At 47.0% G+C, this 70,318-nt stretch overlaps 5 protein-coding genes across 6 annotated transcripts; 2 read left to right on the top strand and 3 right to left on the bottom strand.

Moving 5' to 3' along the window:
• Window positions 1–17,802: 17,802 nt before the first annotated feature.
• LOC120669732 (exopolygalacturonase-like) lies at window positions 17,803–19,346 on the bottom strand. Its single transcript, XM_039949569.1, has one exon. The coding sequence runs from the start codon at window positions 19,333–19,335 to the stop codon at window positions 18,091–18,093; it is 1,245 nt and encodes a 414-aa protein (XP_039805503.1). The 5' UTR covers window positions 19,336–19,346; the 3' UTR covers window positions 17,803–18,090.
• Window positions 19,347–37,952: 18,606 nt separating this feature from the next.
• LOC120669731 (exopolygalacturonase-like) lies at window positions 37,953–39,396 on the bottom strand. The gene has a single exon (XM_039949568.1). The coding sequence runs from the start codon at window positions 39,385–39,387 to the stop codon at window positions 38,143–38,145; it is 1,245 nt and encodes a 414-aa protein (XP_039805502.1). The 5' UTR covers window positions 39,388–39,396; the 3' UTR covers window positions 37,953–38,142.
• A 9,616-nt stretch (window positions 39,397–49,012) lies between these two features.
• On the top strand, window positions 49,013–51,730 carry LOC120669403 (pentatricopeptide repeat-containing protein At1g03540-like). The gene has a single exon (XM_039949163.1). It carries the CDS (start codon window positions 49,013–49,015, stop codon window positions 50,885–50,887), a length of 1,875 nt encoding a protein of 624 aa, XP_039805097.1. The 3' UTR covers window positions 50,888–51,730.
• Window positions 51,731–54,094: 2,364 nt separating this feature from the next.
• LOC120669730 lies at window positions 54,095–57,496 on the top strand. Its single transcript, XM_039949567.1, has 7 exons — window positions 54,095–54,619; window positions 54,919–55,248; window positions 55,360–55,584; window positions 55,682–55,795; window positions 55,900–56,221; window positions 57,023–57,099; window positions 57,194–57,496. The coding sequence occupies exons 1-7, from the start codon at window positions 54,314–54,316 to the stop codon at window positions 57,302–57,304; spliced, it is 1,485 nt and encodes a 494-aa protein (XP_039805501.1). The 5' UTR covers window positions 54,095–54,313; the 3' UTR covers window positions 57,305–57,496.
• A 141-nt stretch (window positions 57,497–57,637) lies between these two features.
• LOC120669729 (65-kDa microtubule-associated protein 1-like) lies at window positions 57,638–63,202 on the bottom strand. 2 transcript variants are annotated; one of them, XM_039949566.1, is made up of 10 exons: window positions 63,003–63,202; window positions 61,566–61,651; window positions 61,159–61,362; window positions 60,594–60,851; window positions 60,001–60,216; window positions 59,296–59,451; window positions 58,894–59,205; window positions 58,608–58,695; window positions 58,286–58,434; window positions 57,638–58,190 (listed from the first exon to the last, which is right to left on the bottom strand). In XM_039949566.1, the coding sequence occupies exons 2-10, from the start codon at window positions 61,635–61,637 to the stop codon at window positions 57,882–57,884; spliced, it is 1,764 nt and encodes a 587-aa protein (XP_039805500.1). In that variant the 5' UTR covers window positions 61,638–61,651; window positions 63,003–63,202; the 3' UTR covers window positions 57,638–57,881. The 2 variants fall into 2 exon arrangements, with proteins under 2 accessions (XP_039805500.1, XP_039805499.1); XM_039949565.1 differs by having other exon boundaries at window positions 58,894–59,451; window positions 63,003–63,181.
• Between the last annotated feature and the right edge of the window lie 7,116 nt (window positions 63,203–70,318).

The raw sequence follows: 70,318 nt of genomic DNA, 5'->3' as shown, positions 1-70,318 counted from the left end.
GGTCACCGCTGGGGGAGGAGGAGGAGCAGGTAGATCCTCCTTGGTAGTGACTTGGGCTTCTGTGATTGTAGGAGGAGTAGTTTCCATGCCGTCGAAAAGGTACTCATTGTAGGAGGTTGAGATGCTCCATGGGATCGCCCTCAGGTTCTTTGGCGATACAAACCATGAGGATTCGCGGCAGAGGTCTTGAATTGCTTGATCTTGTTTGCCTGAGGACGGGTCTAGAGGAGTGCTCTGTTGGTAAGGCAGATCCGCTAGCTGTGAGGTAGAAGCGTTGGGATCTTGTGCCTTCCTGAGATGCACTGTCCGTCCTTGCGGCGTTGCATATAAAATCAGGTTTGGAAGATAGTCCTGATCGGACGTGAGTTTCTTAGCTGAGTCGGACTCGACTTGTTTACTATACTGGATTAGGTCGTCCAGTTGTTCCTCCGGGTCAGAGGAGTACACGGATTCGGAGTCAGTTAGCCCACCGATTTTTGAGTATGTATGCTTTGGGTGAGCGAGAAGCGGTATGCCCATCTCTACACGGAGGGCGTTCTCGTTCATCCAGTGTAGCCATGATTGAGTAGGAGTTAGCCCCTCAGGCTCCTTAATCCAGGGTTTATCATAGATTGAGTCACTGGATTGTTCTGGGGCCTTGGCTTTTCCTTTTTTAAGTTTGGCCAGTTCCAAAAGAGCGTCGGCATGCTCGGTTGATTTGGCCATGGCGTCCATGAACAGCTCGACATTGTCTGACCACTCTTCAAGATCATCAAATGATTCAAAGTTCTCGAGACCGTTCATGAAGCGATCAAAGTCCTGGTCGAACTTGGGGTCGACTGGTTTCGGAGTCTGAGTGTGAGCAGGTTTTGGTGAAGGGCTCTGAGGTATCCTGGAGATAGACGGTCCCATCCGAACAAGTCGGGGGTTTGTCTCACCAGCTCCCCCGCAGATTCCTCCTCCCGATTTCTGCTCTTTGTTTTGCAGAGTGCTTTCAGCCACCTTAATGCAGTTAGCAAGCTTTGAATTTACCCGATCGATGTCTGAGAGCATGTCGCCCGACCTCTTCTGTGGTGGGTTTAGTGCTTTAGGGTTCTGCTGAGGCGCAGATGAGCTGAGAGCGGTTTCTGCAAGTTTGATGCAGCCCTCTATCGATCGTGAAACTTGATCTACTCCAGCGAGTAGTTCTGAGCTTTTGATCTTGGGGTGTTTGATTGTCTTCAGATGAGCCAGGTATTTTCCAAGAGTTTTGGAAAAGTAAGGTTTTTTGGAATCAAAATTTGTGTCGAACTCGACCAAACCAAGAGTTCGGTTTTGAGTTGTCACGTTTCTTGGGTTGTCCGAGTTGAGTTCGGGTGGAACTCTTTTCTCATCGAGATCCGCGGACTCGCGGATGCCGGCGAGTTGGGAGCAGGTTTTCGATTTAGGCGAGTTAGGCGTGACAAGGTGGCTAGAGAAGCCTCCCGTTCCGTCAGCCGTGCAAGCCCAGGAACCGAAAATGAAAGTCGTGCCTTCTGGCACGCTGTTGACGTTGCTTGATCCAGCCATCGAATTCGTTGGTGAACATGCCGAATCCCCTACCTGGCGCGCCAGCTGTCGGTGTTTACCGCCAAGCCTGCTCAGGGATACCCTTAGCAGTAATGTTTGTAGGTAGGGATCGACGGTTCTAGAACTCGATGGTTCATGGAACACAAAGATTTAGACAGGTTCGGGCCACGAGTTTGCGTAATACCCTATGTCCTGTGTGGTTTGTATTGCCTTAGGTGTTGATGATTGTTTGGAGGGGGGTCCCTGCCTGCCCTTATATATCTGGGGGGACAGTGTTACATGGAAAGTCCTAGCCGAGTACAGTTGGAGTCCTACTACAACACGATCGGGTAGTTTCCTTTGTACTGCAGCTAGTTCTATGCCTATTCGCGTAGTTACAAAAGAGGTAAGGTACATCCATGAGCTATCCCTTACTCTAGAACATTCTATGTCTATAAGCAGTCTCGCTGTCCCGGGTCTGACACCGGGTACGACCCAGCAGTGCCCCTTTGGCTCAGAGCTAGTTCCACAGCCTCATTGACCCTGGCGTCCATTGAGATTCCAAGGACGCAACCTTCCTGTTCATCTCTTCTTGTAAGGCACATAATTTCTCTTCCTGTTCTACTTTGCTCTTTCAATGAGTCTTGTAAGAGCTATCTCCGGCCCAAACAACTATACATGGGACCATGCCGATGCCGCGGGCTCGTCCAGGGTGTTCTAGATTCTTTAATTCCCTGGTTAGTTCATCATTCTCCCTTTGAGGCTGGAATGTTCCTTGTTGGGCCTCATCTATTGTTGTGACCAGATCACGGAACACTTCTTGCATATGCTCTGACACGACCAAAGTTCCATCCAATTGGTTTAGTGTCACGCTGTTAGCAAATAACCACCACTTGGATCTATCCGGCCATTCCCAAGTCGCCCGCCTGATGCCTCTATCCATAAGGTCCTGCTCCATCTTCTGCCATTTTTTAACTGCCTTCTTATACCCTCCAGCCCAAGGTGGTGGCTGTACTTCTTCTTTGATGCATTCGTCTTGGCCTATTCAGATTTTCCTTGGGCTTTCTTTGATAGTTTGTATTGTTTGAACTCCTCATAGTAAGGTTTGACCTGAGGAAGATCGTCCCAGTTCGGCTCCTTATCCTTCTTGATATAATTGGTGAACAACTTCTTCTTGAAAATTGCAAATGCAAGGGCCAACTTTTTCAAGGCACATTTCTTCACAAGTTCTTGATCAACTCTTTCAAGAAGAGTGAACATATCCTTGAACTCTGTCCATAGCATTTCCTTCTGATGTGGAGGCACGGCGTGTTGTACTTCTTCTGGTTTGCTCGATTTCTAGAGTCTTGTGGTGATCGGAATTCTGGCCCGAACAATAACCCCACATCGGAATTTGTGCTCGGGACCTCCCCAAACCCAAATCGCACCCTAGGTGGATTACCCATGCCGCAATGGAGCTCCACGGCCAAACCCCATCCCAAATAGCCCCCGGAGTGCCGGATTGGGCATCTCCGGTGAAGCGCCGCCGCGGGAATTGGTTTCCCGGCGACCCGCGCCGCCGCCGTCGGCCCCAACGCCCCTGCGCCGTCCGATCCGGGACCTGCGCTCCAGATTAGATCAGCCCACCGCGTCGCTCTCAATCGTCGGATCGAGATCCAACGGCCTGGAATCAAAGATACCGGTTCGGCCTTGACTTTTTGCTAAAGAGCCCTCAGTCTTCTGCTGAATTAACCCGCAGTCCACCGCCTTTGAAAAATAATTGCAGTTAAGCCCAAAATTTTGCACGAACCCCCCTGAGTTTTCCAGAAATCAAACCCGCCGTCCATAGCTGCTGTTTTTACACGTTAGACCCTAGATTTATCCTTTAATTACGTTTTAGCCCTCGGTTTTAGCAGAAAAGTCCCTGGAACCCTGTTTTTATTACAAATAAGCCCCTGAATCTTATTTTTGGCCTAGAGTACGCGTTTTAGCTCCGTTTTTAGCATTCTTTATGTCCACGCGATCGTTGTAACGCGTAGAATAGATTTAGACTAGTTTAGTGTGCTGTTTTTCTGTATTGATGTACTGTTCTTTAGCTTTTGTTAGAGTTTGCTTGTATGCTTATTATTGTGCATTGTTTTGGCCATGTGTTCGTGAGTAGACGTTGATCCATCTGAGGAGCCCCAGTACCAGTACCAGGAGCAGCCGTCTTCCGGGCACTTTGAGCAGCAGCAGGAGCAGTACGAGGAAGGCAAGTGTAACATGAACAACCTATCACCTTTAATTACAATTTCATACTGCATTTTAATACTGTATGCCTATAAGGACATTCCTAGCCACTTTATATCCTTTATATTTATCCTTTGGGTTGCATTTTGGTTAGTTGTGCTAGATTGCTACGCTATAACACACTCTGGCCCTTTTTAATTAATTTGATTAATGGTTTACTTGAACTTAACTCTGAGAGTGGCCCTCTGTGCTTCGTGCTTGAGTGGCTCACGTCTCGTTAAAATATGGTTTTTTGTAGAAACATGGTTTAGGGGGCCAGCACGGTGCTTAGTGCTTGGTTGGCCACTCTCCATAAGGACCAGTTCATAGAGCGACAACCTGGGACAACAGCGCTACCACAAGGCTAGAATGGGATAGTCTTGGCGTAATAATTAGATCTTTTTGGTTTGGAGTAACTTACCTGCGGGGCAGGGGCGGTAAGCTTCTATGGCCCTCGTGCTGAGTGGCCTCGTCTGTGCTTCGTGTCTTGACGCCCACTAGACCTGCTCCATAGTCGCTGATCCACCCTCGCGGTTACTCCCTACCAACGAGTTTCTTTGTAAAGGCCTCGTAGTGAGTCGCTAGTCATCTCACCTAAGGAACTGTGATGAACAACTGGCGTAGCTCACGACTTGTGGGTAAAGATGTGCAACCTCTGCAGAGTGTAAAACTGGTATACTAGCCGTGCTCACGGTTATGAGCGGCCCAGATCCTCCTTTTGATTAGTGGAGTTATCTCCTTCCGACGAGGGAGGTGCTTCTCGGGGTTACCTTGGTGGCTTGGTTTGGTATGATTTCTCAGTAGTTACATGATTAAACTTGATTAATTACTATGTAACTGGGTTAATGGTAATTCATCAACTCGTAGTAAATAGCTTTAATAAAATTTTGCCAAGATTAAAAGCTAATGCAGTTGAGTCAGCCAGCCTAGAGCCTCATAGTTTGTGTTATACTTGTTGAGTACAAGTTGTGTACTCACTCTTGCCTCTTCTCTACTTTTTCCTCTTGGCTACGCTACTGCTGCTCAGTTCCTGCCGACACGAGGGAGTTCGTCCAGCGCGGCCAGGACTAAGAGGACTTCTAGGTGTTCGTCTCCCAGTCGACGTCCCTGTGGCGCCCTGCTTCAGCTTCGGAGAGCTTTATTCGTATTTTGTACTTCGCTTCCGCTGTATCAGACATTTTTTGTCATTAATGTAATAAATAACATTCGTATTCGCTTTATTATATCTTTTTACATGATATGTGCTATGATATACTGTTCATTCTGTTGTATATACGTGTGACTTGATCCTGGCACGTATATGATTGCTCGGTTTATGTTCTTTTATAAACCGGGTGTTACAGAGTGGTATCAGAGCCGTATCGACTGTAGGACGAAGCCTAGATAGAACTGGTCGAGTTTTAGGACTTCTTCTCTCCAATCCTTGACTGCTGAAACTATTTTACTATTTTACCCCTTGACTTCCTTGACTTTTTACCCGTCTTGCCTTGATTTCCCTCTCTGAAGTATAGTTTTCGTAGATTTGGCCTGAATCCGTCATCTGACCACCATGAGTATTAGCTAGTGACCCTTTTATAATAATACGATAGCACGCTCTGCGACGCGTTGTGTTAGTCGAGTTGTATGCTAAACTCGGCTAAGTTGTGAAAATTGTCTACTTGTTATTATGCTACATGTTTGATTTGGATTTTTGACTGATTGCATAGCTTAGTAGTTTAAATTTGTTTAAAGAAAATCACTCTGATGTTAGAGTTAACTAATTAATAAAATGAGTTAGATCGTTGGGGGTAAAACAGTCTACTCTATCCTGTCTACCTTATCATGGCTGAGCCTTTTTCCGCAAAGAGTTATCATATCCATCTGAATTTATTCCTGCAATATCCTTACTCGTGAAATCTTTTGTCCAAAATCAGATGGTGAACACCAGGCGTGGTTCTGACCAGCAGGGGCAGAACAACCAGGGTCAGAACACCCAGGGGACCGGGATCCCGATGCCGCCGCCTTTGACTCCGGAGCAGTACTTCCAGCTCCAGATGCAGATGATGGCCACCCTGAACAACACTGTTCAGGCTCTTCAGCAGGCTCACCCTCAGCCTCCGCCTCCTCCACCGCCGCAGCCTCGCGACAGGCGTGCTGAGTTCCTGAGGGGTCACCCGCCGACGTTTTCTCACACGTCCGACCCTCTTTAGGCTGACGACTGGCTCCGTGCAGTGGAGCGTCAGCTGGACATCGCCCAGTGCGATGATCGTGAGCGAGTTCTGTACGCAGCAGGACAGTTGTGAGGGGCAGCTTTGGACTGGTGGGAGTCCCACCCAGTTCATGACCGTGAGTCTCTCACTTGGCTCCAGTTCAGGGAGCGTTTCCGCAGCCACAACGTCCCCGCGGGCGTTATGAAGATGAAGCAGAAGGAGTTCCTTGCACTGAAGCAGGTAATCTTAAATATAATCATTCAGCGGTTTCTTTTGAGCTAATGCCCCTTGTTCCATCCTTATGAAATCTTGAGTTAATCTTTCGATATCTATCTGTCTTTGTCAATTCAGGAGACTATGTCGGTCACGGAGTATCGTGATCGCTTTCTTCAGCTGGCTCGCTACGCCCCTGCCGATGTTGCGGATGACCGCAAGAAGCAGGAGCACTTCATGGAGGGTCTTGAGGACTACCTCCAGTACGCGCTGCTCAACCTCCGCTTCGACGACTTCAACCATCTGGTTGACAGCGCGCTCAACACTGAGCGTAAGCACTTGGAGATGGAGGACAAGAAGAGGAAGATTGTCCCCGTTGCTTCCGGCAGCAACACTCGCCCTCGACTCCAGCAGCCCCAGCAGTACCAGCCTCAATACCGGCCTCCTCAGCAGTACCAGCAGAGGCCACCGCAGCAGTACCCGCCTCAACAGCAGCAGGCAGGTCAGGGCCCGAGGTTACCGGCACCTCCGGCTCGTGCTCCACCCGCTCCGCTAGCACCGCAGGCTCCTCGTCCGGCAGCTCCTACCGGACAGCAGGCTTCGACACTTGCACGCGTCTGCTATCACTGCGGCCAGCCGGGGCACTACGCCAACACTTGCCCCCGGAAGGCGCAGGCGGGACAGCAGGGGTGCCCAGCTCAGCCCAGGGCGCCAGCACAGGCTCGAGTGAACCACGTGACGGCCGAGTCAGCGGCCGAGGCTCCTAACGTGGTTATTGGTACGTTCATGGTCAACTCTCACCCCGCTACAGTGCTTTTCGATACCGGTGCTACTCATTCTTTCATTTCCAAGTCATTTGCCGAGCAGCATGGTATACCGGTTTCTTGTATGAGGACAGCTATGGTAGTTACCTCACCTGGGGGTCAGATTCGTACATGTTCCATATGCTCTAGAGTTAGTATTGTCATAAAGGGGGTAGAGTTCCGCACTGGCTTGATAGTTATTGACTCCTCGGGGATAGATGTGATTCTGGGCATGGAGACTCTCACCAGATGGGGAGTCCGTATTGATTGTGCTCAGCGGACAGTTCACTTATCGGCATCTGATGGCCAAGAGGTGACAGTCAGTGCTTCAGAGCCTTCTGGATTTCTACATCAGATGGAGGCTAGACCCACGGACGGTATTCGCGTGGTGTCTGAATTCCCGGATGTCTTTCCAGATGATTTGCCAGGTATGCCGCCTGAACGCGCCATTGAGTTTTGTATTGATCTCTTGCCTGGCACAGCTCCTATTGCAAAGCGGCCCTACCGCATGGCACCTATAGAGCATGAAGAAGTCAAGAAAACTATTGATGAGTTGCTAGCCAAGGGCTATATCCGTCGCAGCTTCTCTCCTTGGGCTTTTCCATTATTGCTGGTAGATAAGAAGGATGGCTCGAAGAGAATGTGTGTTGATTACCGGGAGCTGAATGCAGTCACTATCAAGAACAAGCATCTGCTGCCCCGTATTGAGGATCTCTTCGATCTGCTTCGAGGTGCTCGTATATTCTCGAAGATTGATCTTCGTTCGGGTTATTTTCAGCTGAGGATCCGTCCTGGGGATATTCCGAAGACGACATTCACTTGCAAGTACGGGCTATATGAGTATATAGTCATGTCCTTCGGCTTGACTAATGCCCCGGCTTACTTCATGCATCTGATGAACATGGTCTTCATGGATTATCTGGATGTCTTCGTGGTGATCTTCATTGATGATATTCTGATCTTCTCCAAGACAGAAGAAGAGCATGAGGAGCATCTGAGACTCGTATTGCAGAGATTGAGAGAGCATCAGTTGTATGCCACGTTCAGCAAGTGCGAGTTCTGGATTGACGAGGTGCCATTCCTCGGTAATGTTATCTCTCAGGGAGGCATTGCTATTGATCCGAGCAAGGTGAAGGATGTGCTCGAGTGGGAGATACCGCAGACAGTGAAGGAAGTCAGGTCTTTCTTGGGCTTAGCTGGATATTATCGGAGATTCATTGAGAATTTCTCCAAGATCGCGAAGCCTTTGACTTCTTTGCTGGAGAAAAATGTGGCTTTCGTATGGACTGATGAGCGTCAGAGGGCCTTTGATGAGCTGAAGAAGAGGTTGACTACGGCGCCAGTCCTGACTCTGCCTGACCAGACGAAGAGGTTCACGGTGTATTGTGATGCTTCGAAGGATGGTCTTGGGTGTGTTCTGATGCAAGAGGGCAGAGTGATTGCTTATGCTTCACGGCAGTTACGCCGGCATGAGCTGAACTATCCCACTCATGATCTTGAGTTAGCCGCAGTTGTGCATGCTCTGAAGATTTGGAGGCATTACTTGTATGGGCAGCGGTGTGATATCTACACTGATCACAAGAGCCTCAAGTACATTTTCACGCAGAATGAGCTGAACATGCGGCAGAGAAGATGGCTAGAGTTGGTCAAGGACTATAACCTGGAGATTCACTATCATCCGGGCAAGGCCAATGTTGTAGCAGATGCTCTGAGCAGAAGAAGTTATGTCAACATGGCCGTGGCTTTCCAGATGCCTCCAGAGTTATGCGAGGAGTTCGAGCAGTTGAGTCTGGGCTTCTTGCATCATACTTCCAGTGCAGCGTTTGAGGCAGTACCGATTCTAGAGGCAGAGATCAGGCAGCATCAGAAAGATGATGAGAAGCTGCAGGAGATCCGTGAGTTGCTCAAGAAGGGCAAGGCTCCTCATTTCAGAGAGGATGATCAGGGTACTTTGTGGTACAAGAACCGGATCTGTGTGCCAGATGTGAAGGGTCTCCGGAAGTTGATTCTGAGTGAGGCCCATGACACAGCTTATTCTATTCATCCGGGCAGCACGAAGATGTACTATGATCTGAAGGAATGTTTCTGGTGGTATGGGATGAAGCGTTCAGTGGCAGAGTACGTGGCTATTTGTGACACCTGTCAGCGTGTCAAGGCTGAGCACCAGAGGCCAGCAGGTCTGTTGCAGCCTTTGAAGATTCCAGAGTGGAAATGGGAGGAAATCACTATGGACTTCATTGTTGGATTGCCTCGTACTCAGAAAGGGTACAACTCCATTTGGGTAGTAGTGGATCGTCTGACGAAAGTTGCTCACTTCATTCCAGTGAACACTACTTACTCCGGTGCCAGACTTGCGGAGTTGTACATCTCTCGGATTGTCTGCTTGCATGGTGTGCCGAAGAAGATTATATCTTACAGAGGGTCTCAGTTCACTTCTCGTTTCTGGGAGCAGCTCCATGATTCTTTGGATACGAAGCTGCGTTTTAGTACGGCCTATCACCCTCAGACAGATGGGCAGACAGAGAGAACCAACCAAGTGTTGGAAGATATGCTGAGAGCTTGTGCTATTCAGTACGGTACTAGTTGGGATAAGTGCCTGTCATATGCTGAGTTCTCATACAACAACAGCTACCAGGCCAGTTTGAAGAAGTCTCCCTTTGAGGCATTGTATGGCAGAAAATGCAGGACTCCTTTCTATTGGGATCAGATTGGTGAGAAGCAGCTCTTTGGCCCTGAGATCATAGATGATGCAGAGCAGATGGTTCAGGCAGTGCGAGAAAATCTGAGGATTGCACAGAGCAGACAGAAGAGCTATGCTGATGGCAAACGGAGAGATCTGACTTTCAGGGTTGGTGATCATGTATACCTGAAGGTGTCTCCGATGAGAGGAATCCGCAGATTTAATGTCAAAGGGAAGTTAGCACCTCGGTATGTGGGGCCATTCAAGGTGCTAGAGCGGAAAGGCGAAGTTGCTTATCGCCTGGAGTTACCCCTCAGCCTCTCAGGAGTTCATGATGTCTTTCATATATCTCAGCTGAAGAGGTGTCTGCGAGTACCCGAGGAGCAGGCACCCCTGGATGGAGTCGATGTCCAGGAAGATCTGACTTATACCGAGCATCCGGTGAAGATCCTGGAGACATCAGAGAGGGTTACTCGGAACAAGCGCATCAAGATGTGCAGAGTTCAGTGGAGTCACCACAGTGAAGCTGAGGCTACATGGGAGCAAGAAGATGAGCTGAAGAAGACATATCCAGACCTCTTTGCTAGCCAGCCCAGCTAAATCTCGGGGACGAGATTTCTTTAAGGGGGTAGGGTCTGTAACACCCTAATTTAAATTTCAGCATTTAGTAATAAATTTAATTGGCTTTATTTAAATTTCTAAGGTTTATTGTGTTTAGCCTTGCATTTAATTTAATTTTGTTTCACAAGTAATTAAAAATTTGTCTAAGTTTAAAAATTTGTGTTGCATTCATGCTGGTGCATACCTTTATTTGAGTGTGGTTTGAATTCAAATTCATATTTGAATTCAAACTTTGTTTGAAGTAGAAATAGAAAAGAGAAAGGAAAATAGAAAACTAACCCGGACCCAAACCCACCTCAGCCCAGTCCAACCCTCTCCCCCGGCCCACTTTCCTCGCGGCCCAAACCAGCGCCCACACCCCAGGCCCGGCTCGCGCCGGCCTGCTCCCGCCTCCCCCGCGCTAGAGCCCAGCTCGCCCGCCCCATCGGTCCACTGCGACTCAGCCCGCGTTCGCGCCCGTGCGGCTGACTGCTGGGCCCCACTTGTCGACGCCCCTCTCCCGCAGACCGCGTCCCCGCCTCAGCCGCTGCGCTCCCGGGCCCGCACGCCAGCGCCACTCCCGCTCGCTCGCCGGACCCCGCCCCTTTCCCCTCACTGACAGTTTGGGCCCGCCTGTCAGCCCGTCATCTTCCTCCTCCCGCTTTCCCCGCCGCGCTCCGGGCTCTGCTCTGCCCCGCTCGTGCCATGAAGCTTCGCTGTTCCGTGGACCCCCAGCCCCTGCAGGACCCACTGGCAGCCTCCCGTGCACGCTCCTCTTCTAGAAGCTTCCTCACCCGAAACCGGGATCGCGCGAGACTGTTGCGCGATCCACTTTCCCCGCAGGGCAACGCCCGGCCGCAATCACCGCGCGGCGTCCCCGCCGGGCGCGCCCTCCCAGGATCACCGGCGCCTTCTTTAAACCCCCGCGGACACCCCCTGCGACCACCCTATCCTACGCACCGCCACCACAAATCCTAGAGCGCATCTGCACCGAGCACCGCCACGCCATAGCCCTGCGCCGCTGCGGTCCAGCAACTTGGCCACGCCATAACCCCGGCTAGACCTCGCCACCACTCCGCCTTGGCACCAGAAGACTCCTCGAGCTCCTTGGCCCCGGACCGAGTCGCGCCTACGCCGAGATTCCGCCAGGGACGCATCTCCGGTGAGAAGCTCCGCCGCCAAAATTACTCACCGCCGTTGCCGCTCCGAGCCTGCTGACCTCCTTCCCGCCCTCGCAGGGTCTTCAGGAACCCATCCGAGGACACCAGGACGCCGGAGCACACCTCGATGTCCACCTCCGCGAAGCACCGAGCCGACCTCGCCGCCGTTTCACACCGTCGACCCCCCTGCGCGCAATCCCGGTCTGATCCAAGCCCTCGGTGAGCCTCACAACAACACGCCCTTTCTTTTGCGCTAGTTGTATTGGCCCTTAGCCCGCTCCCGAGGTCAGCACATCACCCGCCGGCGAACTTCGCCGCCATGGTCGCCGAACTTCGTGCTCGGGACCTCCCCAAACCCAAATCGCACCCTAGGTGGATTACCCATGCCGCAATGGAGCTCCACGGCCAAACCCCATCCCAAATAGCCCCCGGAGTGCCAGATTGGGCATCTCCGGTGAAGCGCCGCCGCGGGAATTGGTTTCCCGACGACCCGCGCCGCCGCCGTCGGCCCCAACGCCCCTGCGCCGTCCGATCCGGGACCTGCGCTCCAGATTAGATCAGCCCACCGCGTCGCTCTCAATCGTCGGATCGAGATCCAACGGCCTGGAATCAAAGATACCGGTTCGGCCTTGACTTTTTGCTAAAGAGCCCTCAGTCTTCTGCTGAATTAACCCGCAGTCCACCGCCTTTGAAAAATAATTGCAGTTAAGCCCAAAATTTTGCACGAACCCCCCTGAGTTTTCCAGAAATCAAACCCGCCGTCCATAGCTGCTGTTTTTACACGTTAGACCCTAGATTTATCCTTTAATTACGTTTTAGCCCTCGGTTTTAGCAGAAAAGTCCCTGGAACCCTGTTTTTATTACAAATAAGCCCCTGAATCTTATTTTTGGCCTAGAGTACGCGTTTTAGCTCCGTTTTTAGCATTCTTTATGTCCACGCGATCGTTGTAACGCGTAGAATAGATTTAGACTAGTTTAGTGTGCTGTTTTTCTGTATTGATGTACTGTTCTTTAGCTTTTGTTAGAGTTTGCTTGTATGCTTATTATTGTGCATTGTTTTGGCCATGTGTTCGTGAGTAGACGTTGATCCATCTGAGGAGCCCCAGTACCAGTACCAGGAGCAGCCGTCTTCCGGGCACTTTGAGCAGCAGCAGGAGCAGTACGAGGAAGGCAAGTGTAACATGAACAACCTATCACCTTTAATTACAATTTCATACTGCATTTTAATACTGTATGCCTATAAGGACATTCCTAGCCACTTTATATCCTTTATATTTATCCTTTGGGTTGCATTTTAGTTAGTTGTGCTAGATTGCTGCGCTATAACACACTCTGGTCCTTTTTAATTAATTTGATTAATGGTTTACTTGAACTTAACTCTGAGAGTGGCCCTCTGTGCTTCGTGCTTGAGTGGCTCACGTCTCGTTAAAATATGGTTTTTTGTAGAAACATGGTTTAGGGGGCCAGCACGGTGCTTAGTGCTTGGTTGGCCACTCTCCATAAGGACCGGTTCATAGAGCGACAACCTGGGACAACAGCGCTACCACAAGGCTAGAATGGGATAGTCTTGGCGTAATAATTAGATCTTTTTGGTTTGGAGTAACTTACCTGCAGGGCAGGGGCGGTAAGCTTCTATGGCCCTCGTGCTGAGTGGCCTCGTCTGTGCTTCGTGTCTTGACGCCCACTAGACCTGCTCCATAGTCGCTGATCCACCCTCGCGGTTACTCCCTACCAACGAGTTTCTTTGTAAAGGCCTCGTAGTGAGTCGCTAGTCATCTCACCTAAGGAAGTGTGATGAACAACTGGCGTAGCTCACGACTTGTGGGTAAAGATGTGCAACCTCTGCAGAGTGTAAAACTGGTATACTAGCCGTGCTCACGGTTATGAGCGGCCCAGATCCTCCTTTTGATTAGTGGAGTTATCTCCTTCCGACGAGGGAGGTGCTTCTCGGGGTTACCTTGGTGGCTTGGTTTGGTATGGTTTCTTAGTAGTTACATGATTAAACTTGATTAATTACTATGTAACTGGGTTAATGGTAATTCATCAACTCGTAGTAAATAGCTTTAATAAAATTTTGCCAAGATTAAAAGCTAATGCAGTTGAGTCAGCCAGCCTAGAGCCTCATAGTTTGTGTTATACTTGTTGAGTACAAGTTGTGTACTCACTCTTGCCTCTTCTCTACTTTTTCCTCTTGGCTACGCTACTGCTGCTCAGTTCCTGCCGACACGAGGGAGTTCGTCCAGCGCTGCCAGGACTACGAGGACTTCTAGGTGTTCGTCTCCCAGTCGACGTCCCTGTGGCGCCCTGCTTCAGCTTCGGAGAGCTTTATTCGTATTTTGTACTTCGCTTCCGCTGTATCAGACATTTTTTGTCATTAATGTAATAAATAACATTCGTATTCGCTTTATTATATCTTTTTACGTGATATGTGCTATGATATACTGTTCATTCTGTTGTATATACGTGTGACTTGATCCTGGCACGTATATGATTGCTCGGTTTATGTTCTTTTATAAACCGGGTGTTACAGTGTGTGAGCGTGTGTGTGAGAGTGTTAGAGAGTGTGAGTGTGTGTGTGTGAGAGAGAATGTGTGTGTTAGAGAGTGTGCGTGTGTGTGTGTGAGTGAGTGAGTGTGTGTGTGGGAGAGAGTGTGTGTTAGAGAGTGTGAGTGTGTCTGTGTGTCAGAGAGAGATTGTGTGAGAGAGAGAGAGAGAGTGAGTGAGTGTGTGTGTGTGTCAGAGAGAGAGTGTGTGTGTTAGAGAGTGTGAGTGTGTGTGTGAGTGTGTGAGTGTGTGCGTGTGTGTCTGAGTGTGTGTGTGTGTTAGAGAGTGCGAGAGATTGAGTGTGTGAGAGGAGATAGCAAGAGTTTGCGCGAGTGTTTGCGTGAGTGAGTTTGAAATGAAAAGTACAAAAATTCACTATATAAGGAAATGTAATACATGTACATCTCATAATGACACCTTTGAATTAAGAATTAAGAATTACATGGTTTAGAGTTTAGAGTTTAGAGTTTAGGGTTTTACGGTTTAAATTAAATAATAAATACATGATAAATTAATATCTTTGAAGACATATACATTGAATAAGGACATAGAATTACACATGTAAAGAAAAAGTATTTAAAAAATTGACATGTACATTGAATAAGGATAATTAATGAAAATTCATCATTGATAACCATAAAGAAAATTAAATTCTAGTAAATATATAATAATGGAAACACTATATCTATAATTGAATTCTAAAAATATCTCTATAATTAAATTCTTGTTAATATCTAATAATGGACACACTATATCCATAATTGAATTCTAAAAATATCTTTATAATTAAATTCTAGTAAATATATAATAAAGGAAACACTATATCTATAATTAAATTCTAAAAATATCTCTATAATTAAATTCTAGTTAATATATAATAAAGGAAACACTATATCTATAATTGAATTCTAAAAATATCTAATAATTAAATTCTAATTAGTATATCTATAATTCTATTGTAAAAGAAAAAAGAAAAAAAGCCCGGCGGCCCATTACCATGTCGGGGACGACGTACGGCGCGGCGTCGGCGTCGAGGTCGGCCGGCGGGTCGTGTAGCGTCGAGGCGGCAGCGTGCAGGGGACGGCGTGGTGGCGTCAAGACGGAGCCGCCGGCGCGTAGGGGAGGGGGCGGCCGCGGCGCGCAGGGGAAGGGTGGCGGCGCACTGGGGTTCGGCCATGCGGGGTCATCGAAGGTGGCCGGGGAGGTCGAGGCATGCGCAGCGTCGAGGCGGAGACGGCGGCGCGCAGGGGATGGGGCGGCGGCGCTGAGGTGGAGGCGGCGGCGGCGCACCGAAGAGACGGGCCGCGCGGGGGCGTCGAGGAGGCGCGGCGATGGAGGAACAAATGAGCTGCACCGTGTAGGATGATTGGCGGCGGCGGCGAGACGGCGTGGCGGTGGACGACTAGGCGTGGCGCGGAGGGGGCGGCGGAGGACAATCGGCGACGGAGGCGGCGGAGGACGATCGGGCAGTGGAAGGAAGAAGTGAGGAAGAAGAGAAGTGAAGTGAGTTCACGACAGCTTGGAGGGGGGCGGGATATTTATAGCGGTGGCACAAATGCACCGGTTGGTGCTGAACAACCGGTGCCAAATATTAGGCATTGGCACCGGTTAACGTTACCAATTGGTGCCTTTGCCCTGGGCACGTGGCGGCATCGGGTCATCGCAAGACCCGGTGCCATTGTCAGCGCATTAGACACCGGTTGGTGCCACCATCCGGTGCCTATTCCTCCTTGGGCTTTTGGTACCAGTTGGTGGCACCACCTGGTGCCTATTCGCGAGTTTTTGTACCGGGTGGTGCTTTAACCCGGTACCAAAAACCCCCCCTTTGATCGCCGCTGGCTAAATGTACCAGCTGTTGTTGTAGCTGGTACTGATGCGTGGCATTAGCACCGGCTGCAACAGCAGCTGGTACCTTTGTCCAGGACCTTTGGCCTGGTTTCTAGTAGTGACAATAAGGGATGGCCCCCTATTTACAGGAAAACGAGAGAATTTTACATGACTATTAAAAAAACATTGGTAGTGGCGGTCAAAACATATTTGTGATGGCGGTTCTAACGCCCGCAGCAATCTTGTGCTAGCACAACTCAACATTTGCGCTGACCGGTGGACGGCTGCTAGCACAAATCTATACCAATTATTTTAAAATTTTAAAATGCAAAACTAAAATCACTACTGGAAATGGCGTATATGCCGAGTGCAAAACCTCATGCACTCAGCAAACAGTCTATTACCAAGAGCATACCCAAAATATACACTCTGCAAAACTCCTCTTTGCCAAGTGCTTTAATAAGGGCACTAGGCAAACAGCGGCTATGCTGAGTGCCAACTAAGCTACACTCGGCAAATAGAGGCACGTGCCATGCACATGCCATGTTAGTATTTTCCAAGTGCCTAAGGCTTTGCCGAGTGTCTTTAGGAGCACTCGGCAAAATAGAAAAAACTTCCTCTTCTGTTCTCCAAACTTTCCACCATGGTCTCGAACTATACAAGGTACTACATATTAAAATTTGGTATATTTTTTATTAAGTTTGATATATTTAATTAATTTATTTCATTAAAAGGATATTTTAGGGATAATTCAAATTTGAATTGCAAGCGTTTCAAATAATGTAGTATAATGAATGGAAAAATTATATTCATTTTATTGAGTCAAATTTGAGGCATTGTCGAAGAATTGAAAGGAAAATTCAAACATCTTGTTCAATAACATGACAACGAATGTGTGGCTGAATATGTTTTAAATTCTATTAAATCAAACAAAGTCTGAAAATCTTAGGATTTGTCGTGATATCATGATATCATATGTGGAGGCTATGATAAAAAATTAAGGAGATTTCGCAAAAGTTCTCACATACGTTGCTTACAAAACGAAGTATCTCCGAAGTAGTTCCATAGACATAAGAAGGATCCATTAAGATTTTGAGTCAGATTGATGATTGAATTGGGGTTTCACTTCAGAACTTTTTGTATAGGCAATAGACATGATGGATTGTCTCGTGTAAATTTTTGGTTATTTTTTGAATCCATTTGATAATTTTAATTTTTCTGCAACCATTGTATTTAAATTGATGCAATTTGGTTTTGAACTAATACAACATGAAGTAATGGAATTTTTTCGTTGAAGCATCAAATATGAACTATTGAGTGAATTTTGCAAGGTATTTTCAATGTACATTCGATCAAATTTAGTAAAACACGTATTGGATACGAATAATTAGTTGATACAAATTGAATTTGAGCTATAATTGCATGAAATAATGGATTTTTCTGTAGAAGCATCAAATATGAATTTTTGAGTGAATTTGACAAGGCATTTGCAAAGTATATTTGAAAAAATTTAGTGGAACTCGTTTTGGAAAAGAAAGGTAGACAAAAAAACATATACTTTGCCGAGTGGCAAATCCCGGACACTCGGCAAACCTGAACTTTGCCGAGCGCCAGATCCAGAGCCCTCGGCAAACCTTTTCTTTGCCGAGTGTCAATGGGCCAGAGTACGATTCGAGCATCCAGCACCTTGATGGAGAAGTCATCATGAGGGTGGGAGGAGGCAAGAAACATGGGCGGTACTGGATTGGCAATAACACGCTAGACATCGCTACTACTCTCACTCTCTATGACGCGTCGCAAAAATATCACAGGATGTCCGGATTCACGTGTCCTTGTCCACTCCGGACGTTCATACTGTAGCATTACCGATTACGAATTAACATACTCAAAGAAATATAACTCAAAACAACATGGAATCCATAACTGATATGAACATCTTGTACAATATAGTCGCAATAGATTCATCCTTTCTTTCACAGGATGCAAGCATTGGTTGTACATAGTGCTATGTTTAATTGCTTAAAAATAGGGAACATAAAAAAAAATCACCATGACTCCGACTCCAGTACATACATGGAATATAAATAATCTTAATGCTTTACATGCGTTGTTAGGATCGCAGATGCTGTTATTCTATGCCTACAAACTAGCTCATAAGAGAAACCAAGAAAGCAGAAAAGTGTCCATCCAGTCTAGATTTAAATGGCTCGATCTCGTGTATACGAGCAGCTGGAAGTAGTAGTGAGTTGTATGTGTGATAGTAGTTACCATCATATCATTGGATGGCAATGGATCAGGGTACGAAATGGCGCCTGGATCCCTCAGAGGCAGGCGAGCTCCTTGAGGCAGCCTGTGGAGGAGCCCTTGGCATTGTTGCAGACGGCCATGGTCTTGTTGTTTTTGCCGCTGTACTCGACCTTGACATTGTCCATGGTGACTCCGCTACATGGGATTTTGTCGGTGCAGAGCAAGCTGACGGCCTCGGGGGTGGAGGACGTGCCGGTGATGTTCTTAAAGGAGACATCCTTGACGGTGACCTTGGAGCCGCCGCTGGCGGTGCAAATCTTGTTGGGGCAGTACTTCATGTCGATGATTATGGGGTTCGCCGCGTCCTCCATCTTGATGTTCTCATAGTGGATCTTGGAGGCTGTGAGCACCGACTTGGCGTCTTCGTACGCCTTGATCCGGAGGCCGTTGGTCGACTTCTTGAAAGTGCAGTCCTTCACGTTGATGTCGGTCACGTCCTTCTCGTCCTTGTACCGCCCAAGGCTGCCGATGCTGATGCCGTGTCCCGGGCCGCAGGTGACGCCGGTGATGTTGACCTTGGTGCTACCTGGGCCGATGGAGATGCAGTCGTCGCCAACACCGATAACCGTGTTGCTGATTGTGACCCCGGACGAGTCACCCATGTGGATGCCATCCGTGTTGGGGCTGTCCCCTGGCGCCGTGACCGTCACGTCCTTGATCACCATGTCCTTGCACTGGAACACGTTCATGTGGAAGAACTTGGAGTTGAGCAGCGTGATGCCGGACACCTCGCCGTTGTTCACGAAGTCCAGAACCAACGAGTTGGGTAGGATCTTGCAGTCGTACTTCTTGGCGCATGAGTTCTTGCTCCACACAGCGGGGCCTTGCCCGTCGAGCGTGCCCTTGCCGGTGATCACCAGATTGTCCACGCGCAGGATCTCGATCCAGTTGCCCTTGTACTGGCTCAAGTCCGTGGACGCCAGCAGGTTGCCGTCCAGCTGGATGGTCACGTCACCCTTGCACGGGCCCGTGAAGTTGAGCGGCCCGACCAGGAAGTCGCCCTTGGGGATCATGATCTTCTGCTTTCCGGTGCCGCCACACGCCGACGTCCATGCCTCCTGTACAGCCTTGGTGCTGTCCGTCTTGCCGCCGGCGGTCGCGCCCATCTTGGTGATGTCGCATGTCCCGCCGTCACAGGATCCACCACCACCTCCAGCCGGAGCGGAGGAGCTCTCCTTCGCCTTCCCGCCAGCATGCGCAGCGCAGACAAGCACAAGGAGGAAGAGAGTTCTCAGCATGGTGTTGTTGGGGAAGGCCATTTTGTCGCAAAGTTTTGTGTCTTGCATTGCTCACCAATGGCTCCAGCCTATATATACCTATTGCTAACGGGCTTCTCGCTGCTATGTTTGTGGCATGGTCATCTGGCCTATTGCTATTTTCAGACCAGGCTTAGCTCATGACCTCAAGTTTTCATCCAATGGTTATTTTCTTGTAATTACATGATGGCAGCCCCTCTGTCCACAAATATAAGTGTTCATTGTGTTTTTTAGGGCAGATTCTCACCATGGCCAGCTGGCGCGCATCTACCTCATCTGAGGCCATGCATCTGCATTAAGCAGGCGAGTAGGGCGCGAGGATAGTAAAGGTTTTTATTAGGTTGGCGTGGCATGGTTTTCACGTATAATGAATTAAATAATCAAGACATATTTAGTTTTCATCATTAATCGAATAAATGTAGGGATCATACGAGTCTGTTTTTTTTTCAGGTCTTGCTCGTTTTTCTTTTCCCATCATAGATTCCAATCCAAGCGTCCCTCCTCCATGTCCAATCCTTCTAATACCTTCCGTCTCTACTCCAATCAATTCTTGTAGCTCCAAACAATGTATCAGCGTCACCCCCTGCCTTTTGCCTCGTCTGGTCATCTCACTTCTTTAGCATCGGCAGAAAATCTCAGTCAACAAGTTTTTTTTTAAAAAAACGTAATCTCACCAGTCAACTAGTGCCACTGACATTCTATCCTTTTCTGCCTTTCGCATGCAATTTCAGCTCGGCTGCTCTCCTTCCTCAAAAAAGAATTTAGACCGGACGAATGAAACCCACTTCTCTCGTAAAAAAAAAAATCATCCGTCCCTTGTACACAAAAACGGGCCATGGTAACTGGTTGGAAACGGCCTTAGGAACCGGTTTCCAACTGGTTCCCCAAACCGAGACCATTGGCCTTGCCCTAAGACACCGGATTTTTCACCCGATGCCTTAGGCACTTATTGGTACCGGTTGTAAAGACCAACCGGTACCAAAGAGACTGCCACGCTGACGCAAGCTGGCAGTCGGTACCAAATGTGTTTTTTCCTATTTTCACCAAATCCAATTTTATTTGTTTTATATATTACTATTTATTCTTTTATAATTGCTAAACGTACCCGAACTCTACAGTACTATATGTTCATTGGTCGTGTTCGATTTCACAGAATATTTGAAACTAACTAAAAGTCAAATGCAAGCATATAATTAAACTAATTAGCTATACTAATATATTTACAAATATCCAAACAACAAGACATCACGTTTAGAAATATTTACAAATGTACAATTCATGTTTATAGTCCAACTACTGGGCCCCTCAGGACGTCGATGGAAATCCTTTATGGATGTGATCGTCGTGGTAGAACTCGCCTCTAAGATCCAGAATCTCGTTCAAAATGAATCCGACGAGCTGCTCGCACACGACGTTGATCCGATCGGTAGAATAAACTTCATCTGCGATTCAAGTCATCTATCATTTAGGAAAAAAGGACTGATATTTTAATTTCATCGCGTTAGTATAATTAGGAAAATGTACTTGTGAACGGTTTGTACGTACTCTTAGGTCCTCCGTAGTAGGCTTCCCGCATGGAGTCATAATGTGCAAGAAGTCGCATATATAGTACCCGCACCAATCAGTTCTTTGTTTTTGTCTCGCACACTTAAGGAGAAACAGATAAATTACTCAATACAGAACAATTTGGGATTACTTAATTAGAAAAAGGTTCGTGAATCAACATACCGGATAATTCATTTTAATGTTCAGTTCGGCTCTCCATTAACCACGTCCTTTGTTCGTTTTCACAAATTTTTTCCACACCCTGCGCTCAAAGTTAAATTCGATATTCAACAATTGTTATAAACTTAAAAAGGATTTGATTGTGCAAACTGAACTTACATGTTCAAGGGGTCTATGATATGTTGTATTGCGGACTTTGGTTTTCTCATTGAGTCGAACACTACAAGATTGCCGCTCTCTACGGCAAGTATGAGTAAAATCCAATAATAACTGCATATATAGATAGCATATATACATGCATTAGATTTAGTATTTATTTAGAAATATAAAACAGGATTGAGTCGACCAAGACTTACCCATAGTTGTATGGTATCAATATATAGGATTTGTAATTTTGCCTAGTCAACAAATTGTACATGTTTTGACACATCTTCTTGTAATTTTTGTTAAGTACTTTCTGGTTGACTAGCAACGGAGACATGTAGCCGATCTGATGGTGCCATCCTTCTTTTCGAAATATTTTAATCTCCATATTAAAAGATAAAATAGAAATTATATAATGCACAAAGATAATTACGTTGCTTGTTAACAAAAAGAATTAATGTAGAGGTAAGTGAAACTTACAGAACCCAAATGGTGATAATAGAGGCGTCGAGGGCCTGTCGATGGAATATGTGATATAGATTGTCAAAGTATACCCAGAAGTCGTCCTCCCCGTGGAAGAAATCATGGTCACGATATTTGACTCCAAATATTTTCATTTCGTCATTCAACATTCGCAGGTACCGCCTATTCAAATTGAACATCTGTGTGCGCAGACTCATCTCCTGTTCCTCAGTGACAAAAGGTTTTCCCTACTCGTATGGAGCAACAACGGGAGCGACAGAGATATCCTCCTATACTCCCTTGCCTGCTCTAGCGTTAATCCTATTTTACCAAGAAATTGCGCCTCGTGTAGGTCTGGCATCCTTGGCGCCCGGAGGGGCTCGAGTTCTTTTTGTTGTGTGCCAAGCTGAGGAATGGTCTTGCTACATTTCTGAATTCTGATTTCTCTGCTTATGGGCCTTTACCAGTGTCCGATCATAGTCCGAGGGTAAACTTTTTGGTTTTGGTGGGTTCTCTAGATTTCCGAGAACCTTTTTTGCTACATCTAGAGGTATTGTTTCCCTCTTCGGGGGGACTTTAGGCTTCAACTGTTCTTTTATATATCGAGCAATATCCTCTTCCAACTCCTCAGCGGTCTTCTTGTTGGTTAATTTTTTTGCGGGGCTGTATCCTTCTCGACCTTTTTCTGCTTCTTGGTTTGGGTTCCAGCCGCTGGGAATGATGAAGTCCTTTTCTTTCCCTTTTCCGGTGTTGGAGGAGTCGTGGCCCCTTGCTCGGGCAGAGACGATGGTGAGGGAGGATGTGGGGACGGTGGTGAGGGAGGATGTGGGGACGGTGGTGAGGGAGGATGCGGAGACGGACGATCGTCGGGATCCACGGGAGCCGTTGTATTTGCAATAAGTATGATGTCGACCTTGCGCCATAGAACGATCCCGTGGAGTGTGTCTCCCAATGTCTTCTCTACATCCCCTCCAATGAAGTCGAGCTCAAGATCCTCATTGTTTCCAACTATCTGCTCAATTGTGACGGAGGCGTAGTCAGGGGGGTACCGACCTTCCATGAATTGTAGTAGAAGGACTCAGTGGCAGGGCTGACCCGTATACTACATGAATGGATATATTCTTTGCTCGCATATGTAGCTCGCATGCTGTTGGCATGGTGATATCATCCACTAGATACCTCTGGTCATCTACTGCCAGTGCCTTAATATGGGGGTGCTCAGCTTGTACGTCGGGCCCGCCGTGGATACACAGCTGCTGCGTTGCTGAGAGGCCGGGCTTATCACAACATCCGGGTGTCGGTGTTTACCGCCAAGCCTGCTCAGGGATACCCTTAGCAGTAAGGTTTGTAGGTAGGGATCGACGGTTCTAGAACACGATGGTACAAGGAACACAAAGATTTAGACAGGTTCGGGCCTCGAGTTTGCGTAATACCCTATGTCCTGTGTGGTTTGTATTGCCTTAGGTGTTGATGATTATTTGGAGGGGGTCCCTGCCCGCCCTTATATATCTGGGAGGACAGGGTTATATGGAAAGCTGAGTATAGTTGGAGTCCTACTACAACATGATCAAGTAGTTTCCTTTGTATTGCAGCTAGTTCTATGCCTATTCGGGTAGTTACAAAAGAGGTAAGATACATCCATGAGCTATCCCTTACTCTAGAACATTCTATGTCTATAAGCAGTTCCGCTGTCCCGGGTCTGACAAGCCCCCCGAGCTCTTCGTAGCCGAGTCCAGCAGGCGTCGAGTACTTGGCTGGGCATCTTCGAGTACTTCAAGTAGTCAAAACATCCTTCTGGTTGCTTCTGATCCTTCCTTCAAATACGTCGAGTAGTCCTTCAAGTACTTCCGTTTGCTTCGAGGCTGTGAGGTGCTCAAGCCCCAAAATCTTTATCATATATGGTGCGCGAAAGTACTCGCGCTCCATATGGAGTAGCCCCCGAGCCTTAGGTTGAATCGCAGAATCAGGCTGAGGGTCACTTCAGTCTTTTTATTCTTTATTTTCCAAAAAAATTGAAAAATAAATCTCTGATGCCTATATCCCACAGCCCCCGAGCCTTAAATCAAAATCCCTTTTGCTGTGAGTAGCCCCCGAGCATAGATTTGGAATTAAGGATTTAAGACGTGGCATCAGATTTTATCCTTCAAATTATTTGCAGGATTCATCAGATCCGGAATCTGAAAAGACCTCTTTTTCGGGTAAAATCCCAGAAAAATGATACAATTGGATCCGCCACACTGATTGCACCCGAAATAATTTCAAGAATAAAATTTGGGATATACGGCTCTTTATTCAGTGCTCATACGAGACGTTACCGTTTGGAGAATCTGTATTATTGTAGTTTTGACTGCGTCCGTGAATGCTGTCATGAATGCATCCGTGAAACGTGCACTGTTGATTCACGGGTTCTCCTTCAGCAAGTCTCCTTGTAGCTATAAAAGGCAGGGGATAGGTCTTTGCCAGAAGCACCAAAGTGTAGCGACCATGACTTTTCCTTGGTGTTCTTGCACTCGCCCTCCTGAGATTTGTGTAGTTCCTTCCAACAAAAGATGCTAGAAGAGAACTTGCGAGTGACAAGAGAAGTCCCTACAACCTCATCCTACCACTCCCATGCTCTCATTGGATCTATTTTGGTCATCATGTCCTTGCATCTTCCAATGAGGCAGGTTCTTTGTGGAATGGTTGAATCTAGTTGTGTCATACTCTTGGAGTTCCCAGGTTGAGACTGCCCAAGAACTGACATCTTGGCGGGGAAGCTTAATCTTGCCACAGCGTATTCTGGGAGAAGGAGAAGTTTCTCCAGAAGATGCTACAAGAGTACTTGCGAGGTGATTACTGTAATCTGCCTTTATATTCTTGTAACTTTTTTCTCAGGATACATGTATCATTATTCCCTTAGTGGGAATAACAAGTTTGTACTTTGTCATGGCCTCGGACCGATCTAGTCTGCAGCAGACGTGGACTAGAAGCTCCAAGAGATCCAGGCGATGGGCATGCAGGTCCGAGTCATTGTAAAGTTGAAAAAGTACTCGAGTTGTAATGTCGAGTAGTTGTACTGTGTCGAGTACTTATCCTTGTTTTGGAATGTAATCCCAGTTAAGGGAAAGGATGTCGAGTAGTCGACTAGGGATGTGAGTGTTTTCTTTTCCAGAATGTAATCTCAAAAAAAGGAATGTCTCTTTTAAATCCCGTTCTTTCCGCGATTTACAACGGACTGTTGGCCTATTGGGTGTTTTTACCATGTTTGCCACCGTCATTATAAAATGAAAAGGTGACTTAGGTTTTACCCCACCAGCCGCCACTAGTTTTTACTGCTTTAGATCTGTCTTTCCGCTCTCAAGCTCCCAGAGCCAAAGTTCTTGTTCCTTGTCATTCCCCATCCTCCTCTTAGGGTTTCTACCAGTTTATGCGCGTGAAGCGATCTGTGGATTTTCGGATGGCGCCCAAGAAATCAACCAAGGGGAAGGGTGCGGTTGCGGAGCCAACCCGCGATGAAGAGTGGAACACCAGTAAGTGTTCGCAATCTAATTTGGAATCTCTAGTGTCGCAAGGTCTTTTAACTCCCAGATCCGTTATCCAATGGTGTCCTGCCTCGGGTTCGGATCATCCGTATGAAAATACGGAAGAAGTTGTTGCTTTCACCTCATACTTGGAACGAGGATTGAGGTTTCCTTGTTCTTCTTTCTTTTCTGGGCTCCTGCACTGCTATAGGATCCAGTTGCATCATTTGACCCCAAATTCCTTTGTTCATATGTCCATCTTCGTGCATTTATGTGAAGCTTTTCTGGGCATCGAGCCCCATTTTGAACTCTTCCGCTACCTTTTCCATTTGAAGCCGCAACCCGACTCCTTTGTTTTAGATGTAGTAGGAGGTGCGGGTCTCCAACTTAGGCAATGGAAAGATAGAGAATATATTTCTTATAAACCGAGCAATAAAGTAATCGAGTGGAAGCCCAAGTGGTTTTTTATCGAGAACCGATTAGGAAGCTTTCCATCAATTACTCCAGGCGCTCCAATTCAGTGGGCTGAATGGAATAAAAAACCAGTCGACGAGAGTCAGATCCCTCAACTTCTCGAGCGAATTGCCGTTCTAAGGCAAAATAAGTTGACTGGGGAGGCAGTCATGTTTGACTGGATGAAGCGAAGGATCCAGCCATTACAGGCTCGGGAATCGCATGGATTTCAGTACCAAGGGACAACTGATCCATCGAGATGCTCGAAGGAAGAGATCTCGAATGATGTAGTTTTTAGTCGAGCACAACGACTTCTGAAGGATGTAAAGAAAATCCCAGTTGTTCCTGGTACATTTTCTGCTGCAAATCCGCCGAAGCAGGTACTTGATAAGAGTAGTCGATACGTAGAAATCGAGTAATTTATCATAGTGTAATTCTGATAGGATTTGCTTTCTGTAGGAGGACGTGGATTGCTTTAAGAGTAGTCCTTCGCTACCAGGCATTTATTCGCCCTTTTCTTCTTCCAATTTATTCGATCTGTTAATCAAATCTTAGTATGCTCATATGAGATTTCATATAAGCAGTACTAATGTCCAGACTTGATTGTGCAGATGAGGCAGCGTCTGGAGAAAGGAGTGATGGGGAGCACAGCCCCACTCTAAGTGCTGATGCCCAGACCGAGCGCCTGAGGAGTACTCGGTCAGTGGCGAGGAAGCGTAGCAGCTCCTCCAAAACTACTAGCGACAGGTGAGTAGCTAGTTATATTTGTAATCGAGTACTTCATAGTTGTCGAATTGCAAGTTTTGATTTGTGCTTTTGCTTTTCCAAGTCCAGCGGCTAAGATGCCACGGACTTCATCATCTGGGGATGATACTACGGTGGTACAAACTGTCCCCTCCACCACAGTGGACCCATCAAGTGGGATCGGGGCTAGTCCTTCAGCGAGTAGTTCCGATATAAATAAGACCGTCGATGCGGGTAAGCTAGCCATGATCACAAAGCCTGCACGCAAATTTGGCATCAAGGAGTTTGCCCTAATAAGAGCTCCTGCGTAAGTTCTTTAGAACTTGTATGTGTAGGATCTGTTTAGAATCTAGTAGTTTGTAACTACTTTGTCTTTGCAGAGATGCAGTCCTGGGAGAGGACATGGGGGCAGAGAGCCACTTGGATTCTCAGCCGGGGCTGGGGAAGCCCCCGAGTACTCCCGATATGAGTGCTCATGATGCGGAGGCTATGGTCGACTCCATGCTTCTGGATTCTCCTTTACCCCATTCTGAGAGGGCCAACGAGAAGATCCCAGAAGGAGGTGGAAGCGGCAAGCTTCCAGAAGAAGGAGAAGGCGAGAAGCTTCCTGAGGGAGGCAATAATAAACATCCTGTGGAGACCCCTGCAGGTAAGCTTGTAGTGCCTTGTAGGAAAAGTATCCTTTTATTTGCCCTTATTGTAATTTAAGTAGCATGTTCTTCCTTTAGATTCCCAAGTCATAGGGAATACTGTAGGAAAAATTGAAGAAGTGCCCAAGAGGGCTGTTATAGAGGTGGTGGCGAGTGCTTCCCAGGTCACATCGGGAAGCAATTTGCCAAGAGAGAATGTGGAGCTAGCTGTCAAGCTGCTAGAAGTAAGTAGTCGAATACTTCGAGTACTTTTGGAGTAGATCGAGTAGTATTCTGATCTTTTTGTTTTGCAGGAAGCACTGGGACGAATGAGTGTCCAGTCTCCAGATGAGATAGAGCTAAACGCTCTCAAAGAGAGGGTTAAAACACTCTCGTCTGAGAAGACTGCTCTTGAGGGGAAGCTGAAGAAGCTTTCCCAATCTAAAAAAGGTTTGTCTTTGGCATTTAATATGCGCTCGACTAGTAGATCCGCTTAGTGTTTATAAGATTTTCTTTCTATCGAGTACATAGCTTGTGCCAAATCTTTAGAGATTCAGGAAAGCTTGGTACTGGATTTAAAGATTCTTATGTACCGCAATGCAGATGAAATAGAGTGGCTTAAGAAGATCAAGGAGGACTCTGACCGTGAGGCAGCGACGGTGCTGCAACAACTCAAGACTTTGTCAGAGTCTCGAGACTCGATGCAGCGAGAACTCGTGGAGCTGAGAGAAGTCAGAGATGCCACCATGGAGGTGGCAGAGGCCATGTATATCCCACAAGAGGAGTGAGACGAATCGCTCACGCTGGCTGGGAGGCTTTGCAGGGTGCCTGGAGCCTTCGAGAGGCTTGTCTCCGACATCACCCGTCAGTACGTAGGTCACGTGCTTGGGCTGGTGAAGTCTTACTGACCAACCACTTGTCTGAATGCCCTTGGACAAGGTGCCAAGGCTAACTGTACGGAAGATCAGTTCCGTGAATATTTGGCGGAAACCTCCAGGGTGGCTGATCAGATTGTAGAAGCCTTGAGTAGGGCAGAGTCTCCTTAAGCTTGTCTTGTAATTGAATTGGCGTGTGAGCCAGAAGTACTTTGAACAAATTTTGGATATTTGTGTAATGTTAAGTACTTGAAGGTAGGATTATGGAATCCTTTGTTGTGTCGAGTAGCTGCACTCGAGGGTCCTGAGTGTAGGCGGCATCGCGCCCACTCAGTTATAACAGTAGATACGATGCATTGTATCCGTAAGTGCCTCGGGATGCATTCTCGAATAGAATCGAATTTGTATGGTTATGAAACCATGGTGCTAACCGGTTAGGATTGAATCCCTCGAGATTAACCAAGTGGGAATAGCACTATGGGGGTGTTCAAAGCCGTAGCTTAGTATGGGTTTCCTTTTCAAAGGAAATGTTTTATTAGCACGTAGCTATTGTGGACTTTGTTGTCCAAATCGGGGGGAGATCTCATTTAGAGTATCTAGAAGGTATAATGGGTTTCTTGATAGATAAGAGGACAAGAAGCTCTCGACAAGTACTTAGATTACTAAGGGAGAATAGGAGTTCTTTTTGTATCCCAAGCAAGCGAGTAGTACCCGTCAAGTACTCGAGGCAAAAGGATTATGTAACGGAGATTCCCATAGTAAACTAAGTAAGCGGGAAACTTGTGTCAACTTATTTTAGAGTATCAAGAACTTATTTGTACTCCTTGAGGGATTTTCGTAGTTGACCATTTAGGATAGACCTTGTTTGGTTACCCAGATAGTATGCAGCTGTTTACGAAAATGGCCCAAACTACTCGATCGTATCGAGTAGTATGTCCTATTAATGGACTGAATTAGTTTCTAGAATAGGACTGTTAGGATTGAACTCCGTCGAGTTAACCAAGACGTGAATATTCTAGAAACATCCCAAACTTACTCGAGCATAGCGAGTAAGGTGTCCTACCTGAGGACTGGAGTAACTCTTAGGCAAGTCTGTTAGGTACTAACCCCGTCGGGTTGTCCAAGATGAAGGTGCCGAAAGAGTATCCAAGACCTACTCGAGCCAGTGAGTAGGGTGTCCTTTAACCAAGGCCTGGAGTAATCCTTAAAATAGAACTGTTAGGTACGAACCCCGTCGGGTTGCCCAAGACATAAATGTCGAAAGGATATCCAAAGCTTACTCGAGCGAGGCGAGTAAGGTGTCCCTTTAACTAGGAACTGGAGTAATCTTTAAGACAGAACTGTTAGGTACGAACCCCGTCGGGTTGCCCAAGACGTAAATGTCAGAAAGATATCCAAAACTTACTCGAGCAAGGCGAGTAAGGTGTCCTTTTAACCCAGGACTGGAGTAATATTTAAGACAAAGCTGTTAGGTACGAACCCCGTCGGGTTGCCCAAGATGTAAATGTCAGAAAGATATCCAAAACTTACTCGAGCAAGGCGAGTAAGGTGTCCTTTAACCAAGGACTGGAGTAATCCTTAAGACAGAACTGTTAGGTATGAACCCCGTCGGGTTGCCCAAGACGTAAATGTCAGAAAGATATCCAAAACTTACTCGAGCAAGGCGAGTAAGGTGTCCTTTTAACCCAGGACTGGAGTAACTCTTAGGTCAAGTCTGTTAGGTACTAACCCCGTCGGGTTGCCCAAGATGAAGGTGCCGAAAGAGTATCCAAGACCTACTCGAGCGGGGCGATTAGACTGTCCTACTGGAGGACAAGAGTGTCTTTTAGGACAGAACTGTTAGGTACGAACCCCGTCGGGTTGCCCAAGACGTAAATGTCAAAAAAGCACTCAAGTAAGAACCATAAAAGCTACTCAATAGTTGCTCTAGTACTGAGCAAGACTTTCGAGGTGGGGTATTGGTCGTGTGAGCGAGAGCCAAGTAGTCGATATAAAAGAAATCAACTTTTATTTGGATTTGTCGAAATTATAATAACTGTAAAGTGACAGACTCTGACTCTTAAGACCTACCCCTTGCTCGTTGGACGTGAGCAATGGTTTACATGACTGAATAAAACTTATTCAAAGGTAGTACTAGTCGATATGGGGGTCGACTAGATTTGGGGTAGATCTAATCGATGCAGAGGTCGACTAGATTCATTGGTGGTGTCTCCTTCAGGAGAGGTGCCCCAAGGGCCTTGCGGAGTGAGTCACACTGGAAGATCGTATGAGAACTCTTTGGGTGGATAAAGTGCTTGCATAACAGTACTTTGTTGATCCTGTTTGCGCTCGGAGACAACTCAGCTTGATGCTGGGTGCGTGGTTTATCCTGAGGATGGGTACTGATGGTTGCCGGCTTGTACTTCTTGAAAGATGCAGAAGCCTTTGGCGGGATGCGGAAGTTGGAAGAAGGGCTGTACGCCTCGACTTCCTCCCGTTCCTTTCTCCTTGAGATGATGATGTTGCGCGCATCGCACCCAACGTTGATCACACTGCGAAGGTCGCAGTTGGAGTAGTCGTAGTTGTCGCCTTGCTGTTCCTGTAGGGTGTTAGCGAGGCACTGACGCCTGAACGTCCTCTTCTGGTTGAGCTGGCGATGACGTTCGTAGAGGTCTTCTGTTGGATTCTGCTCGTCCAGTTGGCTGGTGACGGTCACCGCTGGGGGAGGAGGAGGAGCAGGTAGATCCTCCTTGGTAGTGACTTGGGCTTCTGTGATTGTAGGAGGAGTAGTTTCCATGTTGTCGAAAAGGTACTCGTTGTAGGAGGTTGAGATGCTCCATGGGATCGCCCTCAGGTTCTTCGGCGATACAAACCATGAGGATTTCGCGGCAGAGGTCTTGAATTTCTTGATCTTGTTTGCCTGAGGACGGGTCTAGAGGAGTGCTCTGTTGGTAAGGCAGATCCGCTAGCTGTGAGGTAGAAGCGTTGGGATCTTGTGCCTTCCTGAGATGCACTGTCCGTCCTTGCGGCGTTGCATATAAAATCAGGTTTGGAAGATAGTCCTGATCGGACGCGAGTTTCTTAGCTGAGTCGGACTCGACTTGTTTACTATACTGGATTAGGTCATCCAGTTGTTCCTCCGGGTCAGAGGAGTACACGGATTCGGAGTCAGTTAGCCCACCGATTTTTGAGTATGTATGCTTTGGGTGAGCGAGAAGCGGTATGCCCATCTCTACACGGAGGGCGTTCTCGTTCATCCAGTGTAGCCATTATTGAGTAGGAGTTAGCCCCTCAGGCTCCTTAATCCAGGGTTTATCATAGATTGAGTCACTGGATTGTTCTGGGGCCTTGGCTTTTCCTTTTTTAAGTTTGGCCAGTTCCAAAAGAGCGTCGGCATGCTCGGTTGATTTGGCCATGGCGTCCATGAACAGCTCGACATTGTCTGACCACTCTTCAAGATCATCAAATGATTCAAAGTTCTCGAGACCGTTCATGAAGCGATCAAAGTCCTGGTCGAACTTGGGGTCGACTGGTTTCGGAGTCTGAGTGTGAGCAGGTTTAGGTGAAGGGCTCTGAGGTATCCTGGAGATAGACGGTCCCATCCGAACAAGTCGGGGGTTTGTCTCACCAGCTCCCCCGCAGATTCCTCCTCCCGATTTCTGCTCTTTGTTTTGCAGAGTGCTTTCAGCCACCTTAATGCAGTTAGCAAGCTTTGAATTTACCCGATCGATGTCTGAGAGCATGTCGCCCGACCTCTTCTGTGGTGGGTTTAGTGCTTTAGGGTTCTGCTGAGGCGCAGATGAGCTGAGAGCGGTTTCTGCAAGTTTGATGCAGCCCTCTATCGATCGTGAAACTTGATCTACTCCAGCGAGTAGTTCTGAGCTTTTGATCTTGGGGTGTTTGATTGTCTTCAGATGAGCCAGGTATTTTCCAAGAGTTTTGGAAAAGTAAGGTTTTTTGGAATCAAAATTTGTGTCGAACTCGACCAAACCAAGAGTTCGGTTTTGAGTTGTCACGTTTCTTGGGTTGTCCGAGTTGAGTTCGGGTGGAACTCTTTTCTCATCGAGATCCGCGGACTCGCGGATGCCGGCGAGTTGGGAGCAGGTTTTCGATTTAGGCGAGTTAGGCGTGACAAGGTGGCTAGAGAAGCCTCCCGTTCCGTCAGCCGTGCAAGCCCAGGAACCGAAAATGAAAGTCGTGCCTTCTGGCACGCTGTTGACGTTGCTTGATCCAGCCATCGAATTCGTTGGTGAACACGCCGAATCCCCTACCTGGCGCGCCAGCTGTCGGTGTTTACCGCCAAGCCTGCTCAGGGATACCCTTAGCAGTAATGTTTGTAGGTAGGGATCGACGGTTCTAGAACTCGAAGGTTCATGGAACACAAAGATTTAGACAGGTTCGGGCCGCGAGTTTGCGTAATACCCTATGTCCTGTGTGGTTTGTATTGCCTTAGGTGTTGATGATTGTTTGGAGGGGGGGTCCCTGCCTGCCCTTATATATCTGGGGGGACAGTGTTACATGGAAAGTCCTAGCCGAGTACAGTTGGAGTCCTACTACAACACGATCGGGTAGTTTCCTTTGTACTGCAGCTAGTTCTATGCCTATTCGCGTAGTTACAAAAGAGGTAAGGTACATCCATGAGCTATCCCTTACTCTAGAACATTCTATGTCTATAAGCAGTCTCGCTGTCCCGGGTCTGACACCGGGTACGACCCAGCAGTGCCCCTTTGGCTCAGAGCTAGCTGCACAGCCTCATTGACCCTGGCGTCCATTGAGATTCCAAGGACGCAACCTTCCTGTTCATCTCTTCTTGTAAGGCACATAATTTCTCTTCCTGTTCTGCTTTGCTCTTTCAATGAGTCTTGTAAGAGCTATCTCCGGCCCAAACAACTATACATGGGACCATGCCGATGCCGCGGGCTCGTCCAGGGTGTTCTAGATTCTTTAATTCCCTGGTCAGTTCATCATTCTCCCTTTGAGGCTGAAATGTTCCTTGTTGGGCCTCATCTATTGTTGTGACCAGATCACGGAACACTTCTTGCATATGCTCTGACACGACCAAAGTTCCATCCAATTGGTTTAGTGTCACGCTGTTAGCAAATAACCACCACTTGGATCTATCCGGCCATTCCCAAGTCGCCCGCCTGATGCCTCTATCCATAAGGTCCTGCTCCATCTTCTGCCATTTTTTAACTGCCTTCTTATACCCTCCAGCCCAAGGTGGTGGCTGTACTTCTTCTTTGATGCATTCGTCTTGGCCTATTCAGATTTTCCTTGGGCTTTCTTTGATAGTTTGTATTGTTTGAACTCCTCATAGTAAGGTTTGACCTGAGGAAGATCGTCCCAGTTCAGCTCCTTATCCTTCTTGATATAATTGGTGAACAACTTCTTCTTGAAAATTGCAAATGCAAGGGCCAACTTTTTCAAGGCACATTTCTTCACAAGTTCTTGATCAACTCTTTCAGGAAGAGTGAACATATCCTTGAACTCTGTCCATAGCATTTCCTTCTGATGTGGAGGCACGGCGTGTTGTACTTCTTCTGGTTTGCTCGATTTCTAGAGTCTTGTGGTGATCGGAATTCTGGCCCGAACAATAACCCCACATTGGTTGACAAAATTTGTGCTAGTAGCCTCTGGAGTACTTGGATAGCCCTCTGCGTCCACTTCTGTGACAACCTGTCTTCCCTTCATTTTCTTGGTCGGCCGGCGTCTCCCTTTTGATTGGCTTGTTTTCGATGCAGAGGTCGACTAAATTACAGAAAAGACATGTTAGTCGCAAAACTAATCTACCTAAGTACCATGTATAATTAAGATACGTACTGGAACGTGCTACTGATTGGGCAGCAGCGCAAAGTCATTATCTTCTTCATCGCCATCTCTAGACATATTCAGGGACGAATCAGCTGTCTGAGCCTCTTTTTCACTGATTTGCTGGGCGGTGTTAGCCCTCGTATCTATGTTTATTGCGTCCAACATGTATTGCCCGGTGGCCTCGTCATCACCGAAGGGGTCCATTCTTAACTGAAACCATAAAAATGTTTTAGAGTATGTGTCCATCCTTAACTGAAGCACGAGAATTCAATTCTTTGAACGAATGTGTGTGTGAGAGAGAGAGAGAGTGTGTGTGTGTGTGTGTGTGTGAGTGTGTGTGTGTGAGCGTGTGTGTGAGAGTGTTAGAGAGTGAGTGTGTGTGTGTGAGAGAGAGAATGTGTGTGTTAGAGAGTGTGCGTGTGTGTGTGTGAGTGAGTGAGTGTGTGTGTGGGAGAGAGAGAGTGTGTGTTAGAGAGTGTGAGTGTGTCTGTGTGTCAGAGAGAGATTGTGTGTGTGAGAGAGAGAGAGTGAGTGTGTGTGTGTGTCAGAGAGTGTGTGTGTGTTAGAGAGTGTGAGTGTGTGTGTGTGTGAGTGTGTGCGTGTGTGTCTGAGTGTGTGTGTGTGTGTGTTAGAGAGTGCGAGAGATTGAGTGTGTGAGAGGAGATAGCAAGAGTTTGCGCGAGTGTTTGCGTGAGTGAGTTTGAAATGAAAAGTACAAAAATTCACTATATAAGGAAATGTAATACATGTACATCTCATAATGACACCTTTGGATTAAGAATTAAGAATTACATGGTTTAGAGTTTAGAGTTTAGAGTTTAGGGTTTTACGGTTTAAATTAAATAATAAATACATGATAAATTAATATCTTTGAAGACATATACATTGAATAAGGACATAGAATTACACATGTAAAGAAAAAGTATTTAAAAAATTGACATGTACATTGAATAAGGATAATTAATGAAAATTCATCATTGATAACCATAAAGAAAATTAAATTCTAGTAAATATATAATAATGGAAACACTATATCTATAATTGAATTCTAAAAATATCTCTATAATTAAATTCTTGTTAATATCTAATAATGGACACACTATATCCATAATTGAATTCTAAAAATATCTTTATAATTAAATTCTGGTAAATATATAGTAAAGGAAACACTATATCTATAATTAAATTCTAAAAATATCTCTATAATTAAATTCTAGTTAATATATAATAAAGGAAACACTATATCTATAATTGAATTCTAAAAATATCTAATAATTAAATTCTAATTAGTATATCTATAATTCTATTGTAAAAGAAAAAAGAAAAAAAGCCCGGCGGCCCATTACCACGTCGGGGACGACGTACGGCGCGGCGTCGGCGTCGAGGTCGGCCGGCGGGTCGTGTAGCGTCGAGGCGGCAGCGTGCAGGGGACGGCGTGGCGGCGTCAAGACGGAGCCGCCGGCGCGTAGGGGAGGGGGCGGCCGCGGCGCGCAGGGGAAGGGCGGCGGCGCACTGGGGTTCGGCCATGCGGGGTCATCGAAGGTGGCCGGGGAGGTCGAGGCATGCGCAGCGTCGAGGCGGAGACGGCGGCGCGCAGGGGATGGGGCGGCGGCGCTGAGGTGGAGGCGGCGGCGGCGCACCGAAGAGACGGGCCGCGCGGGGGCGTCGAGGAGGCGCGGCGATGGAGGAACGAATGAGCTGCACCGTGTAGGATGATTGGCGGCGGCGGCGAGACGGCGTGGCGGTGGACGACTGGGCGTGGCGCGGAGGGGGCGGCGGAGGACAATCGGCGACGGAGGCGGCGTCAGACGATCGGGCAGTGGAAGGAAGAAGTGAGGAAGAAGAGAAGTGAAGTGAGTTCACGACAGCTTGGAGGGGGGGCGGGATATTTATAGCGGTGGCACAAATGCACCGGTTGGTGCTGAAGAACCGGTGCCAAATATTAGGCATTGGCACCGGTTGACGTTACCAACTGGTGCCTTTGCCCTGGGCACGTGGCGGCATCGGGTCATCGCAAGACCCGGTGCCATTGTCAGCCCATTAGACACCGGTTGGTGCCACCATCTGGTGCCTATTCCTTCTTGGGCTTTTGGTACCAGTTGGTGGCACCACCCGGTGCCTATTCGCGAGTTTTTGTACCGGGTGGTGCTTTAACCCGGTACCAAAAACCCTCCCTTTGATCGCCGCTGGCTAAATGTACCAGCTGTTGTTGTAGCTGGTACTGATGCGTGGCATTAGCACCGGCTGCAACAGCAGCTGGTACCTTTGTCCAGGACCTTTGGCCTGGTTTCTAGTAGTGACAATAAGGGATGGCCCCCTATTTACAGGAAAACGAGAGAATTTTACATGACTATTAAAAAAACATTGGTAGTGGCGGTCAAAACATATTTGTGATGGCGGTTCTAACGCCCGCAGCAATCTTGTGCTAGCACAACTCAACATTTGCGCTGACCGGTGGACGGCTGCTAGCACAAATCTATACCAATTATTTTAAAATTTTAAAATGCAAAACTAAAATCACTACTGGAAATGGCGTATATGCCGAGTGCAAAACCTCATGCACTCAGCAAACAGTCTATTACCAAGAGCATACCCAAAATATACACTCTGCAAAACTCCTCTTTGCCAAGTGCTTTAATAAGGGCACTAGGCAAACAGCGGCTATGCTGAGTGCCAACTAAGCTACACTCGGCAAATAGAGGCACGTGCCATGCACATGCCATGTTAGTATTTTCCAAGTGCGCTTTGCCGAGTGTCTTTAGGAGCACTCGGCAAAATAGAAAAAACTTCCTCTTCTGTTCTCCAAACTTTCCACCATGGTCTCGAACTATACAAGGTACTACATATTAAAATTTGGTATATTTCTTATTAAGTTTGATATATTTAATTAATTTATTTCATTAAAAGGATATTTTGGGGATAATTCAAATTTGAATTGCAAGCGTTTCAAATAATGTAGTATAATGAATGGAAAAATTATATTCATTTTATTGAGTCAAATTTGAGGCATTGTCGAAGAATTGAAAGGAAAATTCAAACATCTTGTTCAATAACATGACAACGAATGTGTGGCTGAATATGTTTTAAATTCTATTAAATCAAACAAAGTCTGAAAATCTTAGGATTTGTCGTGATATCATGATATCATATGTGGAGGCTATGATAAAAAATTAAGGAGATTTCGCAAAAGTTCTCACATACGTTGCTTACAAAACGAAGTATCTCCGAAGTAGTTCCATAGACATAAGAAGGATCCATTAAGATTTTGAGTCAGATTGATGATTGAATTGGGGTTTCACTTCAGAACTTTTTGTATAGGCAATAGACATGATGGATTGTCTCGTGTAAATTTTTGGTTATTTTTTGAATCCATTTGATAATTTTAATTTTTCTGCAACCATTGTATTTAAATTGATGTAATTTGGTTTTGAACTAATACAACATGAAGTAATGGAATTTTTTCGTTGAAGCATCAAATATGAACTATTGAGTGAATTTTGCAAGGTATTTTCAATGTACATTCGATCAAATTTAGTAAAACACGTATTGGATACGAATAATTAGTTGATACAAATTGAATTTGAGCTATAATTGCATGAAATAATGGATTTTTCCGTAGAAGCATCAAATATGAATTTTTGAGTGAATTTGACAAGGCATTTGCAAAGTATATTTGAAAAAATTTAGTAGAACTCGTTTTGGAAAAGAAAGGTAGACAAAAAAACATATACTTTGCCGAGTGGCAAATCCCGGACACTCGGCAAACCTGAACTTTGCCGAGCGCCAGATCCAGAGCCCTCGGCAAACCTTTTCTTTGCCGAGTGTCAATGGGCCAGAGTACGATTCGAGCATCCAGCACCTTGATGGAGAAGTCATCATGAGGGTGGGAGGAGGCAAGAAACATGGGCGGTACTGGATTGGCAATAACACGCTAGACATCGCTACTACTCCCACTCTCTATGACGCGTCGCAAAAATATCACAGGATGTCCGGATTCACGTGTCCCTGTCCACTCCGGACGTTCATACTGTAGCATTACCGATTACGAATTAACATACTCAAAGAAATATAACTCAAAACAACATGGAATCCATAACTGATATGAACATCTCGTACAATGTAGTCGCAATAGATTCATCCTTTCTTTCGCAGGATGCAAGCATTAGTTGTACATAGTGCTATGCTTAATTGCTTAAAAATAGGGAACATAAAAAAAATCACCATGACTCCGACTCGAGTACATACATGGAATATAAATAATCTTAATGCTTTACATGCGTTGTTAGGATCGCAGATGCTGTTATTCTATGCCTACAAACTAGCTCATAAGAGAAACCAAGAAAGCAGAAAAGTGTCCATCCAGTCTAGATTTAAATGGCTCGATCTCGTGTATACGAGCAGCTGGAAGTAGTGAGTTGTATGTGTGATAGTAGTTACCATCATATCATTGGATGGCAATGGATCAGGGTACGAAATGGCCTGGATCCCTCAGAGGCAGGCGAGCTCCTTGAGGCAGCCTGTGGAGGAGCCCTTGGCATTGTTGCAGACGGCCATGGTCTTGTTGTTTTTGCCGCTGTACTCGACCTTGACATTGTCCATGGTGACTCCGCTACATGGGATCTTGTCGGTGCAGAGCAAGCTGACGGCCTCGGGGGTGGAGGAGGTGCCGGTGATGTTCTTAAAGGAGACGTCCTTGACGGTGACCTTGGAGCCGCCGCTGGCGGTGCAAATCTTGTTGGGGCAGTACTTCATGTCGATGATTATGGGGTTCGCCGCGTCCTCCATCTTGATGTTCTCATAGTGGATCTTGGAGGCTGTGAGCACCGACTTGGCGTCTTCGTACGCCTTGATCCGGAGGCCGTTAGTCGACTTCTTGAAAGTGCAGTCCTTCACGTTGATGTCAGTCACGTCCTTCTCGTCCTTGTACCGCCCAAGGCTGCCGATGCTGATGCCGTGTCCCGGGCCGCAGGTGACGCCGGTGATGTTGACCTTGGTGCTACCTGGGCCGATGGAGATGCAGTCGTCGCCAACACCGATAACCGTGTTGCTGATTGTGACCCCGGACGAGTCACCCATGTGGATGCCATCCGTGTTGGGGCTGTCCCCTGGCGCCGTGACCGTCACGTCCTTGATCACCATGTCCTTGCACTGGAACACGTTCATGTGGAAGAACTTGGAGTTGAGCAGCGTGATGCCGGACACCTCGCCGTTGTTCACGAAGTCCAGAACCAACGAGTTGGGTAGGATCTTGCAGTCGTACTTCTTGGCGCATGAGTTCTTGCTCCACACAGCGGGGCCTTGCCCGTCGAGCGTGCCCTTGCCGGTGATCACCAGATTGTCCACGCGCAGGATCTCGATCCAGTTGCCCTTGTACTGGCTCAAGTCCGTGGACGCCAGCAGGTTGCCGTCCAGCTGGATGGTCACGTCACCCTTGCACGGGCCCGTGAAGTTGAGCGGCCCGACCAGGAAGTCGCCCTTGGGGATCATGATCTTCTGCTTTCCGGTGCCGCCACACGCCGACGTCCATGCCTCCTGTACAGCCTTGGTGCAGTCCGTCTTGCCGCCGGCGGTCGCGCCCATCTTGGTGATGTCGCATGTCCCGCCGTCACAGGATCCACCACCACCCCCGGCCGGAGCGGAAGAGCTCTCCTTCGCCTTCCCGCCAGCATGCGCAGCGCAGACAAGCACAAGGAGGAAGAGAGTTCTCAGCATGGTGTTGTTGGGGAAGGCCATTTTGTCGCAAAGCTTTGTGTCTTGCATTGCTCGCCGATGGCTCCAGCCTATATATACCTATTGCTAACGGGCCTCTCGCTGCTATGTTTGTGGCATGGTCATATGGCCTATTGCTATTTTAAGACGAGGCGTCGCTCGCGGCCTCAAGTTTTTGTTCTATTTTCTCACCCGCACTTTGCTATTTTATTTTTGACCAAACAAAGTAGTAATAAGTAATAAATTAAATTAAACCAATCTTGTTTAGTTTCAGACTTTTAATTTCTCGGTTAATTAATACACAAATGTTTGTAGGACCTGTGTTCGAGTGGAAGTGTTTTTTTTTCAAAATTTGTGACTAAGTATTCAGTTTCATGTTCACATTCGTGTCTTATTTAACGTAGATCCCAATCCTCAAGCCTGCATGTTCGACAAGTTACTACCCAGTCTCGACATAAGTTTATATATACTGAACATGCACCTCATGTGAATGCATTATATTGTAGCCCCTTGGTCCACAAATACAGACATTATTCTTGTTACACTCTGTTTGGATGTAGATATTGGTATTAGGGATACCGAATACAAGCTGCTTGGATGGTCTAAGAATTGATATTGGAAACTTTACTTCAATATCTAATGGTATTCATCGCACTACCGCAGCCTCCCTCGTAATGCCGAGCGTTCTCCCTCCATATTGGCGGGAGTCGCCCTTCCCTCCCAAGATCTCTTCCTCCCCGCATGGCTGTATCTCTCTTCCTCCCCGCTCCCCTGTTCCTCTCCCTCTCCCTCTCCTCTCTCTCTTGGTTCCCGCACATCTTGAAAGGGCTTCGCCTCCTACAGGGTCCTCGCTCCCTCTCCCTCTGTAACACTCCAGAAGAAAACAAAGTAATCCTCTGGGAAATTACCACACGGTAGCACAAACATATAACAGAGTACACGGAAGCAACATAAATCGTTTAGATAGATTAATAAAGATTTCACTGGAGTGAAATGTACATTTCACAAACTGAACGATGTGAGAGAAATCAAACAACATTAGAGTCTCCACATTTATACATTTTATTATAAAATATTTGTTCAACATATATTAATAAGTGTGTGCACACGTGCTGCTACTCCCTTCCAAAGCATGCAATGTCCAAGCTCAAGCACCTGTGAGGAAAAAATCAACATGTGAGGTTTATGGAAAAACCTCAGCAATCAAACTGCTTTAACCAAGCTATATAAATCACAATTTGATTAAACATCAGATTAATAATTTGATATAAAAGAAGCATCATATTAAGACAGTGGATAACTTCAGGTAGAGAAATACATGAAAAGTTCATATCAATACTTCAATGCACATGCAAATGGTGCAATGCAATGCATGACTTCACTTCTAACCATAAATCCCAAGAAAGGAAGTGAGGGTTGTAACCACATTGCTACATCTCAATATGCGTTGCTGTACCGGTACTTATCACACCAATCCGGCTATGGTTTCTTCAAATGCATATTCAATATGAGAGTGCAAATAATGTATGATTGTAATGCATGAACTTCATATACCTCAAAAAATTATAACTCCAAGAGAAATGCCACAAGTGGATAAATGTATAAATCCACAAATAAAGCTAAAGTTAGATCTTATCTGACTAGTGTGAGCTTTTGAAATTTAATGGAGGCAATTTAAATAACAAAGTTAAAGCGAGTAGACCACATCGCTACGTTTACTTGCCTTCATCGAAGATCAAGAACATGAGCTAAGCACGGTCCGAAGGTGCACCACCTGTTCACAAATATGGCTCAGCACAGAAACAAACACACTTCATAGTAAAGACATCGAGTAAAGAAATTCTACGCTCGAACCCAACGTCCTCACTCTAACATATGCTAATGTACTGAAAACAGCAGCATTGTTGCTTCTTTTTTTGGAATCTTCAATTATGATGGACAAAAATTCTGATCTTTTTGCCACATGAAAGATAATTTCAGAACCTACAACTTTCTAGTTATCCAAAAGTATAGGGAAAATCATCAATATTGGGTAGATTCGAGGTAAACCTTAATCTAACAATCTGACGGATTCTGTAGAACAGTCCTATTAAAACAGTCATAATCGAAGCTTCAAAATTTGGATGAATATGAACTTCACCAATCTGGAAAGCTTGTGAAATTTCTACAACTCTTGCAACTACCAAAAGGTCCAAATATGTCGTTAAGTTTCCTAAACTTCATGTTAATAGACACTACCTAGAATTATGAGACTGAAAAACAGTTAGATTTCAACCTTAGTTTTCCCTCATCTTAAATCTGATTGAGGTGTTCTCTACGACCATGGAAAGATATTTAATTATTTTCCAACTCAAATAAAGGTTTAATATTTGTTTGAGTTGATTAAAAGCACAAAAAACTCCCACCAACAGAAACTGCACTACATAGGATTGATTAGGGTAAACCCTTAACCTTAGTCCTAACGGCAACTAACACCGCTACTCCCATGAGCTAGAAACTTTTAAAACCAGAGGGAAAACATGTTCTACATCAAGAGCACGCCTCACCTAGGATTTTCCTTTGAAAACAACAAAGGCAACGGCGATGACGACGACAACTACGGCTATTCCGCTCTGTATCCCCTTCTTCCTTACATCCAACCTCGCTACACTACACCACACAAGGCCGCCACCATGAACAGCGAGGAAAACCATCAAGATGGGGGGAAACGGAAAGAGAAAAGGAAGCCCAACCAATTTTCGGAGAGGAACGGCGAGAGTCGATGATGACGAGCCCTAATTTCCCTTATCTTCTATTCTCTTCTGTTCATCTCCCTCTCCCCTCTCTCTCTGTTCTTTGAATCGTCATAGCAACAGGAGGTGGCGGCGCAGGTAGGGGCATGGGATTTAGGGTTTGGAAAGGGAGGGGTCGAGTACTGTAGCGCGGGTTCTGTAGCACAGGCCCGCGCCAAGCAACTTAAAAACTATAATCTTTTGATCCAAACTCCAAATGCGATATGTAAATAGTTAAACGGAATGTACTCGACGAGCTATACGCAACCACAATGTTCATTCGTCTATTTGAGCAATGTATAAAAAAAATATTAATTTTGGCTATCAACTTTATTTATTTCCATGTAGAAAACATAATTTTCCCTTAGTTCAATTTCGGTGTTACACCCTCTCCTTGCTCCCCTCTCCCTCTCTCGCGCGCATCTTGTAGGGTGCCGCCGCTCCTGCAGGGTCCCCCTCCCCTGCCCGCCCCTGCCCACAGTGGCATCTTTTAGGGGTGCCGCCGCTCGTGTAGGGTCTCCGCTGGCCTGGGTGGTGCTGGTAACGATGCCCACCAGCCCTCCATCGGGTCCAGAAGCACCTCACCGGGGGGGGGGGGGGGGTCGAGGTCGGCGCCGCCGATGAGCGCTTGCTGGCGAGGAGCAGCGACGATGAGGGATGGGCGAAGTGGACAAGATAGAGTCAATTCTCAATTTATACATCCAAACATGAATGGGTATTGGCCACTTTGTTGAATTCTACGCAGCAATTTCATCTACATCCAAACAATGGAATTGATATTGTAACCCATTTCCGAAGCTAGTCTGATTCGGTACCGAACCCAATTCAATACCAAGCTCTCCAATATCAACATCAAAAGAGAGCTCTCCAATATCAACATCAAAAGAGAGCTTAAAATTGAATTCTACGCAGCAATTTCATAGAATGTTTTAAGAAAATAAAAGAGAGGAAGGTGCACATAAATATACCCACATCATTGTCTTCCCCTCCACAATATGCTACTTCACCGATGCCCGGCACAAAATTTAGCTTGCTGAAAAACTTACTTTTGCAAAGTTCGAATCTCAGAAGTGGTTAATAATGAAGGACATCAGTACGCCAAGTTTAACTATTCGTTAAAAAAAACACAAAGATCAATACCCAAGTTCCCTCAGAAAAATGCATGATGCATGCCTTTTATATGAACTTTGTGAACATTTACCACTATGAAAACTAGGTCAAACGCTGGAATGCCTTTCTTCCCTTTTCTAATTCATTTATTCATTTTCTGCTTCTTTTCTCATCCACATAAACGGCCTAAATTACCCCTGCGCTGGGAATGAAGAAGTGAGCAGCGGAAGAGCTGCACAAGTCCGGTACCATGGCCGCGCCATGCGCTGACCGCCGTGAGCGCTGTGCCAAGCTGCCCCTGCCTACTCCGCGCTGCCGGCCGGCCTCTGCGCCCGTTTCCCCTGCTTATCTTCAATTGGGAGGAGGATCTTCAAAGCACCTCCAATTGCCGCCCCTATCTTCACGCCCATGAGGGCAAATCTGTGGCCGGCTGCTCCCTGCTCTCGAGGAGCTTTTGGCTAATCCGTGGGCTCTTTGCTTTTGCTCATGATATTGTGCTGATGATGTTGTCCATTGCTTCCCATTTCACCCTGCTAGTGCTAGGCATACATGGCCAACGGGCCAGCCCGGCACGGCATCGGGCCGGCACGGCCCGTTAGTGCTCGGGCCTTCACGGGCTGTTGTGTCTCATGGATCATGGATCGGGCCGCTGCGTGTTTCGTGCCTGGTCTTCGGCCCAGGCATGCCAAATCCAATTTTCGGATCTTGCCGACCCATGAAGCACGCCCAAAACAACGGGTCGTGCCAGTTCACAGCCCAACAACCATAATCAAACTTTTCATTATAATTAGATATCCATCAACAACTTGTGATCATCATACATATATTTAAGTATGTAACATAACATACCACAAATGCACAACACACAACACAAGTACACATCAGATAACAAGAACATGATAATCAAAATGCTAATGTGCAATGCTGTCTCATTAAAACCTTTCTAGGTAAAACTCACTCTTGTGAGAAACCCTAGAAAGAAAAAAAAAAGAGTGCTGCCAGCTCGGACATAGGTCTTAGTTATTACAATCTATAGTGGCATAGTTCAAATGGCCACCCAAAATGATAGTGAGTCCACATATTTCTCACTCATCTCACAACAAAAGCTCAACTCACTCACTCTCAGCTCACAGCATAGCGCTGCCACCACAAGTTCCTTCCTCTTCATCAAGGTACAGGTTCTTGAATGCCTCCTCAATCTCTGTGTCCTCATTATCGTGTTGTTCTCTTCTTGCTCCTAGCTCCCAATCCTTGATGCAGGTCAACATCTCCATATTCTCTAGTGACATGCGATGCCGCTCTTCAAGTATCCTGCCTGACAAACTGAAACAAGATTCAGAAGAGAGTAGATACAGGAACTAACATGATATCTCTAGCCATTATAGATAGGATTGGATAGGTTAGCTTATGGTCACCAGAGAAGTAAGTCAAAGACCGCTCTTCGGCAATGCCAATGGCCACTACAATGGTACAACCTAGCGGCGGCCGCCCAATTTACGGCTCTCGTCTCCTTCCGCTATGATGCGTCGTCGCTAGGTCATCGCTCGTGCCACACAGCAGGCAGAGTATGGCCGCACAGGTTGGACCTTGAACGCCTCAGCCATCCAATTAGGGTCTGTTTGGAAATTGGACGCTTAATTTAAGCTAATATAAGCATCCTGTCATGATGGGCTTAAAATAAATCTCAGATCTGTTTGGACAGTAAGCACAATAAACACACCAGAAAAGAAAGTGGGTGTGAGTATCTGGTGGGCCTCACCATCAAATAAGCACAATAAGCATACCCTGCAGACCCTGTTTGGAGGCCAAAAAGCTTATTTGGAGGGGCTTATAATAAGCACTCATGAACTAAACAGGGTCTTAGTGCGCCGAGGAAAAGAAGTTCCACGAGTGAGTTTTGAAAACTATGGGCGAAGGCACTCACTGCTATAACGGAGAAGCTTGCCGCATTAGAGGGAAGCAATGCAGGTTTATTGAGTGTAGCGGCACATGCCCCCCTCATCCATCGCTTGGTCTACCACCGCTACCGGCCACCATCCGCCAGTCTTCCCACTCCACTTGGCCCCCTCACCCACGCTGCCAGACAAATCGCCACCGCCGTCTTCTCCTCTAAGACCCGTGAGCCTGCCATCGCCTGAAAACCTGAAGTCCCTATGATCCGCCTACCGCCGCCATCACCCCGAGAGAGGCGACCTCGCCCGCGATTGCCCCCCTCCCCACACCCCCCAACCACCCTTGGACGGTAGCGGTTAGGGGTGACAAGCGGCGCAAGCCCAGCGTTGATGAGGAGGGCATGTGCCGCTACGCTGATGAGAATGTTTACGTAAAGGGAAGGTGGAGTGAGATAGTTGGCTCTGTCGACGAGATCTTAGGTCGGAATCTTAGGGGTCTGTTCCTCGCGCGTCATTGCTAAAGTAAGGCTCACTTCGTTCGCCCTTGTCGTCGGTCATCTCCGCATCTCCAACCACAGGTATCCATATCTGGTGCTGCCTCCGCCCGAGCGAATGCCGCTCCCCTACCCTAATTCCTAGCCCATAGATTGTCAAACCGCTACCCCCAGCCGACGGCTCCCCCGCTACCATCCGTAGCTGCCCCACAACCATACACCACCGCGGGTCTTCCCTGCCGCCTTCCTCCCTTTTTTTTCTAAGATCACCGGTAACCACGCCCTAAGAAGATAGGAGAGGGGGGCGGCAGGGAAGATAAACAGTGACGTTGCGCGCAATGGATAGATTTAGCAGAAATTTCCGCTGAGGGAGGATCTCCGCCAAAATAGCTTGTGCTGTTGTGCATGGGAGACGAAGAGAGAACAACATGGCATTGTACTTGGTTCATATGAAAAAAAGTTGACAAAGATGAGAAAATAATTTAGAAATACCCAAAATGGTATCATAGCATATTATTTTATAATAATTTTATAAAGGTTATATGATGAAAGTTAAATTTTGGATGGTATTTAGAGAAGCCCCATTTCTACAATGGTAATTCCAAATTCTCGTGGTGATCTCGCCCCACTCGTGCAAAGTGTTTCCACAGTCACTTCAGGACATCCCGACCATGGGATTCTAGATCGAACGGCTGCAAAAGAGATCGCCACGTGAATTAGCTCGCCGCCGTCACGCGACACGCGCCCGCGAGGAAACGAGCACGACGCGGCGACTCCCGGCCGCGGGCACGCCGTGTAACACCCGAGTGTTAAACTTGGGTTTAACTAGCTAACTAGTGATCCAATTCTCTCGGTTACAAGTCGAGTCACAAATCGAGTCAAAACTCGATTTCAAATTCTGGAGCCAAAGGAACCCAGATACTCTGGGTTTGAATCTGGAAATTCCGGATTTACCCGGATACTCTGGATCTTCTTCCGGATAGTCCGGACTTGAAATCCTATATCACGTGTTAGGGTCTTTTTACTGTTTCCAAACGGTAAAACATCAGCTTTTCTCTCTTCCTCACTCCCCCACGAGCTCTCCCTCTCTCCTTACCCTAAACTCCAAATCCTTCCTTACAAATCCATTCCAAGGCCCAAGAAGTTTCTACCGGCGTGGGGAATCATCCTTTCTATGAGCTTCACCTTGGGGTGGCTTCGGTTCAAGCTCTTGGTGCAAGGGAAGCCTACTCAAGGTACTCGAGATAGGGTTTAAAGGAGTGATCGTTCTCGGATGTTTTAAGCGATTTCTTTTGGGTCAATCATCTCCATATGAGTCCCTCTGCTAGGGTCTAGAATGGTTTCGATTTTTGTAGGTTGGTTTTGCTAGAAATCAGAATTTCAGTTTTGGGGGCGAAAGCTGTGCAAAACCCGGAGACTCCAGGTATAAGCCCAGATACTCCGGATTTGGAACACTCCGGGGAAAACTCCGGGTATAGGCCCGGAAACTCCGTCTTGGGGGTCCGGACACTCCGGATAATGGTCCGGATATTCCGGATATCTGAAAATGTCGTCAACTAATATGGGCGTACCTTTGGGTAGATTATTAGTACGTATACTCGTGCAATGACTAATTTATCATTACAAATCATAATTGCATTCCTCATATCATATGCATACGTGTAGCATCATATGCATACGTGTAGCAGCCGCCGCGGAGGAGGTTGTGTACGAGTTGGTCGCGGAGCCACGGGAGCCGCTAGAGCAGGCCCAGCAGGTGGAGAGGCGTGAGAACCAGGCCCAAGGCCCAGTTGACCCCGGTGCTGAGCAGCAGACTCAAGGCAAGCCCCAGTGCATGTCCTATTATTTTAAATTATGACATCTATATACGTTTCTATTACATGTGCATTACGTTTCGGGAGTTGATTGGAACCCTAGTTGCATGATCCTTAGGTTCCTTGAGTTATACTAGCATGTATAGGACGATAGAAATGCTATGCTTAATAAGTTCTCGATAGAAGTCGAGTGACTTCTTGTCACTCGCGAGATATAGGATATTTAGAAGTCGGGTAATTTCCGGTTACTCGCGAGATATAAGTTATATGTGTTTATATTACAGTCCATGAGTTATTGAAAATGATATGGAAATGTGAGACCGGACGGGGAGTGATGTTGATGTATAGGTATGGTAGCAGGACAGAGTTCCTGGGTGTTTTAGCCCCGTCTGAGTCGGTTAAGGACCGGTCGTTATCGGCAGTGCTGATCGGGGATTGAGCTGTACTAACCGCATGCCGGGAGTAGGAGATAGTCGAAACCGGTAAGCCGAGTACTGCTTTGCTTCAAAAGTACAGGAACCCGCACCCAACTCCTGGGGTAGTTGAGTAGTCGCGGAGAAATGGGGATGCATATGTTTACTTTTGGTGGTCTCACGTTGAGCTCGGCTGACCATATGTCGTTGGGCTGGTTCCTGTAGTTCGAGGCGGGGAGGGGAAAGGTCGGTGCGTGGGGTCCGACGGGGCTTTTGCGTGTCGTGTTGGTTAGGTCCACCTTGCAAGGTTAAATCGGATCGATTCGTCGTGTCTCGCGGATATGAGGGCCTTGATCTCTTTGTCGCCTCGTAGAAAAAAGAGTTAGAATATTAGTGATATATGATGGATACTACTTTGAATCACTATTGAATGCTCCAATATGGTTGTTTTAGATATGCAAACATTAGTGGATAGTCTTCCTATATAAAATATGCGGCTAAAATATTGAAAATAAGAATCCATATATAGATGCATTTCTGCAAAATGAACCACCAGCCAGAAAGCTTTGCATGTCTAGATATGTGGGCTAAGTCTACCCAATAGTCGGGTAAGCCTTGCTGAGTATTAGTATACTCAGGGTTTTGTTGGAAAAATGATTTCAGGACCCGTACACGTAGACTTCTGTCCGTGTTGCGCCAAGTTTATTCGACTGTACGCGGATGGGTGGAACGTTGAGGACCCAGGCGCGTAGCATTTGGAGTGTATGGAATTGCACACTCGTGGGCTGAGTGCGTAATTCATTTCCGTTCTTATATATTGTAGTGGCAGATTCCATGTTTATCAAACTTTGTATAAATAGCAGACACACTTGTATATTATTATGTATTTCAAACTCGGTTTGTAATTTAAATATTTCATAGCATATGGTGTTTGTATTTTTAAGTATTGTGTGGTACTCGTACCATCTGTGCTCATCTTCGTGTGAAACTACCGGTGTTGTTTCGATCGGGCCGTGAATTGAGAAATGATCGCTAAATTAAGCCGTTAAACTTATACGCCCGATATGTTCAAATGACGGTCATTATCCTTAATTATCCTTACAGTTTTAATTTGACGTTCCGTCGCACGCCGCCCCCGCGTCACTCCATGACGCGATGCCCCTGCTCGCCTCCCCCGCCGCGCCGCCGGGCATCGCCGCCGGCGTCCGCCTCCTCGGGTCCGGCGACCTCCCCGCCGCCGCGCGCCTCGCCGCGGCCGCCTCCTCCTCGTCCCCGCTCCCGTTCGCCGCGGTGCTCCTCCACCGCCCGCTGCCCCCGCGGCTCGGCTACTGCCTCCACGCCCGCGCCGCGCGCTCGGGCCTCCTCGCGGACCGCTACCTCGCCAACGCGCTGCTCGCCTTCTACGTCCGCCTCCCGGGCCACCTGCCGCACGCGCTCAGGGCGTTCGATGACCTGCCCCGCCGCGACGTCGTCGCGCACTCCTCCGTCCTCGCCGCGTTCCTCCGCGCGGGCCACCCGCGGCGCGCGCTCCTCCACCTCAGGACCATGGCCTCCGGCGGCTGCGGCGCCGACGAGGGGGTCGCCCCCAGCGCGCACGCGCTCTCGGCCGCGGCCAAGGCGTGCGCCGTGCTGCGTGACCTCCGCGCCGGCGTCTGCGTGCACGGGACCATCTTCGTGCGAGGGTTCGGCGACGACGGGGTCGTGCTGAGCGCGCTCGTGGACATGTACGGCCACGCGGGCGCGCCGGCCAACGCACGGAGGGCGTTCGAGGAAATGCACGCCCCGGACGGGATATGCTACACGTCGCTGATATCCGCGTTCGTGCGGAACGACTGGTTCGAGGAGGCACTGCGGTGGTTCCGCGCCATGGTTGCAACTAATGGGGTCTGGCCAGATGGCTGCACGTTTGGTTCCATGATGACGGCACTGGGGAACTTGAAGAGGGCGAGGCAGGGCCAGGAGGCGCATGCGCAGGTTGTGACGCGTGGCCTTTGTGGGAACGTGATCGTGGAGAGCAGCACGCTCGACATGTATGCTAAGTGTGGGATGATGTTGGATGCACGCAAGGTGTTCGACAGGATGAAGGTTAGGAATGCAGTTTCATGGTGCGCGTTGCTTGGGGGGTATTGCCAAAGCGGGGAGCATGAGAAGGTTCTCGTTTTGTTTCGGCAGATGGATTTGGAGGACGATGACTGGTATAGCTTGGGAACTCTTCTGCGGTCTTGCGCTGGCCTGTCTGCAATGAAGCTAGGTAAAGAAATCCACTGCCGCTTTATCAGAATGAGAGGGTGCAGAGACGTCATTGTTGAGTCAGCACTCGTCGACCTCTACGCGAAATGTGGTGCGGTTGAATATGCGCACAGGGTTTTTGAAATGAGCAGTGTCCGCAACATGATTACTTGGAATGCCATGATTTGTGGTTTTGCTCAGAATGGCTATGGCGAACGAGCTATCAGTCTATTCAATAAGATGGTCAGGGAAGGGGTTAGGCCAGACTACATCAGTTTCATTGGTGTTATTTTTGCCTGTAGTCATACTGGTATGGTTGAGGAAGGAAGGAACTACTTCAACTCGATGACCAAGGACTACAACATTGCCCCTGGTATTGAACACTACAATTGCATGGTTGACCTCCTCAGTAGAGTAGAGCTTCTGGAAGAGGCTGAAGATTTGGTGAACAAGTCACCATTTAGAGATGATTCATCACTGTGGGCAGCGATCCTTGGTGCCTGCGCTACACATACAAACCCTGATGTAGCAGTAAGAGTTGCAAAGAAAATGATGGAATTGAAGCCTCAATACCACTTGAGCTACGTTCTTCTTGAAAATGTATACAGAACCATTGGGCGATGGGAAGATGCTGTGGAGGTAAGGAAGCTGATGGAATCAAGAAAGGTGAAGAAAGAACCTGGGACAAGCTGGATTGATGCAAACAGAAGCAAACTGTACGTGTGTAAGGCTAAGGAGGGAGCTTCACAACTTGTACCCTATGGGGACATGAGTGCAGATGAGGAAGTACAGTCCATATAATTGATTTGGCATGGTGGTGATTTGGATATCAGAAATAATGCTTATAAGTCATTTCTGAATTGTCTGGACGAATTTTAGCAGGTCTTATTTTGAAAAGGCTGTAATTTTATGAATTGCCATTGCAAATTGGCACCAGCTGGCAACATGCGAAATCCAGTCCATCAACTGATAGAAAATGTGATCGATCTGCTCTGCAAAGATAATCATATGTGCTTTACAGTTACAACATATATTAATGTCTGCGCAACCACAGAGGCTCTTAGAGGTTGCAGACTACTTGGTTGTTTGGATCTCAAGTTTTATAAAAGCGAGATCCCATAATACCAGTTTTCCCCTGGTTTTTAGAATGGTTGATTGCCCTTGGTCACCATGGAGACAAAAGGGATCTGTCAAGCAAGCTGTCCACAGCTGTAGGCTTCCTTTTGTAAGGACGAGTATTTTTAACTGTGCCAGGCATAGTTATCAGTAATCTGGGTTTTCATGTTTTTCACCTGATCTTTGCTTCCAGCTGATAGCATAACTAGTTTCAATCAAAGTGTTCCTTCAGAATTCAAGATGAGTTATTCCTGTTAAGTAACTCCAGTTTCTAAGACCTTCTAGGATAGAGTCTCAAACTGTCTGTCATATTTTACTTGACTTTTTGTACTTTTTTTTTGTACTAAAGATTTGAGTAAATTTTGCACCTCCTGGTCTACAAGTGACCTAATATGTAAAAAGAGAAATCAGCAATTTTATCCTTTGTAATTGTGTGGGAGAAGTTACCAGAGAAGTATCATGCATCCTTCGAGAATCTGCTCTTTGTTGATCAATCAATGCAGTGATGGTGCTGTTTGATCTAGCAAACTGGTGATAGCACTGAATCTATTCAGAGATTGACTCTTATTAGGGTTAACAAGAAAAATATTGCCGTGTACCTTTTGATATTGCTGCAACCTCACAGAGCTGAAATTTCGAATATTGTTGTTGTTTGTAACAGGCAGTGCAATTAAGATTTTTATGCAGAATAATTAGGATCGAATTACTCACATTATGATAAGTTCAGTTTCTTGTTTTCTGATTTTTCTATCATCGCTATTAGTGTATTTATAAATTCAGATGGTGTGCATGCGTGTGAACCGTGGATCAAAGTAGATGTTGTTTAGCATATGATCGTTAACACTATCTAATTTGTTCATCCACAGGTCCTCTTATATGATTCACTCTGATGAGCTTAATCTGGCCACATACACTGGCGACAACTGATGAGGATGTTATACTCCATTTATAAGGCAGAAGAAGATAGATGCTGCTCCAATGCCAGGACACAGACTCTGCAGTTTTCAACTTGATGTAGTATAATATAAGAGAAGCTCTCAATATGATCCAACAGTAACTATCATATATTATTTGCAAAATCAAGCTCTGCAGCACACACGCGTGTGCCAACTGCAGTTCATATTGTCGAATCCGCTGTAAGATCTTGGAAATTTTACTTCGGTTGATTGACATTTCTGTGATGCAGATCCCATTAGGTACTCAAAAGAAAGCCTAAAATGACACTATTGGTCTACCTATTGCAAATTTGCAATGATGCTTTATCATGGGTTTTACCACCTCTTTCCTGCTGTAGTCAACTGGCCAACCTATCTTTTGCTTGTCTGTAAGTACCTGCAATACATTGTTCTGTTCATTAGCATGCTGACTTTCATTCACTCGTTTCCAATTTGAGGGGCTGACTTATGTGTTGCACTTGATGAGTAGCAGTCAAATTGAAGAATGCTCTGCCCCAATTCCTAGCCACTCCTACCGTAATTTTGGAACAGAGTAAGCTCCTTATCCAGTGAATTTTTGTGCTGCGGCCATCCGGATCTGGTCTGGTGCTGTTTGGTTCTGATGCACCTTCACCGACACCTTCAGGGGAGAGGTAGGCAGTTTCATGCAACTCTTAACCGTCCTGAAATTTAGTTTAGCTGATGAACTCTTCTATTAGCACATCGACAAGTGTCCATCTGAAGCGTGCGCGGTGATCCCAATCTCCATGATGGGAATCATGTGCACGAATCAGGAAAGCGGGGGAAAACACATTTTAATCTGGACCTTTTGCAAGATCAAATTCTTTGCTGAGGTAAGCACCAAATACAATATTGCACTTAAAAGTCTTAACTCTGCTTTAATCTACCATACGGAAAAGGAGCAGCTGATCTGATCCCTCCCCGGTACTTGGCCCTTCTTAATCTGTTCAGTCCAGGATGATGGCTCGTACTATCATCGTACCGTGATTTCGCTGTTGGTGATTGCTCCCTACTCAAGCTTCCGTACGTGATTACTGCTGCGGACATGGACGAGCCACCCCCCCCCCCCCCTGCCCCTGCCAGCCATGGGTTTGGGTTCTGTTGAACTGGCTGCTGGGGAACGGAGACCGGCGCAGAGCCATGCCGCGTCGGTTGCAGGATGGACCAAGCTCTGGATCGGAGACCATGCTGCTAGAGCTAGAGCACATAGCCTGGTGTCAATCTAGCGTGGCTGGCTCCTGTGCTTTTGTGTCGAGGACCTGTAGCATGCTTGAGTGTGTTGTACACTTGCGGTTGCAGGTGAGAGAGAGGGAGCTAGGGAGAAGGGGACCATGGCCGGCCAATATGCCTGCACCCAAGCGCAAGCAAGAACCGGATTAGGTCGGATGGATGAAGCAAGCCATGTGACAGTTCAGTGAAAAAAAGGTGCGCGTCTAGAACCTTTTTTCTCCGGGCCCTCGCAGCATTCTTTTTCCTGCTAAGTCGCTGGAATTGCTAGCTTGACAAACTTCCGTCTTGCCGACAGGTCAGTCTCACCGAGGTTTTCAGCACTAGTGTGCGTGTGTGTGCGCAAAACCTGACTTCCAGGATTTACGTCCTCGTCGGTGACGATAACAGGTACTAATCTGAACTGGACTTGCATGGACTTGCATTATTAGCCTTTTTTTTTGAGGAAGTTGGTAGATTGTTACTCGTACTGTTTTTGAGCCATCAGCTCATCAATCAACTGCATATGCAAGTGCAACTGGACGGTGAGTGTCACTGTGTGAGCATAGCACGGCACTACTTTTCAACAGCTTACTTGGAACAGTAGTATAAAACAAGATGCTCATCTCCAGCTCTAAAGCCTCACGGCTCTGCCAGTCCAAAGAAAACTAACACATGGGGCCTCCTTTCTCTCCCTCTCCCCTCTTTCCTCCCCTCTCCTCTCTCTCTCTCTCTCTCTCTCTCTCTCTCTCTCTCTCTCTCTCTCTCATCATGGAAACAACCACGGTCTGTGCTGCACATTTTTCTGCACGGATCCACCAATCAGACGCGTGCACTTTTTAGACCAAATTAAAGTTGCATTGGGCCAAAGCACATCTCCCGGGGGAGCTTTGCTCAAAGCATTTGCCGAGCCATCTTGGGTTCAGCCATTTCGCCCGTGGCGGTTGGCATGTTGCTACCTTGCTATAAAGGGCAGCCAGTGTGGCACCGGTGCTGGACGGCTGTACGTGTGGTGTTGTGGAGTGAGCGAGGGAGGGAGGAAGAAGAACTGGGAGCCACTGAGGGCCTTACACAAGCACAGCCGTGGTCATGGCAATATCACTGGCTGGCTGGCTTGGAAACACCAGAATCTAGGTTTCTTGGGTCTAGCATCCAGGCGCACGGCGGAGAGATGGGTCTCGCCGGCGGTATTGTACGGAGAGTCTTCTCCAAGAGCCCGTGCTCATCGGCCGGCGGCGGCGGTCGTGCCCACAGTGTTCGTCCACTTTCTTTTTCCCCTTCAGTCGATCGGAAGCGTGTTCTTGCTGCTGCTTCACAGTGGGTCACATTGTTACGAGTACTAGAGTAGCTCTGTTTGTAGCTGAGTAGAAAAAAAAAAGGTGAAGATAAGATCACTCTTGAGGGGAGGCTAATGCACTTTTTGCGTTGCGTCTGTACTTGCTATGTCGCGTCTGGAAATGGTTTTGAGATGCACGTATGGTGTCTGATGAAAATGGAGCTTGCACTTGGAGTGACGCTGAACTGACGCTGTGCGCATGACGGACATGGTTGCAGGAGAAGGGCGCTGGTGCTCACCGGAGAAGGTGGAGCTCTCTGCGGCTGTACCTCTGCGGCGAGGAGATGAACACGGCCCCAGAGGAGGAGGACGACGAGACGGTCTCCGTCAAGAGCTTCGAGACCTGCGTGATGCCGCCGCAGGAGGAGCACGTCCCGGTGGCGGTGGCTCCACCGACCGGCGTGCGCGACGGTGACGACAGCACCGGGGAGCCTGAGGATCAGAGGGTCCCCGCCGAGCACAGCCACGCCGTCGTGCCAACAGGGCCAGATGACAAGAAGGAAGGAGCGGCGGCGACGCTGATCCAGTCTGCGTTCAGACGATTCATGGTGTGCCATCCTAGCCGCAGTGTTCAGTTAGTCCAATTCACCAGAAAAGAAGAGACATTGTTCACGCAGATATATTTCACATTTGTGTGCCGTTTCCTGAACCGCATGCAGGCGAGGAGGGAGCTGCAGGAGCTGAGGAACCGGAGAGAAATGGACGGCGGCGCCGGCGAGCCCAAGAGCCCCACTTCGGCGTCTGTCGCCACGTCGGTGGTGGTCCAGGTGGGCGAGTTGCTGAGCAACCTCCGGCTAAGCGATGACAGCGCGTCGGTGCAGCAGCGGGGCAGCCAGAAGTCGCGGCCGCCGCCGCCGCCGCCGCCACCAGCGTTCAGAGTGAAGGTACGGCCCACTGCGCGTGACGCAAGTGGATCGACTTGCAGAGCTGGAAGGCACACCTATCGCCATTGCTGACGATGGATGCAACTGCTGGTCTCAGGAGGAGTGGGACGACAGCACGGTGAGCTCCAATGTGTCGAGGATGAGGATCCAGAGCAGGATCGAGGCGACGACGCGGCGCGAGAGAGCCCTCGCCTACGCCTTCTCCCAGCAGGTAAGAACTAAGAAGTGTGCTGCGGCGTGTGTGCCTTGCGAACAGTGTCGTCGTTGAACCGAATGCATTGCGCTGATGGTGGAATCCAATTCCATTGGTGCCAGCTCCGGAGCTGCGGCAGCACGAAGAAGCGGTCGGCGCGGCCGGACCAGGCGGAGTTCAACGTGGGGTGGAGCTGGCTGGAGCGGTGGATGGCGACGCGGCAGGGGGAGCCAGCGGCGGACGATTGCATGAGCCGGAACGCGGACACGGGGTCGGCCGTGGCCGGGGCCGGGCGGCGGGTGGTGGTCGTCCGGCGGCGGGGCGACCTCGCCGTCGAGGAGAAAGAGAGCTGCGGGTCCAACGACGTGTCCGTCGTCAGCTTCGACGGCTCCAGCAGCCTCGGCGGCCGGAGCGGGCTCAGCTGCCACAAGCCCGGCAGGAGCCGGCTCAAGCAGTGGCGAAGCCGGCCTGACAAGTGACCTAGGGCGGAACAGTACCAGTGAAACAGTGCAACGTACCACGGAAGGCGCGCGTGCAGGCTCGCTGGCCGCCGGTGCCCGGCGCTCCAGGCCTCCGGCCGTTCCGGCGCAGCAGCGCAGGGCCGCCGCAACCCACGGCGCCGGCCGCCGTCCGGCTCCGCCCTCCGTCCACCGGCCGCCACCCCACGCCCCCCCGGCTGCCTCCACCTCCGTCCACCAGTCGAGGCAGGCAGCAGGTGGCCAGGCGCGCGGCCGGCGGGAGGCGCCGCCGCCGAGGGCCGCCCGAGGCAGCCTGCAGCGGTGCACGAGACGGCCGGATGGTCGAACGGGGCGATGGGGCGACGGCCGAGACGGCCGGATGGGGCGACGGCCGATGGGCGGCCGGGCGGCGGGCGCAAAGACCAGATGACGAGGCGACGAGCTACGGCAGGCGCAGGCGGGCGGGGCCGGGGGTGTGGTCGCGTCGCGTGGCTAGCTTGGGCTGCTGGCCAAGCGGCCACCAAACCCCACGCAAACCCTAGGCTGCGCTGGGCTGAAGCCTGAAGCGTCCCGCAGCCCAATACTCGGCCCACGAGCCACCAAGTCTTGGCCCAGTACGCGGTTGCCTGTCTTCCTCTCAAATTTCAACATCGTCCTCGCTTCTGGCAAGCGCCGCCACGATTTGCTCCCTTCCCGGCGGCGTGGAGAACTGAGGTCTGAGGATATCCTCTACTACTCGGCCAAGGGGACCTAGGGCGGCCGCCCGGGCTCGCCCTGGCTGGCCCTGGGCTCAAGGGCGCCCGGGGCCTGCCACGCCGCAAGGTGGCGTCGTCGGACCACCGCTACCAGGCAAGATCGCACAAGGTAAAAGTTAATTACCAGTCCGCTTCACTGCCGTAATTTCGCCGCCGATCTTGAGCGACGTGGTGTGCTGATGCAACGATTTGGTCATGCAAAGGTGAGCAAGAAAGGGCACCAGCGGCAGGAGCATGTGCCGCCGCACAAGGACCAGGCCGAGGCCGAGGCCGACGGCTACGACGCCGCTTGCCAGCCTCCGACGGATTACTGAGCCGGACACAGGAGCTTCTGCGACGATCTGCTGTACATACGCTATGGTCTGGATTGGCAACGCCGCTACCTCAAGTAGCTGACGCTTTGATTGGGTTTGCAACAGTCTGAAACACTGCCACATGTCGCCAGGGCCATGTAAAGTCCATCGCTAAATGTTGCATAAGATGTCGCTGTCTCTTAACTTTGCTCTTCTGGTCCTCCCAAACAAAATCTTCTGTGCAACGTCCTTGTTGCTTCACCAACCTACTTCGCAGCTGACGAGCAAACTGTCAAAGGCAAAAGCTACGCGATGAACGAGTCGGCCAGGCAGATGGGACGAGGAGCAACGAGCAACCGTACAAACACACGGGGGTGAGACTGAGAGATCATATCCAGCATCGTTTGTTTCCATTCCATATCCTGCGCCCAATTCCAATCTACACCACACCACCGTCGCCTGAGAAGAAGCACCGGGGACCAAACCCGCCGCCACCACCGCCATTCCAATCTGGCCAGCTATATATCTTTACTACTGCACTGGTATATCTCTAGCACCGTCACGATGGTTGCTACCTAGTAGTACCTACCAACAATGGTCAGGGCGTGGAGGGGCCCGTGTGGTTGCTGGATGCCTGCGAGGCCGCATCCTCCTTGGCGATGGCGACGTAGTTCACCGGAGCCACCGGCCTGCTCACATCCCTCCGCCCATCCCGGCTCGCTGTCCTGCCACCGCTCTGGAGGGCCGAGAGCCTCCGTACCGGCGTGCCATTAACTGCACCACCGCCACCGTTAGCCCGGGCTCCAGCAGCCACATTCCTTGAGGACTGGGGCCGCGCTGGGGTCAGCTTCGAACCGAACAGCTTCTCCTGTTCTGCAGCTAGCTGATCATTGATCTTTTTCTGGTCCTGCAAGGTTATGAAGAGGTGCAGAGCATGGATTAGATAGTTGTTCAGGAACCAATCATGGAAAAAATCGAATTGCACAGCAAAGAAATAAATACCCTCATTCTTCGCTTCTCTTCTTCCTTCTCCTGCCTCAGAACTTTGTATTCATCCAGCATCGCAAGGAGAGGAACACCATCATAGGTGAATGGCATGCCGTGCTCTTGTTCCCAAGTCCGCGTCTTTGCAACCAGCGTGTCAACAATCGCTAGCATAATGAAAACATCAAAGGCATTCATGAAAAGTTAGCTCAGGTTATGAAGAATATTTTCTTACAAAAATTCCAATGTCATATGAGTATAACAGCAAAAAAAAGTTTACTCCAATCTCTAACATGGTCAGTTTTGCACACCCAAAATTCTGTTAATGGTCGGAACATACCTGGAATTTTGTTGACCAAAACACGAGCCTTTTCCGCGCGCTTCAGATTCAGATGTGCACCCCTAGTTGCACTGTACCTGTTATCATCCTGCCATGAAGAAAGCATCAACATCAGAATATTGTGATATCACAAGAATGAAGTGAAGTTAGTGGAAAGTATATAACAAAAAAAATCAGTTTCAAGTATGGCAATATGTACAGGAGCCAAAGCACAACTTGGTATATCTTCAATGAGAAAATTCACTAGAGAATAAGCAGTATACATAGCAGAATCAATTTTAAATACCCGGCTATAGTCTTCAAGCCAGCTCTCTTCTTCACATGCTAACATCCACCTATCAACCCTCTCCAATATGTCCTTTCTGCTTAATGCCTCTTCATTTGCTTTAAGTATCTGGTTCTCCATATCAGCCAGTAGTTCCGAAGGCTCAAAACTACTAGATTCAATAATAGACATTATTCTGTCTCTGGCAGCATTAGAATCTATTGCAATATGAGCCCGGGCATATATATCTTCAAGTTCAGTTTGCTTCTTGAATGCAATGTCCTTCATCCTACTAGCTTTTAGCTGATCGAGCCTTTCAACTTCAAGTTCAGCCTTCAAAGTGCAAAAATAATCAATAACAGGCAAATAACAGCATGCTATTTCATAAGTCCAAGGAACACTGAAAAGAAACCACTTTCTAACCTGCTCAATTACATCAAGAGCCAGAGCTCCTGGAACTGTCACTTCATCCAAAGTTAAGGACATATTGCATGTGATGTGATGAAAAGGTTGGCATTCCTCCACAGGGGCATCCATTAAGTTCCAAAGATCAGAGAGCTGGGATGCTAGGGCTTGGATCTGAAGAATCATATTGATAACCAAAAATAGCATCAACAGTGTAAACAATCAATGTTGAAAATAGCAGGCTATGAAGTTTAGCGGCAGCCTTCTCTAAAATCTATAGAAAGCTATAGCGGGTTATAGCGAAAGCTAAATCATTTAGCGGAATGATAAAATCATCAATAATCACATATAAAATTATAAGCATTATTGGTCTAACACCAAAAAATAAACTCCAACATGTCTCTTAACTGCCCAATGGTGCCCATGCTACGTTGCCTAGGGTCCACACTACATTCATTTAGTTATATCGGTTCTTTTGGCTGCGTCTTTGAGCGAATGATTGACATTTAGCGCTACTAAATCTCGCAAAAGCCACTTTAGCGGATATTTAACACTGCTGAATCTCATAAAAACCCCTTTAGCGGACGCAGCGGACAAATGTTGCATAGCGTAGCAGTAGATCTCCTAAAAAGTTAAAAGCGGGCTATTTTCAACATTGTAAACAATATATCAGAGATTGGAAAGGAATAGATAATCAAGCTCAAGAATCCATTGCAAATTTACCTTGGTAAACCTCTTTGATTTTTCTTCTTGAAGTCCAATCACAATTTTAGACAGCTTAGATAAAGTTTCATCACTAATGCTCTTGGCTTGAACACCAACTGAGTCATCAAGGCTAGGATGAACTTCAGTAACTGTGCCTACGAAATCCGTGCCGAGTACAGAACAAAGATCATGCACTGAACTCACGGATTCAAGAATCTTGTTTAGCCTATTACTCTGCAATGCAGAAAAAAAACATTTAGAAGTACTATTCGAGCCCACTGATTTTTGTTTATCCAAAAAACATACTAGTAAGATGATCATCAGCTGTATGAGACTATCAGTGGCTTGTTGCCTTGGTCAGCATTATGGTAACATTATGCCAGTGTTCAGAATCCTCTGTCATAGTGGACATTTGGACATGTTAAGTTATTCAATTTGGCACAAGAAGAGAATTTGTCCAGCAGATAAAATGTGCAAAGTTAAGTGCTGTGACAAAAGGTATCATCCCTCTACCATGGTTGGAGTTTGAGGGTTGCAGCATTGACACTTTAACTAGAAACAGCAATTGCAGGATTGCACAAAGCAAAGCAAACTCTGAAATTAGTAATAACCTTTTCCTTTTGTAGAGCTTGTAGTTCAAAAAGAAATTCATTTAATTTCTTTACAGAAAGATCATCCTCATTAACATGGGGTGTTTCCAAGTGTTCACCAAATTGTAGATTCCCGGTGATTTCACCACGAAGTGTCTGAATCTGAAGTTGTACATCGGCAAACTCTTTTACCCTACTATCTCTTTTCTTGCATAGTAGTTCCAAAGATGGTGATATAGCTGCTAGTTGCTCCTTGATTGTACCAGTTGTCTTGTCAGGCTGTAAATTTGGAGAAAAGATCCATCAGCCCTATACTAGGGAAAGAATTACTAATTGAAGATAAAATCTACCAAAATATAAAAGCCAGCAATCTGTCAACCGAGTATGCTTCTATACTGGGGAGTCATGTAAACAGGGGTCAGTATAAATGGAAAGGAATATGTTTTAAGCTACCCAGGAATATATTTCAGTTAGACATTGCAGTTTATCTGGCAACAATCTCACTTATAAGTTCTAATAAGGGCAATATATTCTACTTTCAAAGAAAAAGGGTCACTGCATTCGTATAATTTTCCCAGATACTTACAATGCCGGAAACAAATAGCTCTCCTAATGCAGAAAGGAGTCTAGTCAGCTCGGACTTGGAGTTGGCGAGCTGTTGAAGGAGACGTGCCCTGGAGCTAGAAGCCTGATCGACCTTTCTCCTATAGACATCTAAGCACTCTTGCTCTAGCTGAAGTAACATCTTGTCACGATCTTCATCACTTTCACCAACCTCATCCCAAATCAGCTGAAATAACACATATCAGTCACTTGCCCAATTCTATACTAATCAATCTTGTAGAAACAAAATCTGAATTCTTAGCTGATGTAGATTATGAGTTTGAATGGTTATGTGCTGCAACTGCTTTAAGCCTCAGAAAGCATAAATAAAAGTAAAAAAAAATGCATTTAATGATTGAGCATTGAACTATTTCAAAAATAGCAAAGCACCTGAAGTTGTTGTAGCAAAGACCCACATGTTGTTTCACCTAATAATGGATCATTGTGACCTGCCACTCCCATTTTAGCTCAGTACTCTGCATGACAATGAAAGCGATTATGTATATTAAAATTATTCAGGGCAAATTTAAAGTATGCATATCATGACTAATGAAATATGGATTTTCAGTTCACCATGTATAAATCTGAAATCAACAGAACCCAAGCAAATACATCCCCCAACAATTTTTTTAGCCTAAAGCATAAAAGAAAATTCAATGTGCTGCAATTTTTAGACCACTTAATGAAAAAAAATATCAGTTATGGCTGCTAAAGAAACACTCCTAGTTTTTTCAATACAGTAAAAACTACTAAGACTTAGACTTCATTGATCCTGTAAACAAAGTCACTCAGACTATATCAGATAATCAGAATGCAACCTGAATGACTTAGGCAGCAATATCAAGCACAAAATAAACCAGAAAACATAAATTTCAAAACTATAACACAGCCATCCCACACCAAAGATTCAACAATGAGTCTTGGGTACACCTTTATAAACAGTCAAGAAATGCTAAATATATGGATTGCCTTCCTCGGCAAAAGATTTCCCCCAAAAAAATGCACAAACAAATGTCTACACCTTATAACATTTCACTGTGCCATCTTGACCTTATGGGACACTACTTGCTAAGTAAAAAATTAATAATAGACATATAGTACAGAAACACTGCTGAACATATTCACGGTGTTCGGCTGGTGGCTGCAGCAGCAGCAGCCAGCAGCTGCGAGCAGCGAGCAGCAGCCGAGCAGCAGCCGAGCGTCCAGCAGCAAGCAGCAGCCTAGCGTGCAGCAGCAAGCAGCCGAACGGCAGCAGCGGCCGAAGCAGCCGGAAGCAGCGCAAAAGTGACCCGCCGAACACGGTGATTCCCATAAGGACCCAAATGCCAACCAAACCACCAGAAAAGAACAAAAAAAAAGTACAAAGAGCTCCTTTTATCTTCTACGGAATCATCATTTAAGAGCCTCGTAGGATACTGGCGGTATTCACCGACCTATCATTTTAAGAGAAAGGGACAAAAGATTGCCGTGCGGGACGACAAGCATATATTCAAATTCCTTACCTACTAGGAACGTCCTGATAATGTTGACGCATCCAGACATTGCTACATCGAGCTACACGGTTCACGCTAAAAAAACCAAATGCCCTGCATCTCGCACGCAGAGAAAATAGGCCGTTTGGGGCAAGAAAAATTTACACCGAATACGCCACGTACCCGATAGCAGGGGGTGAACCGAGTTTAGGACACGGGGGCACACATGTAACTTTTGCGGAAAATCGAAGCCAGAGGCAGCATAAACGGTCAGATTCGAACACAAATAGCATACGCTAGGGTTCTGGGCGTTCGATCTCGCGCAGCAGGAAGGGAAGGGAGTGTACGGGGATACCTGCCGGACGCTCGTGGCCGGCGAAGCGCGCGACGAAGGCCCGGCGAAGCGCGCGACGAAGGCCCGGCGAAGGGCGGCGCCGCTCGCCCTGTAGTCGCCGCCGCTAGCGTGAGGAAGGCCGAGAGAGACTGTCCTGCGGCTACTCGGCAGCCTGTACCAGCAGAGAGGGAGAGGGAGCACAAAGACGAGGAAACAGAGGCGGCGGCTCTAGCTAGTGGGTCGGAGATCCAAAAGGACCGTGATTCCGTGAAGCCCAATCTGCGCTGCGCTACGTGGGGCGTGGGTGACTGGATCAACTGTGTGTGATTGGCCCAATGGGCTTGTAACATAGCTGGTTGGCCTGGGTGCGGATTTTCTATACATCTTACGTTGAATCTTAGCTTCTACACCTTCCCGTATTTGATATTCGTGTAAATAACCACGATTGTTGAATCCCTACCCAAACCCTAACTTTCTCTCTCCCTAACCTTCCTCTCGCTCTCCCGCCACCACCGTCGGCCTGCTCCTCCACTCTTGCCGCCCTGCCTCCGGCGCGCCCCCGTCCCCGATGCCGGCGCGCCCAACCACAGGCCCCTAGTCTCGCTCACTCCCGATGCCAAACGCACCCCAGCACGCCGCCCCTGGCTCTGGCGCCCCACCGCGTGTCGGCTCGCTGGCGCACGCTGTGCGCAGCCACCGAAGCCGGAGAAGGACCTCCAACAAATGTTGAGGGTTGGGGAAGGTGAAGAAAAAGAAGATAAGGTTAAGATGAATTTTGGTGGGCTGGGACTTTCAACATCTATCTATCTTCCACTAGGTTTATACTCCCTCCGTTCTTAAATATATGACACCATTGACTTTTTTCTTCATTTGACTATTCGTCTTTTCTATAACTATTTATGCAAATAGCCAAATCTTCAAGTTAGATTCAAGAGACTCTTGATAATAGACGTAAAGGTACTCATTTCACTTTACTTAACTAACTGATTAATTAAATAATGTTGGTCAAAGTTGAAGAAAAAAAATCAACGATGTCATATAAAAAAGAACGGAGGGAGTACCCCTATCTATCTTCCGCTAGGTTTATACCCGAGCGATGCTACGGGACAACAAAACTTTTATACTAAAAATATATAGATCGCATGATAAGATTACAATAGTTTGAAATTAAATACCAACATTAAAGTGACATTTAATCCAATAAAATAAAGTTTCAAAAATTAACAGAATCACGAAGGGCACGGTATGATAAGTCGTTTCATATTTGATCGACACATTCATTCCAGAACCTGTTAGTAATCTTATCCATATCAGTAAGCACTTAATATTTTGCAAGCACCACGATGAGCAACAAGGGCACTATATGATCCGTGTTGGTTGATCCCATCAAACAACAATGCAGCTCCAAGAATTATTATATGCTTGTGGTGGTTGGTCCCAAGGAGTGGAGTAAAAGGCATTTCAAACTTATTAGTCTGGAACCTGGTGTCAAATAACACGACATCACCAAAACAAGTGTAATCCATGATAGACCGACCATCTGCCCAAAAGAAATTGTCTATCCAACCATCTTTCTTATCTATTTGCATAGCATAAAAATAGGTTGGATTCTCTAATTGCTTACACTTCAAGTATTCTAAGTACTTCTTGCGCTCATGACCAATCTCATTATTGCAATCTATACGTGAGAATGACACTTTGTTGGCTCCTCCATAAAACTCCTTCACAAACTCGTACACCTGTAGGGTTAGCCTAAACATTAATCGGTGAATGGTCGATCACCCATTGTTTAGCAAAAAGTCAGTATACACGGCCGCTTAAACAACCTTTTTAAACGGTCAAAATAGATTTGCACGTCTTTACACTGCTAATCGGTCTACACGGGTACCCATTGAAAGTGATCTAGGCCCCTAAGTGAGTTTTGGTGGTTAATGACAAAACACATGTGCGTTTAATCGTGTAATTGAGCATGTGTGCAGGTGGTGAACATGTATAGATGAATCAAGTGATGATATACGACCCTCAAAAAGGAAATGAAAAAGCGCAGTTCAAGTTTACTCAAGAAATTAGATTTTGAATTTGAAATTTGAGTATAGGAACGCCGTACTATCAAGAGGGACTTGGTTCAAGGGTTTCGATTTAGATTTTGTGCTCAAGAGAACCCTTACAAACTTTTGTGAGCCACAAAACAACTCAAAGGAGCCATAAACCGAAGATTTTCCCTGCCTTACCCAGATACTCCGGGTATAGGGCCGGATACTCTGGACCCCATTGCCCGGAGTGTCCGGGTGCTGTTTCTGGGCTGAAAAATCAGGGTTGCCCGGAGTCTCCGGGCATATACCCGGAGTCTCCGGGTACCATTTCGCCCAACGGCTATTTTTGGGCTGAAGACTATAAATACTCCCTCCATACCCCTTCAGCCCCCTCTCTTGCCATTTTGGACGAACAGAACTCAAACCTAAGCCAAAAAGAGCTCCCTCACTCTCCCTTCTTCATTCTTGAGTGATTCCCTTGAGGGATTTGAGTGAGAAGCAAGCAAGAGCAAGGATTAGTGCTTGTGAGCCCCATTTCCATCTCTTGATAACTTGGTTTTGGTCAAACCCGCGGATTCAAGTTTGTTACTCTTGGAGCCTTGTGCTCCTAGACGACTAGACGTGCTTGTGATTGCTCAACCAAGATTGTGAGCTGCACAAGAAGTTTGTAATCTTCATTCCTCGCCGAGGAATCCATAGTAAGTAACCTTGGGCTTGAGAGGTGATCTCGCCCTTGGGAGAGGAGCATAGGGGTTCTTGAGCACCGTCTCTCGAATCCTTCCTCAACGGAGACGTAGCACCTTCGGGTGTGAACTTCGGGAAACAAATCCTTGTCTCCTTTGTCTTAGTTTACTTGATTTCGTTGTCATTTGCTTGTGAGACTTTTTTTCTAGGGTTTGAGCTCGATCTACTCAGTCACGAGTTTCTAGTGAACTTCGTTTGTTGGATATCAACCTTAAGGAACCCCTGGTACTTTTTATCTAGCTCGATCTACTTTTCTTGCAGAGATACTTGCAGTTTCATTTCAGGTTGTTCAAACCCGGAGACTCCGGATACAGCTCCGGATACTCCGGACCACCAAACCCGGAGTATCCGGGCATATACCCGGAGTATCCGGGCTAGTCTGTGTCTGACCCTTTTGTTAAGTGTTTTTAAATTGCAGATTGCCTATTCACCCCCCCTCTAGGCATCTTAAGATCCTTTCAATTGGTATCAGAGCTTGGCTCTCCATTCAAAGGGCTTAACCGTCCGGAGAGGTCAAGATATCGGATGATGAAAAGAATCAAGAGATTCCGGTTAATGAAGGTGAAAAAGGTGATCCTAGTGATAAAAGAGACAAAGACAAGAATGTAGAGCCATCCAACAACAACAAGAAGGGAAAGAATAAGAATGGTGGAGTAGAAAGTGAAGAAGAGACATCCGATAATGAGATGTCTTATGAGGAGTGGAAGGCATGGAGGAAAAAGAAGAAGGAGCAAAGGAAGAAAAAGACTAGTTCCCGAGTTATCATTGACTCTAGTGATGACTCCGACACCGATTCCAAGAGAAGAGCCTCACGCTCTTCCAACAAGGGCAGCTCATCAAAGTTAAAAGGCAAAGGTGATTATCGAAGAGTTGCTCATGATTACACTTTTTCTCTACCTAGTGAGCACAATGCATCAATTCATATGGGCAAGCCACCTTTCTTTGATGGTACCGGATATAATCAATGGAAGACTAAGATGTTCGGTTACATGAATGCAATTCACAAGGATCTTTGGAAAGTTGTGGAAGTTAGATGTGAAATTCCGGATGAAGATGAAACTCCAACCCCGGTTCAAGCATATGTGCTACAACGGAATTTTCAAGCATTGAACATCCTACACACATCCGTGAGTCCCGAAGAGTTTGACAAGATAGAGGATGCACCAACCGCCAAAGATGCTTGGGACACTCTCCTAGTGAACCATCAAGGATCAAGAAAAGTATGAGAATCAAGAATCAAAACTTTAGAAGATGAATTGAGCTTGTTCTCCATGAAGAAGGATGAAGGTGTGAAAGAGATGTACAACCACATGAAGAAAATCACAAATCAAATCAAATCTCTTGGTGGTGACAAGTGGGGGGACCGTGAGATTGTGGACAAGCTCTTGACCGTGTATATGGCTAGGGATGTTACTCTACCTAGCTTGATTAGAGCCGAAAAAGAATTCAAGCACTTCACCGCCGAGAATGTCCTTGGAAGAATTGAGGCTCACCATGATCAATTAAAGAGAGTCAAGATTAACCAAGATCTAGCCGAGCTTCAAGAACAAGCGGCCAAGAATAGTGGGTTGGCACTTCAAGCTAAGTCAAAAGGCAAAGAAAAGGCAAACCAATCCTCAAAAAATGAAGGCACTAGTAGTGATGACAATGAAGAGCTTAATGATGAGCAAATTGCTTTCTTTATCAAGAACTTCACAAGAGTATTGAAGAGAGGCAACTTTAGAAACTTTGGAAAGAACAAGAAGTATGAGCCAAGAAGAAGGTCTAATAGGCCGTGTTTTGGGTGTAACAAAGTTGGGCATTTCATTGCCGATTGCCCGGAAGAGAAGAAGAAGAACAAAGACACCAAAGAAAACACATCCAAGAGAGATAGATCAAGATACAAGAAGCAAGCCGGAGAAGCTCATCTTGGTCAAGAATTGGATTCACAACAAGAAAGTGAGTCCGAAAAAGATGTTGCAACCATGGCTCTCAAGGCATCATCTCCACATCCTCCAAGCTTGTTTGAAGATCTCACCGACGATGAAGATGAAGCTCCTATCATGTGCCTCATGGCTAAAAACTCCAAGGTAACATCTCCAAACACATCGGATGATGAATTGGATAATGAAGTAGAAGTTACTAAACTAGTCAAGAAATATGGTAAAGGGACCGCAACTAAAATGATGAAATTAGTTATGAAACTAGATGAAGCGGATGAGACTCTTGAAACACAAGAAGAATTGCTTAGACTTGAGAGAGAAAAATTCAAGGCTCTTGAAAAGGACCTCGCCTATGAAAGGGAGGAAAACAAGATGCTTGTGAACTCAATCAAAGTCAAAGATGGCACTCTTCTTGAGTTGAAAGAGTCACTCTCTAGTGAAAAAGAAAAAGTGGATGATTTGACTAGAAAATTTTCTTTTGTCAATGACACTAACACTTTCCTAAGGAAGGATAATGAGAAACTTTAAGAGAGCATGACAAGCTTACAAGCTAATCACACGGCACTTGAGGTTCAATTTAATACTCTTTGGGAAAGTACTTCTAAGACTAAAGAGACATCTAATTCATCTAGTTCTTCTACAAGTAATGGATGTGCACGGTGCTTTAATATTGATATTCAAACTTGTGCTACTAACCATGTTGAGATGAATGCAATGAAGAAAGAAATCTCTAGACTCACTCACTTGTTGCAAGAAGAGGCTCCATCACATACTCAAGTCCCAAAGAAAATTCCCTTTACAAGGGTAGGTGAATTTGAGAAACACACCAAGGGATTTGGGTCAAGATACATGAGCAAATTTGGGTTTGAAGTGGGTAAGGGACTTGGTAGGAATGGGCAAGGAACCCCACATGCCATTCCATTTACCAAGAACAAGAACAAGACCGCCTTGGGTGCACAAGGAGGTCTAGTGAACATGACCACTCCCATTCATAAGACAAATGATGTAATTCAAGAAAGTGGTCATGTCAACTTCATCAAGAGAGGCACAACATGCGATGAGGGTGCTAAGATTGTTGCATCCTCATTCAAAGAAGATAAGTTCAAGGCCTCTAACCCAACTAAGATCAAGACACAAGAATCATCTCATGTATCCTTTTATGCCGATTATGTATTGACAAGGAACCACCGTGGTAAAGTGGTTGCCAAGTTTGTAGGACACCGTACGTGGAACACAAAAGTGAAAAAGCATGTATGGGTGCCCAAAGTTCTTGTGACTAACATTAAAGGACCCAAGTATTGTTGGGTACCTAAAAGAAAAGAGTAATTTTGTTTTGTAGGGATACTCCTCCGGTGGATCAACTTGGGTGATTGATAATGGATGCACAAATCATATGACCGGAGAAAGGAGTATGTTTGAAACAATAACCGCATCAAGTGGAGATCATTTCATTACCTTTGCGGAAAATCAAAAGGGAAGAGTGCTTGGTACCGGTAACATTAATCTAAACTCAAAGTTCACTCTCTCAAAAGTTCTTTTAGTTGAGTCACTTGGTTACAATTTGTTGTCCATCTCACAACTTTGTGATTCGGGCTTCAATTGTTTGTTCACTAACGAGGGTGTGACCGTCATTAGAAGAAGCGATGACTCCGTTGCTTTCAAGGGGGTGCTCAAGGGAAAGCTCTATCTTGTGGATTTTTCTCAAGAGAGGGCTCAACTTGATGCTTGCTTGATAGCAAAGTCTAGCTTGGGTTGGTTATGGCATCGCCGACTAGCTCATGTTGGGATGAGAAATCTCAACAAGCTTCTAAAGGGGGATCACATCCTAGGACTAACAAATGTTTCTTTTGAGAAAGATCGTGTATGTAGTGCATACCAAGCCGGGAAGCAAGTTGGTGTTCCACATCCATCAAAAAGCATCGTCACCACCGTCAAGCCATTTGAACTTCTACATATGGATCTCTTTGGCCCGGTGGCGTACATTAGCATTGGTGGTAACAAATATGATCTTGTCATTGTTGATGATTATTCTCGTTTCACTTGGGTATTCTTTTTGCATGACAAAAGTGTAGTGCAAGAGACCTTCAAGAAGTTTGCAAAAAGAGCTCAAAATGAATTTGAGACTAAGATCAAGAAAGTGAGAAATGATAACGGCACCGAATTCAAGAACACTAATGTAGAAGAGTTTCTAGATGAAGAGGGCATTGGTCATGAGTTCTCGGTTCCATACACTCCTCAACAAAATGGAATTGTTGAGAGGAAAAATAGAACTCTCATCGAGGCCGCAAGAACAATGCTTGATGAGTACAAGATCTCGGATCAATTTTGGGCGGAAGCAATCAACACGACATGTCATGCAATCAACCGCCTATATGGCTATATCTTCACAAGATCTTGAACAAGACGGCATACGAGCTCCTACTTGTTAAAAAGCCTAATGTGTCTTACTTTAGAGTTTTTGGAAGTAAGTGCTTCATTCTTAACAAGAAACCCAAGAACTCTAAGTTTGCAACCTAAAGTTGATGAAGGTTTTCTTCTTGGTTATGCCTCAAATGCTCATGGCTAATCGTGTTTTTCAAACAAAACCTCCGGTTGTGTTGAAATAGCCGTGTGACGTGACATTTGATGAATCTAATGG

Source organism: Panicum virgatum, chromosome 4N, assembly GCF_016808335.1.
Source record: "Panicum virgatum strain AP13 chromosome 4N, P.virgatum_v5, whole genome shotgun sequence".
NCBI lineage: Eukaryota > Viridiplantae > Streptophyta > Magnoliopsida > Poales > Poaceae > Panicum > Panicum virgatum.
The sequence above is the reverse complement of the archived record's forward strand: the minus strand, read 5'-3'. Positions and strand labels throughout refer to the sequence as shown.

Coding starts and splice junctions, on each gene's coding strand:
- LOC120669732 (XM_039949569.1), bottom strand. CDS start 19,335: ATGGCCTTCCCCAACAACACCATGCTGAGAACTCTCTTCCTCCTTGTG.
- LOC120669731 (XM_039949568.1), bottom strand. CDS start 39,387: ATGGCCTTCCCCAACAACACCATGCTGAGAACTCTCTTCCTCCTTGTG.
- LOC120669403 (XM_039949163.1), top strand. CDS start 49,013: ATGCCCCTGCTCGCCTCCCCCGCCGCGCCGCCGGGCATCGCCGCCGGC.
- LOC120669730 (XM_039949567.1), top strand. CDS start 54,314: ATGTTGCTACCTTGCTATAAAGGGCAGCCAGTGTGGCACCGGTGCTGG. Junction 54,620..54,918: donor GCGGCGGTCGTGCCCACAGT/GTTCGTCCACTT, acceptor ACATGGTTGCAG/GAGAAGGGCGCTGGTGCTCA. Junction 55,585..55,681: donor CACCAGCGTTCAGAGTGAAG/GTACGGCCCACT, acceptor TGCTGGTCTCAG/GAGGAGTGGGACGACAGCAC.
- LOC120669729 (XM_039949565.1), bottom strand. CDS start 61,637: ATGGGAGTGGCAGGTCACAATGATCCATTATTAGGTGAAACAACATGT. Junction 60,217..60,593: donor AAGCTCTACAAAAGGAAAAG/GTTATTACTAAT, acceptor TCTGCATTGCAG/AGTAATAGGCTAAACAAGAT. Junction 59,452..60,000: donor AATCAAAGAGGTTTACCAAG/GTAAATTTGCAA, acceptor ATGATTCTTCAG/ATCCAAGCCCTAGCATCCCA.